This window comes from Martes martes (genome assembly GCF_963455335.1).
Source record: "Martes martes genome assembly, chromosome: 1".
Lineage (NCBI taxonomy): Eukaryota > Metazoa > Chordata > Mammalia > Carnivora > Mustelidae > Martes > Martes martes.
Window position 1 is genome coordinate 23,361,248 of NC_137888.1, and position 72,089 is coordinate 23,433,336.

Consider the following 72,089-nt stretch of genomic DNA (forward strand, 5'->3'; position numbering starts at 1 on the left):
GGAATTCATCTAGTTGTCTCTGACCAAAACACTGACAAATTCTAGCTTAGGGCAATATAAATATGAGTATGGAAAGATCTAGGTAAATATTTTTGAATTGATATTAGACTCAACCAAGCCATGGAAATATCAATTAGGAACTGTAAGAATAAGGAAAATGTTTCCCATGCAAATTATTACAAATATACTTGAAAGAGAGCCTTGGAGTTACTACATTGTAAAAATTGGTGTGAAAAAGCAGAATGTTTGAATTGTTAATATGCTTCTTTTATTGAGACTACCATTATATTTTTCATAATACGATATCTTTCTAATTCACTAGCATTCCACATTTTGTGTAAAACCCAACTTTGTCTATAAAATTAATATTTAATATAGAGTATATATATACATTCAATTATTTAAACATTATTTCTAAATAATTTAGTATAATAACATCATTTTGACTACTCAAGGGTGTAATTTATATATTGTATAAAATAAGAATTAAAATAAAAGCAGTAATATCATGTTTTAAGAAAACATATTGTATATAATAGGCAAAGTCCTTATAATATGATTCAAAATATTAAAAATATCTTCAAAATTATTAAGAACATGTTTAGACATGTCCTTAATTTTTCTAATGTTAGATAATGAAATTCAGAAATCTGGTGTTTTTCTGCTTTTATTTCTTCTTTACTCACAGATGTTTTCCAATTGAATTTTATTTCTCAGATTAAAAAAATGCGAAAAAAATCATATGATAAAACTGAAAAATAGTTTTATAGATCTACCTATCCAAGATCAAGTTAATTTATTTTAAGGGAAATAAAAACTTAAATGAATACTACAAAGAGCTGTATTTAAGGTATTAAGAAACACTCTAAATCACACATAATAAAACTATAACTATAGGTAAAGCTGTTAATATGAACTAAAAAAGAATAGTAGCCACCATCTTTCAGTAAACGGGATGAATATCATTTGATTGGAAACATCATTTCACATAGGAAAATGAAGAAACTACATAATTCATTTACTGAGTTAGGAATAATACATGATTTTGAGGGGTTAAGTTTTCAGGTAAATTATCATGATAAAATTTGAAAAAAAAGGTGAAGTAAAGCAGAAATAAAAATTGTCAGAAAATAAAAGACATTTGCTCAAACATTAAACTAGAAATCACCCACAATATAAAAATAAGTTAAACAGCTGAACAAAACAAAAATAAGGCCCTATAATTTTTACTGAAATGTGTATCAGGTAGGATTAAATGTGTAACTCTCTAATAATACACCTCTGAAGTTACTTAGAAAAGATGATTCTATCAGGCTATCAAGAATTGAATTACTGCACATTTTATAATATATGTCTACTTGTGGAAACATTTTCAAAATAAAGTATTAGAAAGAAGTTACTCTAAAGAGATGGAGAAATTATTTTAGACAAGTGTGCTCAAATGTGATTAAAAAGCTATTTAATTAAATATAAATCTGTTTTATCTTTCAAATAAAATAAACTCTCTTCTATAACTTTCTTTTTTACATTTTGAATTGAGGACAGTACACAATGATCTGAGTTTTCATATGAGAGATAGTCTTCCTCTCCTGGCAATATCCTTTATGTTAATTTTTTCAAGAGGGATATTTTGAATAATGAAACAAACTTATTAACAATCACTTCATAAGCATAAATGGTAATGATATCCAATTGATAAAAATTGGCAAGTCCACATGAGGAAAATATTCTTTATAAATTGTAGTTAGCAGATTGCCTAGTGTATGTTTTAAACTGATTCCTACATTCTTTGTGTCATTTGTTCTCTTATTTCTTAATTCTTAATCCATTTTATAATACATTAATTTATTTAAAAGCTTCCTCAGCACCTATTCTGTATTTAACCCTGTATGCATAGACATTAAATATTTTGCTTATGTGAAGCAATTCAGGAAAACAAACAAACAAAAAAACCCAAAAAGCATGAGTATTGAAAAAGATGATAATCAATTCCACCTACGTCCATCAAAAAGAATTGGACTCAATACTAATTTTGGAAGCTGTTGGCTTGAGATATGATAACCACTGCAGAAAATGCAAGAAAATAACATATAAATGAAGATCAATGAGCAATAATGTCAAGTGAATAGACTATGAAAATGGACGTATTTTTTACCACATTTTAATTGTATGGAAATACTGTTTTTGGGTTTGAATATATTTGGTATGGAGAGACTATGGATCAAATAATTTACTTAGAAATTACAAATACAAATAAACAATAAACATTTATGTGAAATGTGTTTGTATTTTGAACTATTACTCTAAAAGACAATTTTTAAAAGCTTAATTCTGTTTTTGGAAATTATTTTAGATTGACTTACAAGTGATGAACTCAGGAAAACTAGGAAAAGTTACATTACCAAATTTAACTGAAAATTCAAAATTTTTAATATTGAACTTAAATGTGATATACTTGATATTCCTTACATTAACTGTGAAGAATTTGAAGATGTTAAGTCTCTCTTTTCACTTCTTCTTTTACCCTGCTTTTATTAAGTTCTATTCTAGTAGCCACTTTTGAAAACCTTTTTGATAATTTGTATTTTTTATATAAAAACTGAGCCATCATTTCCCAGCAGATACCCATGATAAAATGTCACTTCTTAAAACTTTTTTTAATGATTTTATTTGTCTATCTGACAGAGAGAGAAACAGACAGACAGAGCAGAACCAGGAGGAGGGGCAGAGAGAGAAGAAGACTCCCCCTGAGCAGGAAGTGTGAGTCAGAAATCAACCCCAGGGCCCTGGGATCATGACCTGAGCCTAAGGTGGATGCTTAACTGACTGAGCCACACAGGTGCCCCTAAAATGTCATTTTTATTCAAGTGCGAGTTTTTTTCTTCCCTTTGAGGTTGAAACACTTTCCTTGTGCAGACAGGCAAACCTCATTTTATTGTACTTCACTTTATTGCTTTCTAGATACTGCGTTTAAAAAAAAAAAAACAAAAAAAACAAAAAAACAAAACAACAACAACAACTGAAGGTTTGGGCGCCTGTGGTGGCTCAGTGGGTTAAAGCCTCTGCCTTCAGCTCAGGTCATGATCCCAGGGTCCTGGGATGGAGCCCTGCATTGGGCTCTCTGCTCAGCAGGGAGCCTGCTTCCTCCTCCCTCTCTGCCTGCCTCTCTGCCTACTTGTGATCTCTGTCTGTAAAAAAAAAAAAAAAAAAAAAAAAAACTGAAGGTTTGTGGCAACCCTGTCTTGAGCAAGTCTACGTGTGGCATTTTCCAGTAGAATTTACTCACTTCTTGTTTTTGTGTCACGTTTTGGTAATTCTTACAATATTTCAAACTTTCTCATTAGTGTTATATTAGCTATGGTGATCTGTAATCAATAATCTTTGGTGTTACTATTGCAATTGTTTTGGGGTGCCATAAACTTCACCCATATAAGATGGTGAACTTAAAGGATACATATTTTTTGTGTTTTGCCTGCTCCACTGAATGGCTCTTCTTCTATTTCTCTCCCTCTCCTGAGCCCATCCTATTCCCTGAGGTGAAACAGTATTGAAATTAAGCCAGTTAATAACCCTACAAATGTCTGTAAGTATTCAGATGGAAGGAATAGTTGAATATGTCTCATTTTAAATTAAAAGCTAGAAATGACTAGGCTTGGTAAGGGCATGTGGAAAGCCAAGAGGGGCCAAAAGTTAGGCTTCTTGCACCAGTTAGCCAACTTGTGAATGCAAAGGAAAAGTTCTTTTTTTTTTTTTTTTTTTTTTTAGAAAGAGAGATCATAGGTAGGCAGAGAGGCAGGCAGAGAGAGAGGGGGAAGCAGACTCCCTGCTGAACAGAGAGCCCCATGTGGGACTCGATCCCAGGACCCTGAGATCATGACCTGGGCCGAAGGCAGAGGCTTAACCCACTGAGCCACCCAGGTGCCCCACAGAGGAAAAGTTCTTGAAGGAAACTAAAAATGCTACTCCAATGAATACACAAATATTAAGAAAGTAAAACAGCCTTACTGCTGATGTGGAGAAAATTTAATGTCACAACATTCCCTTAACTCAAAAATTAATGCTGAAATAGGCCCTGACTCTCTTGAAACCTAAGAAGGCTGAGAGAGGAGAGGAAGCTGAGGGAAAAATGTTTGAAGCTTGCAGAGACTGGGTCATGAGGTTTAAGGAAATAAGCCATCTCCGTAACATAAAAATGCAAGGTTAATCAGCAAGTGCTGATATAGAAGATGTAGCAAGTTACCCAGAAAATCTAGCTAAGTTAATTAATGAAGGTGGCTACACTAAACAACAGATTTTCAATGTAGACAAGACAACTTTCTTCTTTCAGAAGGTGTCATCTTGGGGCGCCTGGGTGGCTCAGTCCTTAAGTGTCTGCCTTCGGCTCCAGTCATGGTCCCAGGGTCCTGGGATCCAGCCCCGCATTGGGCTTTCTGCTCTTTGGGAAGCCTGCTTATCCATCTCCCACTCCCCCTGCTTGTGCTCCCTCTCTTGCTGTGTCTCTCTCTGTCAAATAAATAAATACAATAAAAAAATGCCATCTAAGACTTTTATAGCTAGAGAGAAGTCAATGTCTGGTTTCAAAGCTTCAAAAGAGAGCTAATTCTCTTGTTAAAGGCTAATGCAGCAGAAGATTTTAATACTCAGTTACCATTCTGAAAGACCTAAGGCCCCTAAAAATTATGATAAACTACTCTGCCTGTGCCCTAAAGGGAAGAGCAAAGCCTAGATGAGAACACATCTGTTTACAACATGGTTTACTGAATATTAGAAGCCCACTCTTGAGATCTGCCACTCAGAAAAAAGATTCCTTTAAAATATTACGACTCATGGAGCATCTGGGTGGTTCAGTCGGTTAAGCGACTGCCTTTGGCTCAGGTCATGATCCCAAGGTCCTGGGATCAAGCCCTATATAAGGCTCCCTGCTCAGCAGGGAAGCCTGTTTCTCTCTTTCCTGGCTCCACACTCACTCTCTCCCTCACTATCTCTCTTCTTCTTGAATAAACAATAAAAAATAAAATCTTAAAAAAATATGATGACTCATTATACCTGGTCACCCCAGAGCTCTGATGGAGATGTACAATGTTAATGCTGTTTTCATGTCTGCTAACACAACATCCATTTTGCAGATCTTGAACCGAGAATTAATTTTGAATTTCAAGTCTTGTGAGTTACAAATACATTTCATAAGGCTATATTGGCTATAGATCATGATTTCTCTGATGGATATGGGCAAAAGAAATTGAAAACCTAGAAGGGGTTCCTTATTCTAGATACCATTAAGAATATCCATGATTCGCAGGAATATGTCCAAGTAACAATAAAAGAAGTTTGGAAGAAGCTAATTCCCACCGTATAGTTGACTTTGAGGTGGATCAAGATTTCAGTGGAGGAAGTAACAACAGATGTGGTAGAAATAGCAATAAAACTAAAATTACAAGTGGCACTGAAGAAGTGGCTGATTTGCTGCAATTTCATGAGAAAACTTGAACAGATGAGGAGTTGCTTCTTATGGATGAGCAAAGAAAATGGTTCTTTAAAATAGAAACTTCTCCTGGTGAAGATGCTGTGAGGATTGTTTAAATGACACCAAATGATTTAGAAAATTTCATAAACTTAGTTGATCAAGTGGTGATAGCGTTTGAGAGAACTGACTCCCTATTTTGAAAGAAGTTTTGAGAATAAAATGCTATCAAACAGCATCACATGTTTCCTTTGTGAAAGAGTCAATGGATGTGGCAAAATTTATTATCATATTATGAAAAATTCCCATGGTCACCCCAACCTTTAGCAACCACCACACTCCTCAGTTAGCAATCATCACATGAAGGAAAGAGCCTCTACCAGCAAAAAGATTATAACTCGCTGAAACTTCAGATGATAACTAGAATTTTTTAGCAATAAAGTATTTTTAATTAAGGTATACACATTATTTTGGGTGGTTTAATGCTACTGCATACTTAACAGACTACAACATAGTGTAAACACAATGTTGATATGCATTGGGAAAGCAAAAGATTCATTTGACTCACTTTGTTGCCATATTCACTTTTTTGCTATGGTCTGGATCCTAATCAGCAATATCTGTGAGGTATGCCTATAGGCATTCTTGATTCAACTCAGTGTCTACAAAAGTCCTCTGCATTATTCCTATCTCACTTCTAGTACAAAGCATTATGTTCCTTTATATTGCCCTTTCAATATTTATCATCCTCATCTGTACCAGTAAGAAATACAAACATTTTAATACCCCTCAGTCTTATTACTTAGGTACATGGACACAATATATTTTATATTTTATTTTATTTTATTATTATCTTACATTAGTCACCATAAATATGTCATTAGCTTTTGATGTAGTGTTCCAAGATTCATTGCATGTAACACCCAGTGCTCCATGCAAAAGATGCCCTCCTTAGTACCCATCACTGGGCCAACCCATCCCCCCAACTGCATCCCCTCTAAAACCCTCAATTTGTTTCTCAGAGTCCATGTTGATGCAAAAGCTGGGTATTCATCCTTTCTGATGGTTGAGTAATCTTCCTTTGTGTAAATGGACCACATCTTTATCCATTCATCTGTTGAAGGGCAACTCTGCTCTCACTTCAGTATGGCTATTTTGGACATTGCTGCTATGAACATTGGGGTGCATATGGCCCTTCTTTTCACTACATCTGTATCTTTGCACCCAGTAGAGCAATTGCCAGGTCATAGGGTAGCTCTATGTTTAATTTTTTGAGAAACCTCCACACTGTTTTCCAAAGTGCCTGCACCAACTTGTATTCCCACCAAAAGTGTAAGAGGGTTCCCCTTTCTCCACATCCACTCCAACATTTGTTGTTTCTTGGTTGTCAGTTTTTGCCATTCTAACTGGTATAAGGTGGTATCACAATGTGGTTTTGATTTGCATTTCCCTGACCATTTTTTTACACCATACACAAAGATAAACTCAAAATGGATGAAATACCTCAATGTGTGACAGGAATCCATCAAAATCCTAGAAGAGAACACAGGCGATAAACTCTTCAACATTGACCACCACAATTTCTTTCAAGACATATCTCCAAAGGCAAAAGAAACAAAAGCAAAAATGAACTTTTTGGACTTCATCAAGATAAAAAGCTTCTTCACAGCAAAGGAAACAGTCAACAAAACAAAAAGGCACCCCCACAGAATGGGAGAAGATATTTGCAAATGACACTACAGACAAAGGGCTCATATCCAAGATCTATAAGGAACTTCTCGGACTCAACACCCAAAAAACAATCAAGTCAAAAAACAGGCAGAAGACATGAACAGACACTTTTCCAAAGAAGACAAACAAATGGCTAACAGACACATGAAAAAATGTTCATCATCATTAGCACAATATATTTTAAATACATTATTAATTTTAGAGCAAACATATTCAATTGAATGAAACAAAGTACTCCCTATTTTCTGCCCTTTCATGCCTCGATATCTTTATTTTTTTCCTTGAAGAATTAATGTGATGAGCCCTAGGCCTTTTCATTTTATTATGCTCAAAAGGTGTTTTAGCTCATTTCACATTCTAGTCACAATTTTATACAGGGACTTGTAAGGAGAGAAATTTGGGAAAAGTGTTATTTTTGCTGTAATGAGTTGAATTGTGTTCTTCAAAAATTAAAATCCCTGAAGTTCAGAATATGACCTCATTTGGGAATAAGGTTGTTATAAATATGGTTAGTTAAGATGAAGCCACATAAGAATGAGATGGAACAACAATATGCCTGTTGTCCTTATTGAAGGGGAAATTAGTCATCACACAATTCCATGTGAAGACAAAGGCAGAGATCTATTTGATAGAGCAGAAGCCAAGGAACACAAAGAGTGCCAGTATACCAACAGTGGTGGGAAGGCATGGAACAGATTCTCCCTCACAGCCTTCATCAAGAACCAAACATACCAAAAAACTGATCTTGGGTTTCTAGACTTCAAAATGGTGAGGCAATAAATTTCTGTTGCTTCTGTCACTCATTTTATGATACTTTGTAACACAATTACTATGCTATAAAATCACTTGAAAATTATATTTAGTCATTTACAAAATGTTATTTTGAAAGATTATCCTTACTTTGGCAGTGTGTCTGTTTATTAAACATATATCCCAAATTCTCATTTTTAATATCATAGGTAATTCTATATAAATATAACATGTGGAAAAAGAGTTAAACTAATATATTTATTTTTCTGTTTGACCCAACCAATGTGCTAGGACTGTACTTGACTGAAATTCTCTTTTTTTCCCCTAAAATAACCAGCTAATATCTTAAAATATATTTAAAATCTATTAATGTATTACTTCTCAATGGGGAGATGATCAATATATATCAATGGTTAGAATTAAAATGTCTCTCAGAATGATTTTTTTCAAAATAACCATGTTTGTGAGATTAGATTTCTCTAAAATATATTCCCTAAAGCTCTAGATTCTTCAAGGATTCTGGCAGAATTAGTACACAAAATATGGACCCTGAACATTTGGTTGCTATGAAATGAAGGCTTTCCTTTTTCTTTCCTGCTTTGAATAATCTCTGACTTATTCACTGATGGAAGGAATCTGTCTGGTTATTAGATTTGTCAGAATGCATGTTTAAATGTCATTTCTTTTTTTTTTTCTTTATTTTAAAAGATTTTATTTATTTAACTGAGAGAAAGAGAGAGAGTACGAACAGAGGAGATGGGCAGAGAGGGATGGAAAAGCAGACTGCCCTCTGGGGAGGGAACCCAATGTGGGACTCAATTCCAGGATCCTGGGATCATGACCAGAACTGAAGGCAGATGCTTAACCAACTGAGCCCCCCACGTGACTTTTTTTTTTTTTTTAACTTTTCTTTAGTCGCGAGTCCCTTGAAAACCATGTGAAGAATTTATTTCCATGAGTTCTAAATATTTTCTAACACTAGATGCAATAGCTGACTTGTAGAAAATTTCTCTTTACATAAAGAAATAGCCTCTTTCTTTTATCCAAGCTCCACATATTGCATCCTAAAATATTATTCTTGTTAGCCCTTCTATAACAATAGTTGTACCATTCTTTTTGTGCCGACAGGTCTATTCCTGTGTTACTTAGCCCTGGCTGAAAATGTATGTATTTGGAATATGTACTTGGAAGTGAAAGATCAAATAATAACAGAATTTATATGTTTCCTAAACATAATGCTGTATTCTCTTATAAGATTTTACAAATTAATATGCTCATTTATTTATATGCAATTCCAGCACCATTTAACTATTTAGTGTAGAATTTTGGTTTCCAAACTCAAGATCACATTGTAATCGCAAATAATTGACACCTTTTTTTCCCCATCAATTTCCTAGTGAAATGACCAAAGTAATGTAGTAAATCAAATGTTACTGTGACACTGCTTGAATTCAGGGTTTCCACCCACATACTGAAGTTTTCACAAACTTGACAGGTAGTGGGAAGTGATGACAGTAAAATGAGAGATGGGGACTCGTAGACCCCACTGGAAGGATTGAGGTCTCCTAAACTTTGGCAGAAATCCTCCAGGGATTTTTTTTTTTTTTTTTAAGTGTCATCCTATCAGAGCTCCAGACATGGGGATAAAACTGAACTTGGGCAAAAATATGTGAAAGATGGGAAAGAGAAAGGAAGCAAAGAATCCTCTAAGCATCCAGATTCTGAGGGGAAGCAGAATAATATGATGCAATGTACTCTTTGCAAGTGTCAGGATAAAAGAATGGGTGTAGTGATAAGGAAGTGGGCTTCTAGGAAACCAGGCAATTGAAAACAGGTAAGATACTGCACTGGTTTCTGACATCCTGAAGAGCTATGAGTGAAAAAATTGTGCCCGGGTAAATAATTGAAAGAAGACAAAAAAAAAAAAGTTCTTAGAGCCTAAATCAGCCCTCCAAACTGAGTAAGAGTGTTTACTCTTCAAGGATTAACAAATGTAATCATGGTCAAATTCCAAAGAAGGGGACCCAACTTGTTTTCAAAACAACTTGGGTTTTGTTGTTGTTGGTGGTGTGTTTGAGAGGGGAGAGGTGTTAATAGCTGTAACAGATAGACCCAGAATATTTTCTAGTTCAGTACACATACACACAAATGTATGTATTTGTCATGTAGTAGTATAGGGTGTATGTGCATGCTGTGAGGATATGCGTTCTCCATTCTTCCATGTCCATTCAGGGACCCAGCTTGACAGAGACATTTGTACTTTCCACCCATGGATTCCGAGTTTTCCTTGGGAGTTATACTCTTTCCAGCCAGCCAAGAGGAAAAGAACATGGAGGACTTGAAATGGGTGATTTTAATGAGCCAGGATTTTCATAGGCACACATCACTTGTACTCTTATTCCATTGGGTTAGACACATTGTCAGATGCAACAACAGAGACTGGAAAATATATTCAATCTGTACACCCAGAAAGAGCAGAAAATTTTGATGTTCAGCTAGCAGGACATACTACGTAACACTTGGAAAATAATTCTTGGAAGAAGCCTCAGAAAAATTTTAAAACTTTCTCAACTTTTGAGAAAATGTTGCACATGCCAAAAGCACAACAAAACAAAAAACAAAAATAAGTAAATATGGGAAGTTAATTATGTTAACTATTAAGATGAAAATATGATTTCTAAACTTAAACAAACACCATGTCAACCCAATAAAGGCTGTCAGTATGATATAGAAAGATTTAGACACAAACTTGTGCATTAAAAAAATTATCTTGATGAATTATACCAAAAATCAGAAGAAAACATGATAGGTAAAATGTTGAAAATAAAATTTTAGTATATACAGAAATATTAAAAATAAAAGTGGCTATTGATATGTTATCCATTTCCAGTTGATAATGTTTGTATTATCTTACAAACTAATATTAACTGGATATCTAATATTACATATTAGACACATATACATAATATGTATATTACACACATGTGATATGCACATGCAATATATAACACATATTACATATTAGATATATTAAATGCCATATATAATATCTAATATTATATACCTAGTTTGTATTATCTAATTAATACAAAGAATTAAGGCATTGTATATCTATTTGTGGTCACGGACACACATATTACCATTCTAAAGGGATGATGTTTTTATTGCAGAAGTAACCAGTTTCTTATTTCTTATTCTTTGGAATAATAAGAAAAATTGCATTTGTTTTTATTATACCTGGATATAAATCTCTTTTACCAGTTACCTAGCTGTTGTGATTATTGTTAAGGACTTTGAGCTTAAATTTCATCATCTATAATTATGGTTAATAACCAACCTTAGGATGATTGTGATATTTAAATGAAGCAATAGACTTGAAAATATCTGGCAAATATCTTTCCATCAATAAATATTTGTCGAGGCAAACACATTTCTTAATGAAAACACACGAATTTCTGTATCACTCATGCAATTTCAACTGACAAAAGAAAAATTAAAACTGATCAGAATTAAATTCTTTTTTTTTTAAGGATTTTATTCATTTATTCGGCTGAGAGAGAAATCACAAGTAGGCAAAGAGGCAGGCAGAGAGAGGGAGAAGCAGGCTCCCTGCTGAGCAGAGAGCCCTAGGCAGGGCTTGATCCCGGGACCCTGAGATCATGACCTGAGCCGAAGGCAGAGGCTTAACCCACTGAGCCACCCAGATGCCCTAGAATTAAATTCTAAGTCATCTTACAGTATCACATTTTTTAAAGATTTATTTATTCTTTTTTGAGAGAGAGAAAGAGTGAGGGTGAACATGGGAAAAGGCAGAGAGAATCTCCCCACTGAGTGTGGAGCCCGATCTGGGGATTGATCCTGTGACCTGAGATCAATACCTGAGCTGAAATCAAGAGTCAGGTGCTCAACAAACTGAGCCACCCAGGTGCCCCATGAAATGTTTAAAACCATAATTGTACTAGTTTTAGTATACGAAATTATGTGAAATTTGTTAGCAGGCACTTTTTGAAATTATTTTAGGAGTTACATTTATGAAAATGTGTTTTGAGATCTGATTTCTTGTCTTTTTAGTAATAAATGATAAATATATTTTCGATGTTTTGTTTTGATATTAGTGTAACATTTAATTGTTCCAATGACTATACTTGCCTTGATCATTTTGCTATTAATTTTTTCCTCATATTATTCCTGCATTATTTACTTATATGAAAGTTCAAAAATGTTGTTTTTTGCTTTCTATAGCTGTAACTGTATCATAACATCTGATAATATTTTATTAATTTATCAAATGATTACTAGCCTACTCCAAAAGAGCTATAGTAACTCTGCTTTTGTATTATATTAGAGAAATATGATGGGATGTTTAACTTTAAATTTTATCATTATAAGGTAGAGTGTAACTGGTTTTTTATGTAATAGTAGAAAACTAAAAAAAACTTTTGGTCCCTGGCAGTGGGGTGACACTGAATGGCACACCGAAAATGTAGGAGTGGCTTTGGAACTGGACAGGGTGTGAAGGCTGGGAGAATCATGAGGAGCATGGTAAAAATAAACTGGATGGCTTTGAAGAAATCATCAGTTAAAATGGAGACGTTGAAAACCTTGCTGGTGAGAGCTTAAAAACAGGTGAGGAACATTAAGAGAAATCCTAAATTGCCTTAGAAAAAGCCTAAATTGACATAGATAGACTGTTAGTAGAAATCTGGACTTCAAGAACGGTGCCAGGGAGGTTTGTGAATTAATGGAGCATGTTACTCCACACTGGAGGAAGAAGAGAAAGAAGAATTCTTTCTATGTGGTGGAGAAAACTTAGGGGAAGTAAGTCCTACAGTTCTTTGGAAGGCAGACCTTGTGACAAATTTGAATAAAATAGCTGAAGAGATTGTTTATTTATTTATTTAGAGTAGGGGTGGAGGCAGATGGAGAGGGAGAGAGAATCTCAAGCAGACTCATCGCTGAGTGGGGAGCATGGAGTCTGACATGGGGATCCATCTCACGACACTGAGATCGTGACCTGAGCCACTCAGGTGCCCTAGCCAGGATATATATATATATATATATATATATATATATATATATATTTTTTTTTTTTTTAAGATTTTATTTATTTATTTGACAGACAGAGATCACAAGTAGGCAGAGAGCAGGCCGAGAGAGAGGAGGAAGCAGGCTCCCTGCTGAGCAGAGAGCCTGATGCGGGACTCCATCCCAGGACCCTGGGATCATGACCTGAGCCGAAAGCAGAGGCTTTAACCCACTGACCCACCCAGGTTCCCTAGCCAGGATATTTTTAAGCAGAGTGTTGAATACACTGCTTGGTTTCTTCTTGGTACTTGTGGCAAAATATAAAAGTAGAGAAAAAGCAACAGGTATTAAACAAAAAGGAACTAGGGTGATGAATTTGGAAATTTTAGTCTTATCAGATGATAACAATGCTAAAAGTCCAAATACCAGTTGAAAGTATGGCATAGAGTAAAGGGATCATATGACTATATAATCCTTGGCTCAAACTTTAGGAAAACAAAGGTCAGGATATTAATTAATAATAGATTAAAAGTGTGCCCTTATTTTATTCAAATAAGATGCACTCTGTAACGTTTAGAAGTATTGCTACACAACTATCTTGATAAAGCCCAAAAATAGGGGCACCTGGGTGGCTCAGTTGTTAAGCAGCTGCCTTCAGCTCACGTCCTGATCCCAGGGTCCTGGAATCGAGCCACGCATCAGGGTTCTTGTTCGGTGGGAAGTCTGGTTCTCCTTCTCCCACTCCCCCTGCTTATGTTCCCTGTCACGAGCGTGTGTGCACGCGCTCTCTCTCTCTCAAATAAATAAATAAAATCTTAAAAAAGAAAAGCCCCAAAATAAAGAAAGTATGATCTCAGAATGTCTTTTTACCTTTATTGGAGTGAAACTCAGCTTACTTTACACACAAACCAAGTTTCCTGATAAATTTTATTATTAGACACATTGCTGTTTTGTACTAAATGGGACAAGAGAGTATTGAATGGAGGAAGGCTGTTGAACTCACGAAGATGTAGTTGGAAATAGGCTACTTTTCATAAAAAAAAAAAATCAATAACTCAAATGTCAGAAGCTAGAACTCAAGAGTTTTACCGAAATATTCAGAGAAGAACCAGAGAAATGGAAAGGAATAATTCCAAGGCTTGAAATCTTATTTAGCTGAATTAGAAAATGAAATCTCAAAATTTTTGAGCTGATGAAGTTAGATGGCATTTGAACTTTGAACTAATGCTGTAGTGGCATGAGAAACAAGGAAGTTTAGTAGGAACATGAATGTATTTTGCATATGGAACAGATATCATTTGGGGGAGCCAGAGGGTGAATGGTAGTAGGCAAAATCTTAAGACATCCCCATTATATTTGCTTCTTGGTATTACTCCTGTGATTATGTTTCATTACATAAGGAAGGGATTTTTCAGATATAATAAAGGTTACTTTTTTGAAGGATTATGTGGGTGTGCCTGAACAAATCCCATGGACCCTAAAAGCAGAGAAGTTTCTTTTAACTCATAGAAGAGAAAGCCAAAGAGATTGGAAGCAGAAGAACTCCACCTTCCTTTGCTGACTTGACAGTGAATGTCACCCCCTGGCAGACATCCAGCAAAGTAACTGGTTTGTCACTACTACCACCACAGAAGGCTAAGTTCTTCCTAGAACCTGAATGAGCTTGGAAGTGCTCCTTTCCCAACACCTTCAGATAAGTGCCCAGTATGGCCAATCTCTTGATTTCAGCTTTGTGAGACCTTCAGCAGGGAAATCAATAGATTTTCTTATTTATTTATTTATATTTTTTTAAGCTTCAGGTCTGTGGTAATTTGTTCTAAAAGAGAAGGAAATTGGGACAAATATCTTGTATTTGTAAAGGACCTCCTCATAAAGACAGGTTCAATTTGTAGGATTCTCTGAGCTTTATGATAGTAACATTGTCTGTCAGGGCCAATTTCACACTGTCACCTTGACTTCACTTCACTTGGATTCAGAAAAGGTGTGCATAATGAAACCTCCCAAACTCAGAGCCAGAAGAAGCAGGATAAGCACTTTGCTACTTCCTGCTACTTCTGTATAGAGATTCATGGAAACATGAAGGTGTTTGGTTTGGGTTTAGATGTTGTACATGAGTTTTCAGTTTCATTTCAGAAATGAAGGTTACAGCTATAGAAAGCAAAAAACATTTTTGAACTTTCATATAAGTAAATAATGCAGGAATAATATGAGGAAAAAATTAATAGCAAAATGATCAAGGCAAGTATAGTCATTGGAACAATTAAATGTTACACTAATATCAAAACAAAACATCGAAAATATATTTATCATTTATTACTAAAAAGACAAGAAATCAGATCTCAAAACACATTTTCATAAATGTAACTCCTAAAATAATTTCAAAAAGTGCCTGCTAACAAATTTCACATAATTTCGTATACTAAAACTAGTACAATTATGGTTTTAAACATTTCATGGGGCACCTGGGTGGCTCAGTTTGTTGAGCACCTGACTCTTGATTTCAGCTCAGGTATTGATCTCAGGTCACAGGATCAATCCCCAGATCGGGCTCCACACTCAGTGGGGAGATTCTCTCTGCCTTTTCCCATGTTCACCCTCACTCTCTCTCTCTCAAAAAAGAATAAATAAATCTTTAAAAAAATGTGATACTGTAAAAGTTAATGAATCTTCCAAGTACAGACAGTCCCCAATGTGTATTTTCCATATATAAATGGCCACCTTCATTGGGCTCAATTCAGAAACTCCTTTTCTGCTTGTCTCAGTGACCAGTAATTCAGGCATTTGAAACTCACTTTTATGTCCTAAAGGAGGGAAAGATGAGAAAAGTAAGGCAGGGTATCTGTCTCCACTGTGCATAGGCTCTTGATATAGTTCACATTTGCCTCTATTCCTACCTTGGCTTCCTCCATCTCCACCAAGGTCCTTATCAGTCGACAGAACTGGAGAGCTCTTCCTCTCACTGAGTGGGCAGTGAGGTCAATGGTGAAGCCACAGGGGCCAGGACTACAATGTCAGGGTTCCTGGCAATCAATTTGTAATTCACAAATCCTTTTCTTGCATAGTAAAAAGCAGAACAAAACATAGTCATTAATGGTAGTTCATTTCTACCATTAGAATATTGTATTGTTAAGTTAAACAAGTTAGTGTATTTGGGTTTAAACCCTAACAACCATTTTGATATTTTTTTAATGATGAAAAAATGCTCTGAATTCCAAACAACTTTCTTATAAATGGCCATTTGAAGAATAGACAGGAAGTACTTGAGAGAGTCGTATGAGATGAATTTCTTGGCTCCTGAGTGAACAGGGCAGTAAAAAGGGGGAAGACTGTCATTGGTTGACACAGCCATGTGCAAAATCCCCTCAAAATGCCAGGTGTAGGAGGTAGAGCTATCAGCAGGTGGCTCCTGCAGGCACTTCAGTGTCTAGGCCACTGTAAGTGTCACTAAACCCAGAGTTGTTACTTTTCTAAATTTTAATAATGATGCAGGTATTTCTAGCACCTGGCATTAGCTTTGCAGGCAGTCATACCCATAGCTACTTCCACCCAAACCTTCTCCTCTCTTAACTGTTGGTACAACATGAGTGAGTATGAGAATTGAGACTATAGCTCTTTAGGGGCCAAATGGGACAACTGTTTGCCTGAGAGATTAAAGCAACATTACTGTGGGTGTCCCATTATCTTTGGTGGCAAATATCATGGAATTGGCCAGTCTAGAGTTTGTTGTCAAAATATTTAATCTCCTGGCCCAAGGTTTTCAGGTCTCTTCTGGAAACTGAATATGGTCCAGAGGTTCTGTAAAGCTTTACAAAGAGCAGCTAAGAAAACTTTTTTTCCTCTTTGGTGTACCTGAGCAACTGTCTTTTTCTTAGAAAGGTTTTAGAAACAGATCAGGGTCAGTAGTCACTTTTGTAAAGTTGATATTTTAAAATAGCTTTTTAGATATCATTAAAGATTCAAACCTAAGAACCCAAAGTCCTGGAACATCTCTTCTTTCCACTGTTAACAGGAATAAAGTAAGATACAGGAAAGATTTAAATAACCCCATTATCTGGATGCATGTGATCAGAGTTGCAGAAGTCAGGAGGCCTTGCAAACAGGAAGGACTATAACTTGTGAAGGGAGCTATCCACATCATTGTGGTAGGCCAAGGCCTAGTCTAGAGGCTGATGAGGAAAAAAAAAAAAAAAAGAAAAGAAAAGAAAAGAAAAGGAACAATTCACAGCAAACCCCAGCTGTGAATGAAAGCAAATGCATTCTTTTTTCAACATCTGAATTCAAGTAATTAGACTTCGAAGTCAGCCTTGAATTTTGGATGTCTTTGAAATATATCTCGACTACCATTTTTATGGAAATCAATTTACAATAATGTCAATGTTTTCCTGAGATTTTATCTAAGGTTAATTATTAAATAGTTGTTTTAAAGTTTTAGTTGTCACTTAGTTTTTAGTAGGATTAATTCTTGTGAAGGCACCTCAACACTCATTTACAAGAATCTCTAAGCTTATCCACAGCTTGAATCTTTGATATTTAAATTTAACACTGGGAAAAATACAAAGACAAAGCTCTTCTTTCTCAGATGTATGTTCCACTTAATTTCCTTTCTTGTACCAAATTAATGACAGTGGGATTAGCCATGTAGTGTAGTAGAAACCCTCACCTTCGGTGTGGTCTGACCTCTGTATTGGTTAAGAAATAAGGCTGAGGTGCTAAAACAGATTTTCAAATATATGTTACTAAAATAAGACAAACATCTCTTTATTTTTCACACAATGGTATGGACATAAATGAATCTGGAATAAGTAAGATAATTCTACTGCATTATTTTTTTCCTTTCTTGCTTTACCATTCCAGAACATTGTTTGTGCCTTCTGTATGGCCAAAGCTGAGGAATTGGCATGCTTAAATTCCAGCTGGCAGAACGTAGAATAGAGATGAAGGAGTAGCTAACAGGTGGCTCAGTAATTGCACACATCCACTCCCATCCTATTGGTAAAGAACTTTGTCATGTGATCAACCTCACTTGCATGGCCAGTTGTGAAATGGAAGACGGAAAGAATGTGTTTGAGGAGGGTAGAGGATGACATCAGTCAGCATTCTGGTAGTCTCCACGACAAAGTAAATTAATCACAACATTTCAGTATATATTTTCCAAAGTCTGAGGAATTCTGCCTGAAATGTCTCCGTGTGTGAGCTTTGCTAAGGGTCTAGTCTTTGTTGGAGCCACAGGTAGCACAAACTAAGGATAGACTTGTGTGGAAAGCTCTTTGCCTCTCCTTCAATTCTAAATGATAATCTTGCTGGGTGGAGTACTCCTGGTTGAAAGTTTGTTTTTTAGTTTAGTTTAGTTTTGTTTTGTTTTTTGTTTTCCTTTCTGCACTTTTAATATATATCATGCCACTCCCTTTCAACTTGCTAAGGTTCTGCTGTTGAGAAATCAGGTGATAGTCTAAGTGGGGTTTTCTTACAAGTAAGAAGCTATTCTTTCTTGCTGCTTTTATTATTCTCTCTTTAACTTTTCACATTTCGATTACAATGTGTCTTGGTGTGGATCTTTGGATTCATCTCATTAGGAACATGATGTGTTTCCTGGACCTACATGTCTGTGTCCTTCCCCAGGATAGGGAAATTTTCAACCATTATTTCAAGTAAGCTTTCTGCCCCTTTCTTTCTCTCTTCTCCTTCTGGGACCTATATACTGTAAATGTTATTCCACTTGACATTGTCACATTCTCTCTTAAGCCATCTTCACTTTTCATTTATTTATTTATTTTTTTCTTACTGTTGCTTTGTTTGAGTGAGTCCCACTGCCCTTTCTTCCATGTTGATGGCCCACTCTTCTGTGTCATCTATCTTCTGTTGAAATCTTCTAATGTATTTTTCAATTAAATTATTGTATTCTTTATCTCTGTGACTTCTATTTGGTTCTTACTTATTTTTTTCTATCTCTTTGTTGGAGTTCTTACCATGTTCATTCATTTTTCCCAAGTTCGGTGAGCATCTTCATGACTATTCCTTCAAACTCTTTATCAGATAGATTACTTATTTTTGTTTCATTAAGGTCTTTCTAAAATTTTGTCTTGTTTGCAAGTTTCCCTCTGTTTCTTCATCTTGCTTGACTCTCTGTGTTTTTTTCTATGTTTTATGTGAAAAACCACCTCTCCCAGTCTTGAGGGTGTGTCCTTTATAGGAGGTAAACCCTATTGTTCAATCTTGCCTTAGCCCTTCGATGTCTCCTGAACTTTTGAGATTGTCTGATTTATTCTTTTTATTATTATTATTATTATTAAGATTTTATTTATTTATTTGAGAGAGAGAGAAAATGACAGAGAGAGAGTGAGCATGAGAAGGGGGAGGGTCAGAGGGAGAAGCAGACTCCCTGCTGAGCAGGGAGCCCGATGCAGGCCTCAAACCTGGGGCTCCAGGATCATGACCTGAACCAAAGGCAGTCTCTTAACCAACTTAGCCACCCAGGTGTCCCTGTCTGATTTACTCTTGATAGGTCCCATTTGTTGAGGATGTGCTAGGACCTGTCAGTGTTCCAAAGGGAGTGATCTCAGTCAGCACCCAGAGTAGGCTGATTGGAAGCCAGACCTCAAACACAGCTTTGAAAGTATGCAAATATATGTGGTCCTGTGGGACCACAACTGTAGACACTGTTGAAAAGTATCCACGGGGGAAGAGTTGGTAAGAATCAGGCCTTCACATGAGTTTATAAGCTTTCTGGAAGGTACCAGTAAGCTGTGGTGTGGCCAAGGGAAGAGGCACAGATAGTTTCTCCCTGCCTGCATTCCATGAGAGAACCTCTGTAGCCTTTAGTATGTGGCAAACCTGAAATTTGTCTCTTGAATTGAAGCTCCAGGATAATCAAATAAATGGCCTTTTGCATATGTAGACTAGGGTTGTGTTTCAGTCTGTTGTCCGTGTAGTTCCCTGGACATGGTATGCTGCTGAAAACTGTCTTTCCAATAGTTACAGTACTGTGGGTTCTGGAAGTACAAGCCCCTCTGGCCATCAGAGTCAGGTAATCAAGACAACCCTTGTGTCAACTACACTTGCCCACTAACTTTATTGAGCGCTGGGATAACTGCTAGGTGCAGTACTTGTGACCTCAGCAAGGTCGTATATGCCCATGCCCACCTGTGTTAGCAAGACAGAGAGAGTGCAAAAACTGGTGCTGTGTAGCACCTTTATCCTCAAGGAAAATCCCAACTAATTTTTGCCCCTCTAACAGATATTTTAAGATTAGAAACTAAATCATCTTTGTATACAATCCAGTCCCTCCTCAAATTGCTACCTTTTTGCTGGTTCCCTGGAGAAGTGAGTCTGTCCATGATTCCCTTGAAAGGAGTGTCTCAGATCCCTACAGCCTCAAGGGTCCCCATAGACATCAGTCCCAGCAGTTTCCAAACCCAGACATTTTTGGGACCTCATCTCTCTGGTTATGTCCCAATGGTTGAGGTGCCCAGTATGAGGTCACAAAACTCTTACTCCTCAAGGACAGGCCCAGCACCATAAGATGTCTCTCTATTGTGTGTTACTACCCAAGGGTGGAGGTTTTCACAAGATTCTACCTCTCCCACATTTCTCTATACAGCCCTTTTATCCATTGTTGTGTAGGAAGCTATTCGGCTAGTTTTCAGTTCTTTTTCATCAGAAATTATTTTATATGTATTTGGTGGTTTGGTGTCCATTGGAAGAGGTGAATTCCAGATCTTCCTATGTCACCATCTTGGGCCATCTCCTCCCAGCTTATCTTTTCTGACTGCTATATATCATTCTCCAATTTTTCTGAATGGATTGCTGGTTAAATGGCAAAATTGGGGTAAAAAGTTCTATTCTTTTTTTCCTCTTATTTCAAACACAAAACTGAAAAACAGAAGCAAGATAAGAGGGCTTATATATTTGTTTTTATAATTTAATATTGTATGGAGACCATATCTAAGATATCTGCATTTAGTAAGGCTTATTTTCATAAAATCACAAAACGTGTATTAAATATGATGAACTAAAAATTATTATTGATATAAAGGTCTTTCATGTGAATATAAGGATTAGGTTAATAGAAACTACTAAAGATAATTTTTAGTAGTTACTTCTAAATACTCATCTTTATGAGAAACTACTGCAAAAAGAGAAAATCTGTGTGCATATTTTCAAAATCAAAACACCAACCAAGTGCAAAATTTTATCTTTATGCCTTATTATATATTACTGATGTTCTGTAGACAGAATATAATTTACCCTTTATTCAGTGTTTGATGTACTCAGTTTTACCTAATAAAAACTATCCTTCATTATGGGCCACATTGACATTCTCATGTAAACCAAAATTATAATGCAAAATTGCTTCTGTTGTAAAATTTTGGTGTATTATGGGTGCAATTTCTTGCACATGTTGAGACTTACTGAGTTTGAGAGTACATGATCTTTTTAGCTCAAAGTAGGAAAGGTGTAGTCACCAAACAGTCCCTCAGTTATATCATAAATATATACACTCCAGGGTCTGAGGAGCAGTGCTGGGAAGGATGATGAAAAGACTCTGTGAAGAGGCACTGCTTCTGTGGTTAAAGAAATGGTGGTTGTGTAGTTGTTTTATACTTGCCAAGATTAATGGATATTGATCATCACCATTAGCCTGCCTGTGAACAGCCAATTGCAAACAATTCGTGGGAAGATTAGAGCGTTGAGCCCCCAATCTAAGAATATATTGTCAAATGGACAATATCACATGGTGGGAGGGGAAATTTATATAGAGAGGATTCTCAGTAGGATTTAAATGAGCACCCCTGAATCTTTCTTCAGAGCTAGGAAATAATACAATGCTTTCAGTGAAAATAGATAAGATGGCTCAATTGATACATTACTGAAGCTGAATAAATATGACTGCTGTATGGAAAGGTCAGTTCTAATCGAAAGGCCAGAAAAAATTAGGTCTTCAGTTAAATGCATTCAAGCAAGATTCCATGTAAGTTGAGAAATGGTGATTAAATGAGTTTATAACTGAAAAATATTTCCAATGCTTACTACATTCCAGACTCTGTTTTGTTTATGTTATATACATATTTGAAAGCTCACACTTTAAAAATTGTCCAAGAATATATTTCTCAAATCTATATAAAAGCAATGAGAGCATGTCCATTGTCCAGTTAATGTACAGAGAAACAACTGAATAATATTTATCAAAGATACCTTATAGTCAATTTATTATATCTTTAGATAAAATCTTATGAAATTATGGCTGTTATCCATATCAATGTGGACCCATTCACTTATGGTCAGTTAATATGTGGCCACAATCAAAAGAACAAATTCAAAATTGCTATTAAGACCTCTAGGTAAAATGGACTTCATAAATATGTTACATATTTTTGTTTTACATATTTTACCGATTTTAATGTCCAATTAATTTTCCAATTCAGGTATTGATTTCCCACTCACTTTTTCATGATTACTCTCCCAAAGGAAGAAAAAAAAAATATGACATCCAATGATTAGTATTATTTTAAATTAAGTAGACAATTTATGTTAACCATAATGGAAGCTTTATTAAAACTCATATGGGTTATATTAGCATATACTATTTATTTTTCAGTGAAATGGTTTGTTTGAGAAATACCATAGTGGTCAATATCAGTGCAGGTATTCTATGTATAACTATATGTGTACACACACACACACACACACACACACACACACACTGTATATATGAAGGCATAAGACATTCTGAGAGAGCAAAACCCTTTCCTATGCTGCACGCATCCTGAAGCAATGGTCCCAAGACCTTGAAGGCAGTTGTGGCTGAGGGGAAAAGATTTGAATCAACCGAGAAATGAAGAGTGGCATAAAGCTTAAGAGCATTGTTTCAGGTATTAATGGTCTGTAGGTTGAAAGGAAAATAAATGTACTTGTGATTATAATATCAAGAGGCAATAAATGGCTTTTGGAGCACTGTTGTCTGAGTTTCAGCCTCAATATAGGCCCTAATAGCTCATGTAAGCGTCTTGCAGAATGGTTACCATTCTGTTCTTGGTCCAGTTCTACACTTCTAATTTCAGAAAAGTATCGGAAAGGAGTAGCTTCCTTTGATGGTGAGAAAAGTACACATAGGTTCACATGGCTGAGGAAACTGTGATCTAACCAACTCTTCTCTAGTCATATTGCACCCCGGTACACTGAGCCTGATATGATACTCCTAGCTCATATGTGAAAAATCAAAAACATGTCCAATTTTGTCAAGTGCGCAAGTAAGTCATCTTTAAATTTTAAACTTTAGTTTGGAGAGGAGCAATTGAATGTCCATTATGTCTGATGTAACCTTCAGTTATTCAGGAATTATCACCTTTAACTCTGAACCTACCCTCTGGAATGGATCATTGATCTAGACAGGTGATTCCTTTACATTCTAGGAGATACTATTAATTCCACTGTTTTGTTTTTTGACCCTGCTGACTTCCTTTGGTAACTTTACTTTTTGGGATTAAATCATGTAACTATGGTGGTGGGCCTACTCTTTCTCTCCTATGTAGAATCCCCCCCCCCCATCTTCTTATTAGGGTAAGTTAGGAGAGTAGAGGAAGCTTTCTTCCTTCAAATCTCCTTAACAATTGCGAGTATCCAAGAACTATATTTCTTTTCAGGATGGCAGAGGATGAAGATTAGCTCCTCACAAATACCAGCTTGTTGGAGTTCAATGCCCACCTGAAACAGCTTGCAAAATAAGCTTTCTGTCCTCTGCTCCCTGGTCATCTTTGATGGTAGCTTCTCACTCTTGATCTTCCATCTCATCTTTTCCCTCCCATTTGTTAGGAGCCGTTTTTCCTTTTTTCTCTTTTTTTGCCTTTATTTTTTAAATAATTTTTTATTTATGTAAAATAGGATCATATTTATTGTTTTGCCTTCCTGGTTCACATGTACATTGATACCCAAGAGGTGCAAATGCAGTACACTGATTCTCAGACATGGCTATACACTGGAAACTAGGGTGGCTTCCTTGTCACTGGGCCCTCTTCCAAGACTGATTTTATTGGTAGGAGTGGCATAGGTACTTCTTAAAACTCCCCAGGTGCTTTTAACATGTAGCAAAATTTCAAAATCATTAATAAATTATCAATACATGATTAACAGTTGTTTTTCTAATTTCGTTTTACTCTTACATAAGACTAGTTTCACCTGGTTTCCTACAAGAGAATTAAGTCCTGTGTATCTCTTGATATCTTTGTTTCTTAAGCAGGGGGAATTAAAGGAAAGGAAGAAAGCTCTTGATGTATAAATGAGAGTAAAATGTGGGAGAAACAAAGAACAACAGCTTCATATTTCGGAGTATTGTGCTGCCCTGAATGTAACGTGTAGATATGAGAAATTGCCAAACATGTATAGCTGGCTTACCACATACCAGGCAGTGTTCTCAGCAGTTCTCAGCACACAAGTGAACCAAACAAAGTCTCCTGCCTCTTGGAGTTTTCCCGTATGGTGAAGAGAGAATCAATGACAAATAAACAAAATAAGCAAATTAATTATTATGGGGAGACAAGTGCCAAAAAGGAAAGAGCATTAGGAGTATAGGATAGCTTAATATTAAATAGTGTTCAGGGCAAACCTCAATAAAAAGCAAACTTAAGCAAAAACTGAATAAAGATGCACAAGTCATCCAAGAACTTATATGGTGAAAATGCATTCTGGACACCCAAAGGAAGGAACATGCTGCAATTTTGAAGAAGCAACAAGGAGGCTCTTATGGATGGAGTAGAGAGAAGGATTAGTGGGATGGGTTAAAGAATTTACAGGGATCCTGGTCACATAGGGTCATGTAGGAATTTACGTTAGAATTTCCTCCGTGTGAAATGGGAGCCATTGGGTGGTTTAGGACAAAGGAGCATTTTAAAGGGATCCTTATTTTGAGACTGTACAGCAACAGGGAAGAATTAGAGAAAATATTTATATGATTATCTCTAATCATGTGCAAGATGATGGTGACTCAAAGCAAAGTTATGGACATAAAGATGGTGAGAAGAGGGGCACATGGGTGGCTCAGTAGTTTAAGTGTCTGCCTTGGGCTCAGGTCATGATCCCAGGGTCCTGGGATTGAGCTCCATATCAGGTTCTCTGCTCAACAGAGAGCCTGTTTCTCCCTTTCCCCACCACTCCCCCTGCTTATATTCTCTCTCTCTCTCTCTCACTGTCAAACAAATAAATAAAATAATTAAAAACAAAACAGAACAAAACAAGATGGTGAGAAGAGGTTGGGTTCTGAATATATTTTTCCAAATATGTATACATTGATTTCAGAGTATATTTACGTGTAGAAAAAAATAAATTGAAATGCCAAGTATTATTTTTAGTAATATAACTTATTTAGATCTTTAGTGAATTGTTGAATATTTTAACAACCCCAGGGTGTGAGAATAAGCACATATATCCTATATAGACATATTTAATCAGACTTTACACACATTTTACAGGTTTATCAGTTAAAAATAAAATAACATTTGCACCCAAATTTATCATGAATATTTATCCTTATTCCCTCAAGATGCAATATAAAGAGAACACCTTAGACATATCTGCGGAGATTAGAAATTTAAAACATAGTTAAATCATGGTTCAACAAAATAAATTCAATGGATTTTAAGAAACTTATACAAATGTTTTCTTTGCTTGCTAATAAAAGTGTTTAAAAATCCTTATTCTCCCAACTTACAAAATGTAAAATGTAAATTAAAAAAAAAATAAGTAGATAGATAGGTGATAGATAGGAAGATAGAGATAGTAAAGATAAAAAATCAACAGTCCCAGTTTACTGAAGAAGTCTCAGAAGTGACTTACTAACATTGAAAGAATTTGACCCTCTAAGTATCTTTTCAATATATAGGTTTACAGATTCCTGGTCATAGACAGTAGTGTCCTGAAATGCTGGCATATTGCACTTTTCAATCTCGAAGTTGCATGTCATATCTCAGGGCAATAATAAATGTTAAGGTTGTGTGCAAGTGAAAGATCTGGAGATGTTTTAAAAACTTAGCATCTAAACTTAAGAAAAAATAAAGTGCTGAGCAGCTAAATGATTTTCTCAAGATTCTGTACTAGAAGATAACAAAGAATTTCATGTAATGCATGCCTAAGTGAAATTGGAAATACTGAATTAAAATGTAATTCAGAGTTTACAAATAGAAGCTCCAGAAATGTCTCTACCTTATTTAAAAATATATTTTTTGTTCCTGATAGTGATTTTTTAGAACAATATGGACATTAGAAAGAAAAAAAAAATAAAGGAAAAAAAAAAAGAATAGGAAAGGAAATGTAGAAGTTATTGGCTTTAAATACTATTAAGTTTTCTCTAGTGGAAACAAGATGGGTAACAGATGGTAAGAAAGGCAGTGACTAGACCCCATGCAGGAAATGAAAATGGAAAATTCACAAAAGAAAACAAGCTCAGTGTAAAGAAAAATGAAGGGGGGGGGTGTATTTTATTTCAGCAACACAGCAACATTTTCAGCTCATTCTAGTCCCAGGAGAAATAACTGCTCTTCTTTTGAATTTAATAGTATGATAGAGATGATAAGCAGAAAATACGAGAAAAGTTATAGCATTGGTCAAGACAGTTCTCCTTGTAAGCTCCTAGGAGTACACCACATTTATCAAACATTACACCTTGCTGGGACAAGGTGCAGACAACAACCACAGTTTGTTAGGTTCCAAGGTGCAGTGTGCATACTAATTACAATGATGTGTTATACTCTACAAGACCAGGTGTATATGGTACAGCACAAATAAGCATGCAAAAATGGAAACACATTATTATACATTAAATTACCTCTTAGGGGGTGTCTGGGTGGCTCAGTGGGTTAAGCCTCTGCCTTTGGCTCAGGTCATGATCTCACGGTCCTGGGATTGAGTCCTGCATTGGCTCTCTGCTCAGCGGGGAGACTGCTTCCCCCTCCCTCTCTGCCTACTTGTGATCTCTCTCTCTCTCTCTGTCAAATAAGTAAATAAAATCTTTAAATCTGTTAGTCTGGGTCAAGTTAATTTTCAACTTATTTATATACATTTTATTTACGATAATACACTGTTTTCTTCATATGTCCATGATGTGAATATAGATAAAAAATATATCTTATTCATTTTGGGACATTTGAAAAACTTTTTTTTTTTCATTTTCTTATTTTTATATTCAAAGATTCTTTGAATCTTTGTATCTTTGAATCTTATACTCATATTTCTTATTTGGTTTTTCATTTTCTTATTTTTATATTCAAATATTCTCATACTGGCTGTTGTAATTCCAACAAAAAAGATGTTGACTACTTAGTGTTTATTTCAGAAAACTTGCACATTTATTTTTCTTTTTTTTTTAACTTTTTTGTTTGTTTGTTTTTTTAAAGATTTTATTTATTTATTTGACAGACAGAGATCACAGTAGGCAGAGAGGCAGGCAGAGAGAGAAAGGGAGAAGCAGGCTCTCTGCTGAGCAGAGAGCCCAATATGGGGTTCGATCCCGGGACTCTGGGATCATGACCGGAGCTGAAGGCAGAGGCTTTAACCCACTGAGCCACCCAGGTGCCCGGCACATTTATTTTTCCTTCCCCCCTCCCCAACTTTAGAAGTTTTTTTTAGGGACACCTGGGTTGCTGTAATCATCAAGACAGTATGGTACTGGCACAAAAATAGACACATTCATCAGAGGAACAGAACAGAGAGCCCAGAAATGGACCCTCAACTCTATGGTCAACTAATCTTTGACAAAGCAAGAAAGAATTCAATGGAAAAAAGACAGTCTCTTCAACAAATAGTGTTCAGAAAATTGGAATGCCATGTGCAAAAGAATGAAACTGGACCATTTCCTTACACCACACACAAAAAATAGACTCAAAATGGATTAAAAACCTCAATGTGAACTAGGACATCATAATCCTTGAGGAGCTATCAAAATTCTTGAGGAGAAAACAGCCGGTGACCTCTTTGACCTCAGCCACAGCAACTTCTTCCTAGAAACATCACCAAAGGCAAGGGAAGCAAGGGCCAAAAATGAACTATTGGGACTTCATCAAGATCAAAAGCTTTTGCACAGCAAAGGAAACAGTCAATAAAACCCAAATACACTCAACAGAATGGGAGAAGATATGAGCATAAGACATCAGATAAAGGACTAGTATCCAAAATCTATAACAAACTTATCAAACTCAACACCCAAAGAACAAACAATCCAATCAAGGAATGGACAGAAGACATGAACAGACATTTCTCCAAAGAAGACATCCAAATGGCCAACAGACACATGAAAAAGTGTTCAACATCAGTTGGCATCAGGGAAATACAAATCAAAACCACAGTGAGATATCACCTCACACCAGTCAGAATGGCTAAAATTATCCAGCCAGGAAATGACAGGTGTTGGCGAGGATGTAGAGAAAGGGGAACCCTCCTACACTGTTGGTGGGAATGCAAGCTGGTGCAGCCATGCTGGAAAACAGTATGGAGTTTCCTTCAAAAGTTGAAAATAGAGCTACCCTATGACCCAGCAATTCCACTACCGGGTATTGACCCTAAAAATACAAATGTAGTTATTCGAAGGGGTACATGCACCCAGATATTTATAGCAGTGATATCCACAAAAGCAAGACTATGGAAAAGGCCTAGATGTCCATTAACAGATGAATGGATAAAGAACTTGTGGTATATATATACAATGGAATACTATGTAGCCATCAAAAAAATCAAAATCTTGCCATTTAAAAGGATATGGATGGAACTAGAGGGTATTATGCTAAGTGAAATAAATCAGTCAGAGAAAGACAATTATCATATGGTCTCTCTGATATGAGGAATTTTAGAGGCAGGGCAGGGGGGTGGGTTATGGGGGAAGGGAGGGACAATTGAAACAACATGGGACCAGGGAGAGAGACAAACCACAAGAGACTCTTAATCTGAGGAAACAAACTGAGGGCTGCTGGAGGGGAGTGAGGGGAGGAATAGGGTGGCTGGGAGAGTATGTGCTATGGTGAGTTCCGTGAGTTGTGTAAGACTGATGATTTACATATCTGTACCTCTGAAACATATAATGCATTATATATATAAAAAAAGAATCTATGGCTGCTAAAATATTATGTTTTTTCAATCAATTTATACTCATCTCTCTCTCTCTCTCTCTCTCTCTCTCACACACACACACACACACACACATACACAAACAAAATTCATAACTCTGAGTTCCAATAATTTTCTTATCACTTGTACCTGATACTGAGATTACAGGTACTTAATAGAGTCTTCAAATATTTCAGCTATTTAAGCATTACATGATGAAAGGGACTCTTGGTATTTCCTCTGCTAAATAGACTAGTCATTTAGTGCAGTAGGTAGGTGCTTAGGGGGATATAAAAAGTAATCAAACTATAATCAAATACAAATGTATTTAATAAGATAGGTAACTTAAATGCATACAAACAGAGAGTAAACTAGAGCAAGTGATTTTGGGGAGATTCAAAGGAGGTAAAGATTACTTATGCTTTCCTGGATCTGATACGTTGTGATAAAGGAATTTGAGACTGGATTTGAAGAACAGATAGAATTTGAAATTTTCCCTTAACCCTTAATGACCAAGGTAGAATAACATCATGTTACAAATGTTTTCTGTTTTTCTCCAAGAGGAGATAATTATAAACTGCACCTCAAATAGCCTGTTTTGGGGCACCTGGGTGGCTTAGTTCTTAAGTGTCTGCCTTTGGCTCAGGTCATGATCTCAGGGTCCTAGGACTGAGTCCATCCCGCATCAGGCTCCCTACTTGGCAGGAAGCCTGCTTCTCCCTCTCCCACTCCTCCTGCTTGTGTTCCCTCTCTTGCTATGTCTCTCTCTGTCAAAAAATAAATAAAGTATAAAAAAAAGTATGAATAAATCCATTACACTGTTTCCTATTGAATTTTAAGTATCTGCTCACACTTTTATCTTTAATTTATATTCATTCCATGAGAGGAAATATTGTATTGTTTTCATGTTTTCCTAGCGTTCAGTTACTTTATTCTTACTTCTGATCAGGTTGTTGCATATTCATGGATTTTTCTTAGCCTCTTATTACACACCTAGTAAATTGTAAACTTTTAGCCTGATATTTACACATGCCCCATACCTAGATATGTAGTACATTTTTAAAATGATCTTCGACACCTTCTATTTATGTGCTTCAGGGGTGCTGAAACTGAGGCATGAACTAAATAATTATTTCAATTCATCTTTTACCATTTATATTCCAAAATACTAAAAATTTTAATGTATTATTAGAAAACATACCCCAAATCATAGTGTACTGTGTAAATATGACAGATTGAATGCATTTGCTCTGTTATTAATAGCTGAATTCTGCTGCCATTTACAAAATGCACTTTGATTGATTGAAGGGCCACTTGGCATTCATTGAGAATTCACTGTTAGCAGAGATAAAGTTGCAAACTTTGGTAAACAATAGTGTGACCCATATTATTAATCCCTCCTTTATTCTTGATTTCAATTTTATGCAATAATTTTCACTATTAGATGATTCAAGTATCTCTTTCTCTATCCCACATTTTTCTCTGAAAAGAATTTAAGTATACTCTGAATCATTTAATTCATTCTGTGAGAGATAGAAGCAGTAAGAGATACTCAGTGCCTTGTGATGCTTAGTTGATCTCATCATCACAAGAGTTGTGAATATTTTAATAATTAAATTACTTCAAATTTTAACCTTCTTAGACTCTCCAATATATTTTCAGAAACAACTAGACTTTTGTGAATTTTATATAGTCTGAAATAGAATCATTGGACAAAACCAGAATTTAAAATACACTATTTTATTTTCAGTTACAGACACACACATAATGTGTGTCTATTCACGTATGTATTTGTTTATTCAGCCATATTCAGTCATTGACACATATTTAGTATTTACATAGCTGTATTCAGTTATAGACATATTTACATACATATGTGAAATGTATAAATATATATGCATCTATAACCAAGATATATAGCCAAAGATCAGGCAAACTTGACACTTCTTTCACTGATGGACAACAGTCTTTCTTTTATTTCAACCAGTTTTGGTTGAATTACTAACCTTTATAGCTAAAATACTGTGAGCATCATCAATTAGTAACTTTAATAACTGAGGACTATGTGTGTGTGTATGTATGTGTGTGTATTTAACTTTATTCTTCAGGATACTCATTTTGACAATTGTGGTTTTCATACACATCTGCAAGATGAAAACAGATGTGTAAATCTATGCTTGTCTCAGATATATTCTGGAGTCTTCATTTCTTCTTTCCTCAACACGATTCATGGTGTCACCTCACTTTCTTCTTATTTTTGCTTTTCTTAATAGAATAGATTACTGAAAGACAAAAATAAAATATTATGTATTTAGTAGAATTCTGATTAAGTTCCGGTTTTAAGTTATCTATTAAACTACAGCCCTGGGAAGAAAACGTGAAGCAATGGCACCTCCAAAGCTATTGTTAATATGCGTTGTTAAATGAATATTGTTGAATGAATATTGCTCAAAAATGACATCTAATCATTTTGACAGGGCTGTCATAGGGAGAACAATACAAGAAGCAGAAATATCCAGGCAGATTTTAAACTGTGTGTGAAGAAATGCCATTTCTCATTCAAGTGGACATTAAGTCCTGTTCAAACCTTTTTTTTGCATTTAAGTTAAAACTTCAGTAAACTTTATCATTATTGCTTTTTAAAAAATGAATTACCAACAAAATTGCAAGGGGAAAAATGATAACACCAAGCTTTTACACAGGAAAACTCTCTCACATATTTTATTTTGGCAATCTACAAAAGAAAAATAAAGTATGCTATTTTACAAAATGTGAACAGGAAAAAAGCTGTATGCATTAACATGATGGCATTTTCACAAATTGCTAACATTTTTAGCAATCCTCAGCAAGATACTACAAGTGGCTAAAATAACACCAGAAAGCAAGTGCTGAAATAAAGTTAATCATTTCTGAAGATTGTTACTGTTTTTCCACTAAGTATTCTGAGTCAATCTCTTTGTATCCATTTATTTACTGTCATTAATAGAGTTTGATGACATTTGAAACAAAGGTAACAACAAGACATTAAAAATATATGAACCTTTTCACATTGAAAGAAGTTATGTTTCATCTGTATGATGGTATTTAAAATAAGTTTTATTTATACATTTTACAAAACAACTCTATGATCTAGGCAAAATCTGTATTTATATTTGTTTTGATATATCCTACAGCATGTTTTTAGTTTCTCATTTTTCTAATCCACAAAGAGTTTTTATTTGAGTTTTCTGGACCAATAAAATCAAATATTAGTAATTTTATGCTTAAAACTAATGAGAATAATTTCTTATCTCCTACTATAATCTCTAAATAAGTTCATACTATCCACCATAAAAGCCATATTCATTTTTTTAATTGGCAATATATTTGTAAGATATACAAAAATTACTAGAATCAGTGGTATTTTTCCTAGATGTTTTCTTGGCAACTCTGAAATACCAAGAAGCCATTATCAAAGTTAAAATCACAAAGACAAAAGTTTAAGTCCTTCTCATATATTTATTTAAGCTCTATTGTAACATTAATGAAAACTTTATATATTATAAGTTAAATAACTCTAATATTTACTCTATTCTATACATCAATTAACAATATTGTATAGAAAGGTACCTGGGTGACTCTGTTGGTTAAGTGTCTGCCTTAGGCTCTGGCCAGTCTCCATATGGGCTGCCTCTTTCTCCTCCAACCAGCTTGTGCATACTCTTTCCGTCTCTCTCACACACAATAATACATAAATTTTATTTTATTTATTTATTTATTTTTATTTTCTTAATACATAAATTTTAAAAAATCTTTAAAAAATAATATTGTATGGGAGAAATACCAGAATACCGTTTTTACATTTATTATTTTTTTAAATATTTATTTATTTGGCCGAGATCACAAGTAGACAGAGAGGCAGGCAGAAAGAGAGGAAGGGAAGCAGGCTCCCCGCGGAGCAGAGAGCCCGATGTGGGGCTTGATCCCAGGACCCTGAGATCGTGACCTGAGCCGAAGGCAGAGGCTTTAACGCACTGAGCCACCCAGGTGTCCTGTTTTTACATTTCTTAAAAAGAAAAAAAAAAAAAATCCTGGGGTGCCTGGGTGATTTAGTTGGTTAAGCAGTTGTCTGCAGCTCAGGTAATGATCCTAGGGTCCTGGGATCAAGTGCCCTGCTAGGCCCTCTGCTCAGCAGGGAGCCTGCTTCTCTCACTCCTACTGCTGATGCGTGCTCTCTTTTTCTCTGTCAAATAAATACATAAACTTTTTTTTTAAGATTTTATTTACTTATTTATTTGACAGACAGAGGTCACAAGTAGGTAGAGAGGCAGGCAGAGAGAGAGGAGGAAACAGGCTCTCTCCTGAGCAGAGAGCACAATGAGGGGCTCGACCTCAGGACCCTGAGATCATGACCTGAGACGAAGGCAGAGGCTTTAACCCACTGAGCCACCCAGGTGCCCCAATACATAAAACCTTAAAAAGAAAATCCTAATCAAATCACTTCGTATATATCATTTGCTATTATTTTTTTAATATTTTATTTATTTATTTGTCAGAGAGAGAGAGAGAGAGAGTGAGCACAGGCAGACAGAGTGGCAGAGGGAGAAGCAGGCTCCCTACTGAGCAGGGAGCCCGATGTGGGACTCGATTCCAGGACGCTGGGATCATGACCTGAGCCGCTCAACCAACTGAGCCACCCAGGCGTCCCTCATTTGCTATTATTTTAAGAATTTCAAGTGATTATTATTGTGATTTTGAAACTACAAAAGTTTTGAATGACTCTGAGGCTGATAGTAAATTGAAAAAGAATTAAAGGAAAGTTTAATTATATATTTGAAAGATTATAAAATTGTATTAACTTTAATGAATGTCATGTTACTAAATGTTTTTAAGGTTCCTTAATAATACAAAGTTTAGGGGTGCCTGGGTGGCTCAGTCAGTTAGGGGTCTCACTCTTGCTTTCCACTCAAGTCATGATCTTAGGGTTGTGGGATCAAGTCTTGAGTCAGGCTCTGTGCTCAGGATGGAGTATGCTTGTCCCTCTCCCTCTGCTCGTTCCCTCCTCCCTGCCCCATGCTTTTTCTCTCTCTCTCACAAATGGATAAAGTCTTTTAAAAAAATAATACAAAGATTAAGAAAGATCTAAACTAGAATTTCAGAAGCACAGTGTTCCATATCCATATGTAAGAAAACGTAAGAAATAAGTACTGTGCTAGTTGTCATTTGCCTCTCAGAATCCATTTTCCGTTCTTTTCCATCCTGTGAGCCCTGGCAGGCTTACCTGCCCGAGAGGTGTCCTGTGCTCCCTAGAATTGAGATGTGTTTAGCCAATGGGGAGCAAAAACAGATCAGAGATTGGAAGAGAGTAAGGCTGGCATATTTATTTCTTCATTCTTTATGACTGAAAACACAGCCTTCTTGTAGACCTCAAAGAGTAAGAAGCAGGATTTATTAATGCTTTCAGTGACAAATGATAGTGAAACTTCACAGCTAAATAAAGTGACTCAAGGGAAACACAAGAATAAAAGAGCAGTCCTTCCTTCTTTTTTCTGGATAGCTTCAGAATAGTTACCAGTGACTTGAGAGAAGGATTGGGTGCAGAAATTGTGGTAAGCCAGGTTTGAGATTAATGTTTAGGAAAGAACTTTGGATTTCTTGGCACATGAAATTGACTGAAAGTAGGAAGAACCCTACTGAAATACTGAAAGGAATCTATAGCCAAGAAATCACCAGCATGAACTCAAAAAGCCTTAACTGAATGTGACAGAAAACAAATGTATTTCTTCCTTACTTATTTGGGAACGGAGCTACAAATGCTTACCAACCAAGTGCATATTCCACAGCACCTATTTTAGATATGGTTGTGAGACATAAATAAGGAACCTCCCATAATACAGAGTCAAAAATCCTTGGACAAAGGATCTCCCCCACTGCCACCGCACATGTATAGATTAATAAGGAAATATCCCCCTCTCTCAGGAAAGGCCTTTGCCATAATGGCTGCATGGGATTCAAACATCTTATGGACCAACATTGCTAGGATAGCTGAGTTTTACATCTTCTTACTTTGTTGCTGAGAATTTTTAAAACTTTATTAATGTTATTTTATTTGAGATCTATTATTGTGTGTTGGGAGTTAGTAAAATCTCTCTCTCTGTCTTCTCCTTCTCTCATCCCTGTCAGTCTAAGAGTAGCCATATCTGAGCATGGTAAAAAGATTGCTTCTCAAACAGCAATCTTGAATTTCAAGCTGAATTTAGGAATTGGATGGGACTTTGGTTAAACCCCCTGTAAAGGAAGTGATTGTGCTTGAAGTGAGAGGAAATACAGGATTTGTATACTTAGTGAGTAGAAAGGTAGACTGAGGGGTGTCTGGGTGGCTCAGTCATTAAGTGTCTCCCTTCAGTTCAGGTCATGATCCTGGGGTCCTGGGATTGAGCCCCACATCAGGCTCCCTGCTTGGCAAGAGGCCTGCTTCTCCCTCTACTATTCCCCCTGCTTGTGTCCCATCTCTAACTGTGCCTCTCTCCATCAAATAAATAAATAAAATCTTTAAAAAAAAAAAAAGAAAGGTAGACTGAGGCAGAGATATTACTCTTAATTATCAAGTCTTTTTATTTTCATTATGGTTATAGAAGACTATCTTACCGGACATCCTTCCTTTTAGGCAATACCGTGAATCTCATTCTTATTAATATAATGTGGGAAGGAGTAGTGTTCACCCCATCCATGCTGTTTTTATATAGAGTATTTATTTCTGCAAAAGACTTGTTGAAGATCATTTATATTATACTAATCAATTTTTTTAAAGATTTTATTTATTTATTTGACAGAGAGAGATCACAAGTAGGCAGAGAGGCAAGCAAAGAGAGGGGGAAGCAGGCTCCCCGCAGAGCAGAGCGCCCCATGTGGGGCTTGATCCCAGGACCCCAAGATCATAACCTGAGCCGAAGGCAGAGGCTTAACCCACCTTGAGCCACCCAGGCACCCTATACTAATCATTTTTTAAAAGCCTTTGTGATATAGTCTTCTTCAAATGTGTTGCCAAGAAAAAGCACCTTTGCTTCTGAAAAATTACGTTTATATTAATAAATCTACCACATACAGTAGCTAAATTCAATATTAATATCAGCAATGAATCATCTCAGGTGTCTGCTTTTACTTGGCCATGGCTTATTGTTATTTCCCTTCTTATTCAATTTCTTAGTAATATTGTATATTAATGCATCATATCCCATTTTATCCTACTGTCTTAATTGGGCTTTGTTGGATTGGATTAGTGACATTAAAAATAATCTAGAACCACAGAAATCATCTATGTAAAGACTACATTTATTTATTAGCCTAATATAAGAGAAAGTCAACTTACTCAAGAGCAAGTTTCATGAATCTCTCTGAGGGAACAGTATGATGGTTAAATAAAGGGCTAAAGCAAAGGAATCAAAATTGTCCCTCTTGGTTAGTTAAAAGGAAAATTATAAAATACCTTTTCTGGAATTAGTCAGTATCACATTCAGTCATCATTAGAATGGACCCTAAGCAAGGACACTACGCACTCAGTAGAGTTTGGATGGAGTTTATTAAATTCTATTTCTTTATACATTTTCATTATCATGGTCATGAAAAGCAAAAAGACAGAACTTTTAGTTCACTGTTATGCAATCTTTTATGAACATTTACAAATTGCATAAAATTTCCTCTACTAAACCATTAATATTATCAGCAGTATGACCATGATCATTATGCTTAAAATCATCTAACCACCTTTGTTCCAAAACTGTTGCAGGTGGATTTCTCCACAAAGTTCTCATAAATCCTAGCAGTCTATTTTCCTTCATGGCTGCTTTCTTTTCCAGTTTTACCCAATCCTAAAAGAGGACAAAGCCTTAAAAAAACCACTTTAATAAAATGAAACAATCAAGCTTCAGTTTGGGTAGGAGTGAAGAATTTCTACAGGATGGGGGGGTTATATTGGACTCTTCATAGAACATAACAGTATGAATCTTCTCGATTATAATTGCTTTCTCTAATCTCTTTTTAATCACATCTTAACTGAAGGGGTGGAGGGAGAAATGGCAGAGATTTTCTATCTTTGTCTTATCCTTGTCCTACTTCTCATAGTAACTGAACTGAATTAGCCTCTGGATCTCACCATAGGTCTATCAACCAATCTCACTTTTTATGTAGAATAAAATTTCTCCTTTGAGTTTGAGTACTTTCATACCACATGCCTTAGCAAGTAAAACACAAATTATACTCAGAAGCACATTAAATTTTGTGCATTTAGGCCCTACAAGTTTGGAAACTATAAAAATGATTAAACATAAGAGGAAAAATTTAAAAGATCTAAATTTCTAGGCAATCAGAAGAATTGTGGGGGAAATTTGTCTGACTTTTGTCTAATATTTGTTTTCTTTATTTTTTCCTGTATGCAGGTTTAAAAAAATTCAATTCCCATTCTGCATGTAAAAAGCTTGGAAGTCACCACTTTATCCTACCAAGAGCAAAAAGATGAATAGACTGAAAAGTCAACAACTCTTTTTGAATTTATGACAGAAATGAGGAGAGAGGGAGAAACTGCTGTCCCTAAGACAGGGAGAGAATGATAAGTTAAGTATAGGAAGAAAGTGAAGAGACTCACAAGGAGAAACCACCTCAGGAAACAGGACAGGGAGACATAAACTACCATGGCTGAATTGCGGGAGGTTCAGTGTGGTAAGCCTGAGATTTAAAAACTCCAGTGGGACTCAGTTATTTGTGGGCCCTCACACTTTAGTGAATTTTACCTCAATGAGCTCAACAAAGTTTTCATAGTAAATACAGGAGAAAAAGTTCCTCCTGCTACAGGAAAGGGGAAAAGAAAGGAATAGTTTTAATTAGGCCAGAGCACTATGGTTTTCTTAAGAAGGTCTGCCCTCAGAAGCTATTTTACCAGAGCCTAACCTGCTGAGGTTTTACCAGAGCTGAAGTGATCTGGAAGAAGGAAAATACTCCAATCCAGCGACCCCTAGATATCTAGGTGGGGGAAACAGAAATATCCAATTCTATCCACCCCTAGCCCTTCATGTAGGGAAAGAAATAATCAAATTTCAGTCCCAAACAGCCTTCCACAGTGGGAATAAAAATAGCCCACTCCAACCCACTCTAGCCATCCTATCCTACCTACATGTAGGGGAAAGAACTGAGAAAAACTTTTGAGGTTCACAGTCCAGGCATAGACTCACACACAAAAAAAATGAAGATATAATCATAGGACTATAGAAGCTTCCCCTCCCTCTTATTTTAAAATTGTATTACTAATGGCTCATTTATATATATTCATTTGACAGAGAAAGACACAGCAAGAGAGGGAACACAAGCAGGGGGAATGGAAGAGGGAGAAGCAGGCTTCCGCTGAGCAGGGAGCCTGACTCGGGGCTAGATCCCAGGATCCTGGGATCATGACCTAAGCCAAAGGCAGATGCTTAATGACTGAGCCACCCAGGTGCCCCACTAATGGCTTATTTTTTAAAGCACTTCCTTTTACTCAGTGCATCATGGTTAGCTCTTAAGAAAATATTATAAGGAACACCAAAAGACAATAAATGTAATTTGAGGAGAGAGAGAGAAAGTATAGACATCAGAATCAGAAATGGCTGGTATATTGGAATTACCAGACTGGGAACTAAAAACAATAATAATTAGCATGCTAAAAGCTTTAAGGCATAAGTAAACAGAATGTGGGAAAACATAGGCAATATAGACAGAAAAATTCAAATCTAAAAAAGAACAAAGTAGAAACCCTAAAGATCAAGTGTTTCTTGATTTCTTTATTTCTGAATGGATTTAAATCCATATAAAGAAATAATGGGCTTATTATTTTAATGGACTTATTATTAGACTAGACATGGATGAGGAGAGATTATCTGAGTTTAAGGATATCTCTATAGAATCCTTGAAAAATAAAAATCTAAGAGAACAAAGACTGAGAAAGAAAATAGGTCAGAATATCCAAGGACTGTGGGACAATGACAAAAGGTGTAACATTCATGTAGTGGGAGTATTAGAAGAAGAAAAGAGAAAAGGAGCAGAAGTATTTGAGACAATGATCTCAGAATTTTCCCCTGAGTAATGTCAACATGCTAATCTAGGAAGCTCAGAAAACACAAAGGAAAATAAATGCCAAGAAAATTATACCCAGGTAGAGCATTTTTAAACTACAGAAAATTAAAAATAAAGAAAGAAATCCTGAAAGAAGCCAGGAAAAAAGAAACACCTTAACTAGAGGAACAATGGTAAGAATTACATTGGACTTCTCAGAAACCATCCAAACAAGAAGAAAGCAAATGAGAAATGTTTAAAAGTTTGAGAGAAAAAAATCCACCAACCTAGATATTTGTAACATGCAAATTTACCTTTCAAAAATGAAGAAATACTTTCTCAAACAAAAACTTGAATGTCTCTCTTTCAGAAACTGGCAGATAGAGGAGAAAGAAAAACAGTTCGGATATAACTGAGCTCAGCAATACCATCAATCAACAGGATAAAATGACACCTATAGACTACGTCATCCAACAACAGCAGAAACACAGAAACACAAGAAACAGCAAGTATTGATAACAATAAGGAGAAAAAGGAACCTTTGTGCACTGGTGGTGAGAATGCAACTTGGTCCAGTCACTGTGGAAGACAGTATGGAGTTTCCTCAAGAAATTAAAAATAAAACTACCATATGATCCGGTAATTATACTGCTGGGTATTTAGGATCTTTTAATTGATCTTAATAGTAAAAGCCTAGGATGCCTGGGTGGCTCAGTGGGTTAAGCCTCTTCCTTCAGCTCAGGTCATGATCTCAGTGTCCTTGGATCGAGTCCCTCATCGGGCTCTCTGCGTGACAGGGAGCCTGCTTCCTCCTCTTTCTCTCTCTCTCTCTCTGCCTACTTGTGATCTCATTCTCTTTCAAATAAATAAATAAAATCTTAAAAAAAAATAGTAAAAGCCCAGATTCTAGAGAATTGGTGGGAGGAAGTAGGAAGAGAGTGAAAAGTAGGATAAACCTGCACTGTCTTTGGTAAAGACTAAGTGTGGAATCCCATTGTTTCCCTCACATTATTTATTCTAAATTTTGAGTTTGTTTTTAAATTAAATGTCTTCAAAATTAAAAAAATATATTTAAAAATATTATGTAATGAAATTGAAAAAAGATGACCAATGATCCTTAATGAAAAAAAAAAAAAAATGCAGTCTGCACTTTACTCTGTAGTGGTAAGTACAGTTACACAAAATGAGATACTGAGGACTTGGTTGTATGTACTATAAAACTTGATATAATTCATAACATAGCATATTTAGTTGATTAAGGAAATCTTACATATTATAAAATGAACATTTATGGTTCAAAAAATGATTGAGACAAATTTAAGACTCAGAAGATTAGAACAGGATTCATCATAATTTAGTAATTAATAAATGTATGGATTCTGATATTACATGAAATTGAATAGAAAAGTAGAAATTTGTTTATTTATGTAGAAAGCATGACTATGAATGTGTAGGTTTAACTCAATATTAAGTCGTTGTATTTTGTTAAGATAGATGAAATGGAATCAAATGGAATGAGATATTCAAGTGTTTCTTCCCTATAATTTCTGGTTAGAAAAAACACTGTCTTAAAAGAAAATCACCATCAAGAAAAACTCAATCTCCCAAGAATTTAGAAATGTACATATTAAAATGCCAAGGTTAATGCCAAGATTTGGAAATCAAGTTGAAACAGCTAAACTAATCTGAAGTAATTGAGTAAAAATCATCCATCAATAAGTATTTACATAGCCTCACAGAGAAAGTATAAATGATTATAGAAGAAAAAAACAATTTACTACAGATATTTAAAGACATAAATTGTAAAACCAAGAGGAATCACTAAAATATTTTAAAATTCATGCAGTACTTATATTGTTTTATTAACAATATATTGTTATTTTGTAACTGTGAATATCTATATATCCATATATCTATATTTAATATCTATGTATCCATATTGAATAAAGTAATGAAAACAAAATTCTAAATATATATTTTTGTATCTCTGCTGCTGAAATAAGCCAGAGTTACATGTTCACTTTAGAGCTCAGATTATTTCTTTTTTTTTTAAAGGTTTAAAAAGAGATTTTAATTATTTATTTATTTGTCAGAGAGAGAGAGTGAGCACAAGTAGGGGCAGTAGCAGGCAGAGGGAGAAGCAGACTCCCCACCAAGAAAGGAGCTGGAAGTGGTACTGGATCCTAGGACCCTGGGATCAGGACCTGAGCCGAAGGCAGATGCTTGCTTAACTGACTGAACCACCCAGGCATCCCTCAGATTCTTATTTCTAAAATTAGTTTTTATTAAAAGGAACCAGTTCTCCTTAGAAAAAATGTTGATTTCATGTCTGAGATGAGTTGGTTCTGAAATAACTTGTTTCAAAAAGCAAAGCAGGTTTCAAAGACTAATGAAATCATGTTGAAAGGACATAAAAGCTAATTTAAAACAGGTTCCCACTGGCCAATTCTCAAACTGGGGGACTATTAGCTGATCTCAATTGACATATAGTAAATCTGAAAAGTCATGAATCCATGACGATCAAAAGAGAAATTAACATATTAGTAATGGTGAGTAAGCCAAAACTGTCCTATTAGGTTTTGTTACTCAACCTCCTTTGTATTATTTATTCATTCATTTTATCAACCTGAAAATTAGTAAATTAAATACACTATTAAGTAGTTTTCTGCCCTCAGGTAAAGACATATAAAATAACCAAATTCAACTAGATATAATTTAGATATCTTCAAGCATCTATAAACACATGATTCAGTTGGTTACAATGTTTTGAAAATGCATTTGTTAGGATCCTCTAAAATCAAAGATGTATAATTTAAAAAGATAAATACATTACTTGTTTGAGTCCTTTATCAGCTTTAATAATCACTTTGGACTTTTACTCCCCCACAGAAAAGTCAGATAAAGAATCTAGAAAATTTATCTTAATGATTACTTCTTTCTTGAAGTAATAAAAATTTGACATTTAAATTGCTATAAAACTGAGATCCTTCCAAACGTCATTATAATTTTACAGACTGTGATTCATAAGACCATGGTGTGCAACTTACAGGATATTATTAGAAGGAGGCTCAAAAAAATTCCAGCACCTAGAAAACACCTTCTTGTCACTGTCAAATATTACCTTCGAAGTTTCCTTTTCAGTTTAAGTGGCTGCTATGTCCACGTTGGATTTGATATCAACAGACATATTCTAGATGGAAGATTGGAACTATGAAAAGGAAATACGGAGAAAGCACTGGTAATAGCCAGTGCCTTGTGGAAATTTCTGGGCCATCCTCCCACAGAAACATGCATTCGATTGCAAATTGTTCTACAAAACAGAAGAGGTCTGGGGTGCCTGGGTGGCTCAGTGGGTTAAAGCCTCTGCCTTAGGCTCAGGTCATGCCCCAGGGTCCTGGGATCCAGCACCACATTGGGCTCTTTGCTGAGCAGGGAGTTTGCTCCTCCCTCTCTCTCTGCCTGCCTCTCTGCTTGCTTGTGATCTCTATCAAATAAATAAATAAAATCTTAAAAAAAAACAACAAAAAAAAAACACAGAGGTCCTTAGACAAACCACAATCACATCAAAATAAAGTGAATTTGAATTTTCTACAAATCACAGATTCTATTTCTGATCAAATGTCTAGAGGAGAACCTCTGTATTTAATCACTTTGTGACAGTTTTGTCCTAGAAGTTTCAAAAGGGTTTAGATTTTATCTATTCCTGGATAAGTGAACATCACAACAGAGTGAGGAGAAAGACACAGAGCTAAAAGTCGTCTTGCATGAATTGGAAACTACTAAGCTGACACTGACTATAGAATTAATCAGGCTTTACCTGGCTTACATCCATGCTTACCTGCTTACCTGCCTGTCATCACTTCCACCTCCCTCAGGTATCTCTAATACTGATGGTAAAACACACACACACACACACACACACACACACACACACACAAAACAAACAAACACTAAATGACAAGCAATATTTGGGAAGGTGTAATAAATTCAACATTGTGAACATGCAGGTATAAAAATGTAGATCTATACACCTACAAAAAGAGGACTATGATAAATTCAGCCCTCTATAATCCAATGAACTTTACATAACACATTCTAAAATTTGAAATTTAACTAGCAAAAAAAGTCCTTGACAACATACTCCCTCAGTGTCAAGAGTCCAGTTTATTCTTCTAAATGAATAACATGACTCTTTTTCTTTTCAAATGTTTACATGAATTTCCTTTCAAATATGTATCCTACCTTGTTACTAACTCTTCTGGTTTTAAAATATGTAATGGATGCAAGTTATTACTTTTTTTCAAGTTTGTTTTCATGTAAGAATACCTCCCGGATGGGGAAGGTGTGTTGAGTTGTACATGTGTATAAACTGAATATACAAATTAGATGGGCTAAGAACTGAAGTTGTTTGTTGTTGGATTCTGGATAGTATTTACTTCCATCTTTTCTTCCTACACAGAGATGTAGAAATCAGAAAAATCTCTATTTTAATCAATTAAGCAAATAAAAAATGTATACCTTTGTGGTCTAAGAATGGGGCAGAAATGAAAACAGATGAGATGGGCTGAAGTTTTAGACCAACCTTGAGTCCAGGAGCCAGCAGAAGTGGCCCAGAATTTGGATATTGTTGAGTAATGAGAGAATAAAGTTGTCTATATAGCCCGGAATCAGAGCTAGGTTCATTACATGAATGTAAGTGCTGGGATGTAACTCCAACTCTTCAGTGAATAAAAAGAAACTGAAAAATCCTCTGAGGATCACTGCCTGAGATTTCACTTTACACGAAGCTTCAGATTTAGAAACAGGTGAGGATCTTCAAAGAGTTAGGTGGCAAAGACTCTGAGAGAGGCCACATTTGCACTAGTGACCGGATTTGCAATGCTTCGAGTTTTTTGGTGGGACAGAAATGACAAATCACTAATATAAGGGTTAAGTAATGGATTAGGATATTTTTTGTTTGGGAGATTTTGTTTCTGATTCATGCCTAAACTAAATATATCTGTTAATTCACAAACATGAACACTGTTACACTTCCCTTGTAATACTATTAAATGTATCAGATGTTTGACTACCAAATATTCAATTATTTTGCTTGCCTGTGATTATGTTTCATAGTAAATATCTATCATTATATCTCAATATATAGCATTTTATGATTTTGAATCAATTACTACTATTTCAGAATTTAGAATTCACAGAAATCTTTTTAGTATTTCAAGACTTGTTGGGTACTTTTTATACTCACCTCTTCCTTAATGTCAGGCTGCAAATGCCAAGAGCTGCCTCTGCAAAGAGTGAACATTGGGCAGAGATGAATATATTTTTTACTTTGATATGCAAAATAATCCTTGGTATCTACTATGGGGAAAAATCTGTAATACTCTTTGAAAAAGTTATTTAGGTGAAATAATATGGAATGACATTTTGTGTCATTTTGATAAAATAAGGCAAGTTTATTTTATATGTCAGTGAAATACGTTAATCTTCTCTGTAGTTTTCCACCTTATTAAGTAAAATAGTGGAGATTATTTTGACGCTGCCACAAAAATTTACTTAAGTTAGAAACTATTGCGTTTTTAAATTAAATATTCCATTTTTTTGAAACTTTTCATTCAAAACTTTGTCATTGCAAGGTTGATATTTTGCAATAAATTATGAAGTTATTTAAAGGGAAATTGGAATACAGCTAGTCTAACTTTAAAATAAAATTATTAAATTTCAATTTTTGAAAACACAGAGAATGTTACATTAGACTACAAAATATTTAAATTATTCTCACTTTGAAGAAAGTTAAAAACCAAACAAATCACTAATGGAGTCTTCTTGTGATACATGAATAAATGTGTAATACCATTAAAATACAATACTTAAACAATACTTTATTGTTTAAAATAAGTAACCCAAAGGAAATTTTGTCAAAATCAATATTGGGTTTCACAAATGAAATAAATACAGTTGGCCAAGATTGCAATAATGTGATGGTTTTCTGAAATTCATAAGAATTAGAACAATACCGGGCACCAGGGTGGCTCAGTGGGTTAAAGTTTCTGCTTTCGGCTCAGGTCATGATCCCAGGGCCCTGGAATCTAGCCTGCATCAGGCTCTCTGCTCAGCAGGGAGCCTGCTTCCCTTCTTTCTCTGCCTGCTTCTCTGCCTACTTGTGCTCTCTGTCAAATAAATAAATAAAATCTTAAAAAAAAAAAAAAAGGAATCAGAACAATACCAATATATACTTCATTAAAAAAATATTTATTTATTTGAGAGAGAAAGCATGAGTCTGAGCAGGGGGAGGAACATAGGGGGAGGGGGAGGGAAAACAGACTCCCAGCTGAGCAGGGACCCAGTATGAAGCTAGATCTTAGGATACTGAGATCAGGACCTCAGCTGAAATAAAGAGTCCAACACTTGAGTCCAAGAGCCACCCAGGTGCCCCACTAAGATATGCTTTTTAACTGCATTTGGCAAAAAGGAAATAAACATTATAATGTGAAAAAAATATATCAATAAAAACCAGAACTGCCCAGAATCAAAAGAATGAATACTTTCATGTGCTGTTGTTTGAATTTTAAAGTATTATAAACTTTTGGAGATTAATTTGGCAGCTTCCACATCTAAAATATGTAATTCCTTTATTCCAACAATTTCACTTTTAAGAATTCCGTCCCAGAGAAATACTGTCATTGATTTTATTTATTACATCATGTAATTTAAAGAAAGCACTGAAGTTATTGTGGCTTGGCTGTGAGTGTGCTTTGGCATTTTCACATTGAAATGTGTATTGTGTGTTGTATATTGCATTGTACTGGTATAAAACACCGAGAGAACAAGTTTAGTTACAAAGTCATTCCAGGACCTTACTAAAGCACTAGAAGTGTGCTCTGTGAAGACCCATGGCAGAGATACAATTTAAATAAACTGTATGACATTTTAATTTGTATTAGAGTTATGATTTTATCTTTGTAGATAACCAAATTTTCTATATATGAAATACTGGACTTATATAGTATTTTAAAAGAATGTCTGAAGAAACTGAAAAGTGACAGAAGAATGGGCTTTGAGCACATTAAGAGGTGTTTTGGTTTTCTTGAAGAGCTGTGAAACCCAGGGTTTTAATGTGACACAGTATCCATCCCTAAGAGTATAACAGTTTTTCAGGCTTCAATGTTTCTTTCTATCCAATTAAAGCTTTCTAGAAATCTGGAAAGAAAATGGAAAGCTTAAATGACTTATCATGGATAAAAAGATTAATTATTTTAAAATCCTAATGCATTCTATATATTAAGGAATAGGCTTTTGAGAATTTGGAATATGACTATTTCTTAGTGCTCATTACATTTGTGCCAGAATTAGATTTTAACACAGACTGAAATTCTGAATTCTTTGAAATGGAGTCATGGTACAAGTTTCATCTTCATGACTTCTGCTACTAACTCTTCATTAACAATCTTTACCACCATTTTACCAAGTTTTCTATAGATGGGGAGGAATTTACAAAATGTCCTGCCCTCCCCCCCACCTTTTTAATGGTTAGGATCGACTTTCCCTTCAATGATGTAGCAAAGCTTATTTATAAAGACAATACTCTTATTGTCTTAATGTTAAGCAGAACATATTTAATTTTGTTGAAAATCTGTTGCATTCATTTGGTCAGATTCAAACATAGAATGCCTCCCCCATCCCTTTTCTTAACACCAATCTAATATTGAAGATTTAATAGGTTTTTTTTTTTTTTCAGTTTCTTTATGCTGTTTACCACTACAGCTATTTATGACATTTCAAGCAAAGGCAAGTAAGAGACACACTTATTTAAGCTCAAGCACCAACTGTTCTCATTCAGAAGATATTAATGGTGAAAGTCTTTCCACTGAGAGCCCATACTGGTTTCTAACCTTGATCTTATTTATCATGACACAAATATAAACTTGCCAGAAGAAAAATAACTTACATTTTTATATATTTAAAAAGATCTGCTTCAGATGTTTTAGGCTTCGTGCTGGGCTTTATCATAGATTTCCTTTATAATCCTCATACTTTTATTTCTTGAGATTATTACACAAATAAAAATATAAGCGTTATTTATAGTATAATATGAAAGCTAGTATGTATGATTTCCACTTTACATTCTCATATTTGCAATTTTGCACAAGTTCATGCTAATAATTATTTAACAATTTCAATATAATTCCTAATCAAAACCGTAAGGATTAGCTTTCTCATATATTTAAAATTTGACACACACACACCATATTTTCTTACTCTAAATATTATTCATTGTGCTCATATCTTGTGTACTGACGTGACTATTTCGGTTTCATAAAACTTCTGCATATGTCATGAAACATATCCCCAAAGACCCTACATTCTAGAGATCAGCAATTACTAAAACTTATCGTGAGAAGGATATGATTTTGCTTTACTGCACTGTGCTTCTAATATTTTGCAAGGGTATTTTTATTTCACTAAGGAAAACAATTCCAGATTACTATGTATTACAAAATCAGTTTTTCTTTAGCTATCATTTAATCTTTTCACACCTAACCAGATTATAACAACAGAGTGCTTTAAGATTTTGATCTTCCTTTTTCTTTGTTCTCTTAAAAAGAGCATCACAAAATGCATCACGTTGGAGGTGATGATTACATAAGGTCATATAAAATAACTTTTGTTATTTTTATTATCATTACCCTGAGGGCTACCAGGAAGAAAAATGTGTTATCACACATGTCTTACTTTGGTTACAACTTCAAATGTTCTGTTTTATAAAACTTGTTTACCCTTTTTGCCATCAAAGTTTTAAATCTCCATTTAAGTGAGTTTGACATAAACTGTAATATCCCTCATTTTCCTCATATCACTGTCACATAGGTAGTTGGAACATTCTAATAAAATCTTCAAACAACTAAAGTATATTGAAGAATGTTAAACTAACTGAAAATTTCATAATTACATCATTTGGATGATAAATATATAAGAAAGTTATTGTAAACTACATCATTCACAAAAAGTGGTTTGTTTAGAATAGTAAACATTAAATTATCTATCTTGTCAAAAAGAAATCAGTTTTAACTTCAACCTTATTTATTTATTAATTACATTAACAATTATAATGATTTGATTTAATTAGTTTAAACATTAAAATGTTAGAAAATATTTTGGAAACAAAACAGAGACTTCTATGTTTTGGGTAAAGCACAATATTTCAGCTTCTTCATCTATAAAATGGGGCTATGATGCACTTAAGTGGGATGGTGTGAAGGTACATTAAATCAGTATATGTAGAACACATAGCACATGTGCAGATGCTGCTCTCACTTCCCTCATTTGTTAAGCACATCGATATAGTTTACTTTAGAAAGAGTTTCCATTCACTAATCTCTATGATCTATGGATATCTTCAGCAAACACTTATTGTCTTTGTCCAAAACAATATGCAGAAACAAAATAAAAGTGCAAATACAGCCATTACATGTATTTATACCATTCACAATCTTTGGGAGAACAGACTTCTAAAAAGACAAAATACAATCCCAACTGTGTTATTAACAAACAGATGTGGAATTAAATGGAAGCAGAATGTAGCTTCTCAGAAAAGTTGGCATGAAATCTGTACCTTTAAGGATGAGTAAAATTTTTCAGGTTGAGAATAGGATTTTTGTTTTTGTTTTTAAGTATTTGTTTTTAAGTATTCCAAATAAAGGAAAAGCATGTACAAAATATAGTTTTAAGGGATTAAATTAATATTAATATATAGTCCTCACAACAATCTGTGAAGTAGGAAATACAGTTACACTTGTTTTATAGCTGACAAAATTGAGGCACAGTTTAAGTAACTTTTTTAGGGTTTCACGGATAGGAACATGAATTATTTAATTATTTCAGTGTTTACATAATGTTTGCCCAAGAATATCATCTTTTTGGAAATTTTACATATGCTAAGTGTATTTTTAATCAACTGTATTCAACAAAAATTCTGAAAAAAAAAACCATTAAGATTAAATATCCATGAGGGTAAACAGACATTTTCTTGTACAAATATCTAGATGAAACTCATGGAAATCAGTGCTTGATACTTATACTTTTAACTGTGATCCACACCTCTATCATATTCTAAGAAAAAAGTTTAGATATAACTGAAAAGTAAATTTATATTTTTGATTTTTTATTCTATTTAATTCCTGCTAATTTATTATATAGAATATTATCCATGTCTACATTTTGTAGTTTTTAAATGAATATACAATTCTTTCATATTTTACTATAACAGAACTTATTAATTTAAACCTATATATTTTGTATATTACTTCTGAGTTGATAATGTTGACAAATCAAATAAAACTGCATATATTCATTGTAATTTGCTTTATTTAGAATTTAAAAAAATGGAATGACTATATAAAATTGTCAAGTCTTCATACTCCTAATACATATCACATTTATTTCCTGGATGCATTAGGTAATTTACTCTTCCTTCAGAAGAAAATGTAGTTTTTATAATATTTCTGTAATACCTATATTATCATTTAAAATAACCTTTGGCAATTTGTTGGACAGAATAACTAACAGTCTGAAAACAAATAGAAATATTACTTAATATTTAATATGAATAATACCTTGTATAATAACCTTGTATTTCTTTTGTAAATTTTTCTTGGTAGATTTTGACTATTATTCTATTATTCTATTGGTCTTGACTTTGACTGATTTACTATTTTTAATTTATGTACGAATACATTATATTACCCCTTTTCAGATATACTGCCAATATTCTTTCAATTTATCATTTGTTCTCTATTTATAGTTTATTTTATACACATAAATTTTAATATTTGAAAATGTAATCAGAGAGATTAACTTTTATTATTTGATTTTTAGCTTCTCTTTTATATTTTAAAATACTATTCACAATCCAAAATTATATGAATATTCATCTTTATCTCAATAATGATGATGGATATAATATTGTCTCTTATCCTTATACCACTTTGAATAATCTATTTCCCATCAAATTATCTCATCTTCCTTCTATCTACATATAGCTCATAATCTAGACCCTACTCAGCAATACCTCCTCTTCTCTTAAATTCAATGACCATCCTTCATTCTTCTATTGACTAATCTAAGGTCAATCTCATCCAAATTGATGATCTTTTTGAAAGTCTTAAAGCATTTAATGTTGGTATTACCCACTACAAAATTATCCTAAGACCATTTAACTTTTAAATATATATATCTTTATCTTATCACTAAACTATAACATGTTAGAAATCATGACTTCCTGTTAGATATTGTATAGCTTCATAATTAAGCACAAAGACTTTGTAGATTCCATGGTTTTGCAATGTGCCTCTATAACACAGTGGCTGTGAAAACTTCAGCAACTTATTAAACCTCTTCTGTTTGGGGTTACTCCTTGGCAACTGAGAATAATAATCAAGACTAAATGAGCTAATAAGTATAAATTTTTAAGAACTGTCCTTGACATAAAGTAAGCAAAGGATTAGCCATTATTATATCAGATAGTAATTGCATACTCTTAGTGCAATATTTAACTTATACCAGGGCTTAATACAATTTTGTTCAGTGACTAAAACCTATGTTGAAGCTTCAGTGTTTTTTCTTCCAAAATCCATGTACAAAAAGTATTGATAAATACATACAATTTTCCCACTAAGATCAGGAATAAAGTAAGGATATTTTCACTCATTATCCTTTGCAACCTCATACTGGAAGCCTAGCTAATGCAATAAGAGTAGAAAAGGAAATAAAAGAACTTAAGATTGGGGGGGGGTGGTTACTTAAACTTCTGCTCTGTGAACGAGAATGACAAACCACAGACTACAAGAAAATATATGCAAGAGATATATGTGTTAAAGGACTGTTATTCACAATATACAAATAACTCTTTTTTGTTTATTTTTTCAAGTTTTTATTTAAATTGCAGTTAGTTACTATAACATTAGTTTCAGGTACAAAGAATTCTTCAGACTTGAACATAAGAAAAACAAACTTGATTTAAAAAATAGGCAAAATACATGAAGGGACACTTCACTATAAAAGATAAACATAAGCATCTGGCAAGTAAGCATATGAATAGATGTTTCATATTGTGTTATTGAGAAATGAGAATTGAAACAACAATAGGATACCAACACATACATGTTAGAATGGCCAAAATCTGGAACATCGACATCAAATGCTGATGAGAGTATAGAGCAACAAGAATGCTCATGCATTGCTGGTGGGGATGCAAAATGGTACAGCCACTTTGGAAGGCACTTTGTCAGTCTTACAAAATTAAACATAGTCTTCTTACTATAAGATCCAGCAATTGCACTCCTAAATATTTACATAGAGGAGATAAAATTTATATTTACACAAAGATCTACACACAGATGTGTGTATCAGCTTATTTCATAAATACCAAAACTTGGAAGCAACCAAGTTGTATCAGTAGGTGAATGGACAAATAAACTGTGGTATATCTGGGCACTAAAATAGTGTTTATTGGTAGAAAGAGTTAATAAATCATGAAAAGATATGATGGAACTTAAATGCATATTACCAAGTGAAAGCAGCAAATCTGAAAAGGCTACATAGTGTGTGACCACAACTATATGGCATTCTAAAAAGCAAAACTATGGAGGCTATAAAAAGATCAGTGGTTGCTAGGGATTAGTGAGGAAGGAAGTATGAACAGATGAAGCAGAGCATTTAGAACAGTGAAACTGTCCTGCATCATAATATAAGGATGGATATATGTCAATACAAAATTGTCAAAACCCACCAAGTGTACAATGCCAAGAGTGAACCCAACTATTAACTTCGGGTAATAAAGATGTGTTAATGTAGAATCATGAATTGTAACAAATGTACCACTCTGGTGAAGGATATTGATAGTGGAGTCAACTGTGTATATATAGAGAAGGGGAGCAGGGAATATATTAGAATTCTCTGTATTTCCTGCTCAATTTTGCTGTAAATCTAAAATTTCTTTAATGTCTATTTAAAAGGAAAAGAATACACACATGTGTGTGTGCACACATATGAAACTATATTAAAAATGAAGTAATTTTTTTGAAATCTATAGGTATCATTATGACATAGTTATTTTTCTTATATTTGGTTGGATAACTAATAATTATTCTTGTGTCTAATTTTTATAGCTAAAGCAGTTATGAAAGATAGATATATTTCTATTCAGTATGATCATAAAAGAGCTTATTTTATATTACATTTTTAACATCTTAATTTTGTTTTATTTTTTTCAGTGTTCCAAGATTCATTGTTTATGCACCACACCCAGTGCTCCATGCAGTATGTGCCCTCCTTAATTCCCACCACCAGGCTCACCTATCCCTGCACCCTCTTCCCCTCCAAAACCCTCAGTATGTTTCTCAGAGTCCACAGTTTCTCATGCTTCATCTCCCCCTCTACTTTACCCCAATTCACTTTTCTTTTCCTTCTCCTAATGTCCTCCATGTTATTCCTTACACTCCACAAGTAGGTGAAACCATATGAAATTGACTTTCTTTGCTTGACTTATTTCACTCAGCATAATCTCCTCCAGTCCCATCCATGTTGATACAAAAATTGGGTATTCATCCTTTTTATGGCTATGTAATATTCCACTGTACATATGTACCATATCTTCTTTTTCCATTCATCTGTTAAAAGGTATCTTGGCTCTTTCTACAGTTTGGCAATTGTAGACATTGCTACTATGAACATTGGGGTACATACAGCCTTCTTTTCACTACATCTGTATCTTTGGGGTAAATACCCAGTAAGGCAATTGTAGGGTCATAGGGTATTGCTGTGGGAGTTTCAAATTATAAGCTGGTTCAATGGCAAAAAAACTCTAAATGCAGTAAAATAATCATTTGTCTTTCTTCAGTATCTTTTCTCTACACTGTTTGCTTAAGGAAAAATGCCAGATCCTCCCAGTTTTGAAAGTAAAGCAGATTTTGAAAACAAATTTTTTAGAAGCATGCATTTCAAGCTGGTTTAGTCATAGAATCCCTATTTTCACATAACATTAATGACAGTTTTTACTTTTTAAATCAGTAATGAATATATATAAGAATGAAGTGCGGACCAATCCACAAATGGTTGATTTAACATTTGTTGATTTAGTACTTATTGATTTCTGTTTTGAAGATGAAAGGGAAGATTTAAGTATCAAGATTATCAGAAAAAGCCATAACATTTAATAACTACAGGTGGAAAAACCTGGGATATATTTAAGAATTTATGTCTACTTTGTAAATTACTCTTTTAACAACAAACTATTGAAAATACAGTTTGCAATTATCTAGTAATTTTTGAAAAATTTATGCATGTACTATGTGCCCAACACCGTTGCAGCCAAGATGTTTACATCAGGCAAGAGTGCAGACAGAGATTCTCACACCTAATAGAGCTTACTTTGTTGCAGAATGACATAAAAATAGTGATAAACATAATGATTGACTAAATTTTATAGTATACTAGAAGGTGATCGGTGCGGTGTCTATAAAATTTTCACAGTTTTATTACCCAACATTTTACTCATAGATATGGAAGAATGTAAAACCATGTACCAAAGATCAATGCCTACATTCCTTTCCTCATTTGGAAGTTTTTATTCTGGTAAACTACTTAAAGCTTTAAGAACAACAAAATAAATTATCTACCAATGTAACTCAATTATTTTTGTTACTTTTAATAGGCAGTTTTTATTTCTCAATCTCAAGACCATCGTTTTAAAATATCATAAATATAACATGGCTATGAAATGTGAGAATTTTGCCTTTATAAGACAGGGACTTTTCTATTTTCAACAGCAAATAAACTTTATTAAAAAAACTATTACTATTTTGTTAAAATATAGATACTACTACCAGGGAATATTTTAATGCAATGTGTTATTCTTCACTTATTTCCTCGTCCCACCTGTATTTTCAATGCTTTATATTGGAAGTAAGGCTTTCAAACTTTTATTTAATTAGCTAAAAATATATATCCAGTGTCATTTTTTTTTTGTTTTATCCCCTTAAATCTTTCTTTTTGAGATACAGATTTGTTCAAATTCTATTTTTCAATATATATAAACACTTTTCATGAAAAGACCTAACCTCTACTACCTCAAGAACTCAGAGCCAGCAATGTCAACAGACATTGGACATTGGATGCTGCCACTAGATCCACTACCAATTTCATCTCTGCAAATGACATTTAGCTCTTGATACAAAATTCATCTACATAACATGGTTCCTTCATCACTTTGTTTCTATTGAAAGTCTAGAATGAGTGTATCTTACTGACAAAATCATTGTCAAGGTGTCAGTGAAGTTAGCAAAGTGAATATCTACCATGATTAATTCATTTATTAATTATATCATAGTGTTGCATATGCTCAAAATATAGAAATGATTTGTTAAGCAAGATAAAAGTCTGCCATATTGATTTATCAATATATCATTGATTTATCAATCAATATATATCAAGACAGGGGCACCTGGGTGGCTCAGTGGGTTAAGCCTCTGCCTTTTGCTCAGGTCATGATCACAGGGTCCTAGGATCGAGCCCCGCATTGGGCTCTCTGCTCATGGGGGAGCCTGCTTCCTCCTCTCTCCCTGCCTGCATCTCTGCCTACTTGTGATCATGCTATCAAATAAATAGATGAAATCTTAAAAATATATACATATATATATATATATATATATAGACAATTTGAGACTTACTCCTGAAGTAGGATATAAAGACAAAAGGATGCACACAAAGTGTTACTTATTATATATATAGAGCCACATGTTGCATCATCACATATATATTTACACACACACACACACACACTATATATATATACATATATATGTATGTATATGATGTATTTTACATACATATAATTTCTCATGAAGTTGTCAAAGCAGATAAGAAATTTGTGCCACTTCTAGTTATAGGAGAATTAGGAAAATTAAACCAGGTAGATGAGTTTATTTTGGAACATTTATACAACCTATCTAAGTAAGTAAAAATACCCATATAAGTTTGGATTAATTTAACAAATATAAAATTCTCAGAAAATAAAAGGTCTTAAAATTGATTTTTGACACAAAATGATTATGTTGTAGTTACATTATAAAGTGAAATAGAATGAGTATTGCAGGTTATGAATTGACTAAAGATAGAATCTTGAAAACAGCACCATTTGAAAAGCTGCAGAAAAGAATGATGTATTAAAAATATTCAGCATGGTAAGTGAAGGGAGAAGGGCAAGACACCTGGAAAGAAAATAGATACTTTAAAGAAACAAAATGAAACAATTGAATAAGTAACAAAAAAAAAAGTTAATAGTGTTAAAAATATTCAGAAGTGTACAAATATATAAGGACAGGAAAATTTTCATTTTTATTTTTCCACTGCTATGATATGGAATATATTGATAAAAGCATTTTAAAGGAACAAAAAGACAAAAACAATGCATTGAATAGTTACTGTGTCTGAGGAAGTAGAGGAAGCAAATATAACCTTTTTAGAATTACATATGTGAGGGTAAGCAGAGTGGTAGACCAGTTGCCAGACTAAAGAAAGGGTAGCTTAAGTATTTGTTGGAATGTATTTTGAAAAGTGATATTCCTGCATAACCTATATGTGTAAAGTGTCCATACAGAGAGCGAAGTTCAAGGCATAAGACAAATATGGACTAACATCTGGAGAAATGTCCTGGTAGAAATGAGAAGAGAAAGTGCTTCAAGATAGAAAAGGAGAAAAGAAATTTCTGATTATTTTTGGGGAAAACTTTATAGAAATGAAATAATCAAATATATTTATACTTTAAGAAGTACATACTTTCCGAGTAGAGAATGGGGATAGAGAGAAAGGTGTGCCTGCTTGCCCGGAGGTGATACACATGTCATACCAATATTTCATCTAAATCTGTCTCTTATTTTTATTTCTTTGGGCATAATTCCTCTGTATTTACCCATTTTCAGCTTTTCCTCCTAAAGAACTCCTATTTATTTTATAAAAGAGGAGTAAGATATCACCTCCTCTGAAGATCACCCCCCATATTCTTAATATTTCAAATTAATGGTATCTCACTCCTCCTTTGTTCTGATCTTCACTCTGTTGTATGTATCTACCAACATATGCATATATTTTGGTATATGTAATTGCCAGGATTCTGAACTAATTGAGAATGGGGTTAATTGAGAAAAATGAATGGAGAAAAATTGGTTGACTCTCCAATTCTCTGCACCCCAATTTGCAGTCACAGTCTAAGAGATTACCCTTATTACTGATTGATGTTTTCTAATTTGTATAAGTAACTCACTATTACAGATTTTTTTCCCTTTAAGAAAGACATCACTGGCCTTAGACAAACTTTAATCTCTCCATTCTTCAATTCCCAACCCCTCAGATGTAGAACTTTCCAGAACAAATCAGGAGAATATATTTTACCTACAAATAGCTTGGTCCCAAGAATAAACGTGAATCAAGAATGGGAGCTTCCTATGCTCCACATTGACATCATCTACTACAGGTATTCACCTGCCCCTCAAATCACTGCAGAGGTTTACATGACCTGGGGTGTAGGTACACCCTTCATAGCAGACCAAGGTCAAAATCCATTGTACTTAAATTTACCTCTCTAAATGACAGCAATCCAGTGCAGGTCAAAGAATGCAAGGTCAAATGTCTTTACCCGTCTTTATGGGTAGATTCTAGTAAATGAAAAGTTGTAAATAAGTGATTTCTGTACAATTTCTCCTCTTGCTGCCTAAGTTTTCATCTGTAAAGTAAAGAGAAGTTTGTCTAATAAGAGTGAGATAAGAGATAAGTTCTTGATTGTTTGCCGACAGCAATAAAATATTGGGGGGAGGAGTTCCTGGGTGGCTCAGTTAGTTGAGGGGTTGAGTAGCTTACTCTTCATTTTGGCTCAGGTCATGATCTCATGGGTCATGAGTTTGAGTCCTTCGTTGGGCTCCGTGCTCAGTGGGGGAGTAGGCTTGAAGATATCTCTTATTTTGCCCCTCCCCCACTAGTATGCCAATACGCATGTCCTTTCTTTCTTTCTCTAAAAAAAAATAAATGTCTTTAAAAAAAAATGAACAGAGAAATGTAAGCCATTACCAATTACATTTCCTGTTTAATTTTTAGTATTTCCCTGCCATGTGTTGAATGTTGGCATCTCCCCCCAAAAAGGAAAGAGAAGTATCCCTTCATTAAACTTGTAGCATACAGAAGTACAATGTTAGGTAATGCTCTAACAGACCTATCATAAAAAATATTAAAGTAGTGCTTTAGGCAGAAAGACTATGGTCCCATAGGGAAATACAGAAATAAAGAAAGAAATGAAGAACAATGGGGATGGTAACTATACAATTAAATCTAAATTAATATTTACTTAAAAGTAAAAAAAAAAAAAAAAGTAATGTCTTATGAAGTTTATAGAGAGGGCAATTGAGTTAATTAAAACAATTACATAAAAGTTGAGAGGGGCAAAGTGTTTTAAGGGACCAATAATATCTGAGAAGTGGTAAAATTTCTCATTTAAATGAGGGTCTACTATGTCAAGGATTCATGTTGCTAGGACAACATTCCAAGAGTAGTTGAAGAGTGTAAGTTAGTATCAACAGCAATCCCAAAGGTATTATAGGGGAGGGAAGGAATATAAAATAGTTAAGACAAGGGGTACCTGGGTGGCTCAGTGGGTTAAAGCCTCTGCCTTCGGCTCAGGTCATGATCCCAGGGTCCTGGGATCGAGCCCCACATTGGGGGGGGGGTCTCTGCTCTGCGGGGAGCCTGCTTTCTCCTCTCTCTCTCTGCCTGCTGCTCTGCCTACTTGTGATCTCTGTCTGTCAAATAAATAAATAAAATCTTAAAAAACATAAAATAGTTAAGACAAAAAAAAAAAGTTAAGACTGAGACATCAAGCCAACAGAAGAAAGATAACAATATATGTCAATAAAAACAAAACTTGTCTGTCTCAATGTATCTTTGATTAAAGCAGGTGATAGAACTAATATAAACTGTCCATTGTTCCTTACAGACATCTTCTTTTGCTTAATTTTCTCTGTGGAGATTCTTTACCACATGATAATGAGATTGATGGAAATTATCAAAAGACACATTTACATGATCTGTTTTTAATGCCAAGTGATAGAGACATTCAAATATTTTGACTCAAAGCGGAATGACTCCAGATAATCAGAATTCAATTGTTCAATGATATCCAGATTCACCAGTTCTCATTAGGAAAAAAAACAAAAAAAATCTGTCAAAATGAAAATTGGACCATGCATGATATTCCAGTGAGGTCATTCTCTCAGTCACCCCTGACTTAAGATTCTGGCCTGATGTTACTCACTCATCACACACAAATAAGTGTCACAAAATGATGGTGAACACATTCCCGAGACTCGACTCTGCGCCTGAGGGAATCAAAGGTCAGTCATTAGGCCATCCCTTGGCAGATTTCAACCCTGAGTGTGGTTTATTCCATCAAGCTTCTCTACCTTTCTCTGAGTTGTGTGTTAAATTGTTGACAGGCTTTGATTTTCTCTTTGCCAACTTATAAAGTTCCTTTATAAAAACCTATTAATTTTACCCTTAAGACTATTTTATATCTACTCTTCCATTTTGTGGAATTACCTTAGTTCTTCTAAACTTGGTGTACTTGCAGATTTTCTCTTCCTCCGTCTTCTCATTTACTGCCAGAAATCTTGCTTACATCTGTTCTGTTTGTCTTATCTCATTATATCTCATCTCATCTTATCTTCTTGCCTGAAAAATCAATTCAAAACTTATTTCTTCCTATGATTCTCTTTATAACCAGCTTTCAAATTTTTGTATTTTTACTTCTCACTACACTCTTCCATCTTACCTATGATCTGTATAAAGTGGGGTAATAGAGAATATGCTTCCTTTACTAGTTGGACATCTGACACGATAAGAGATGAACTTGCAAACATCAGTGGTTTAACAATCAGATTATTTCTCACTCATATAACTATCTGTCATGGGTATTAACTAAAATGGTGTTTAACTAAACAGAAAAATCATGCAATCAGGACTCCATTATTGGGTTCCACACTCTCTATGGCTTTGGAGTATTTTGCTTCTAGCAAGAATATGGAGGAGAGTAAGAAGGTAGCTTTATGCAAAGGCCTAGAAATGCTCTCCTGTTTAAAGCTCAGTAATATGGTTACACTCAGCTGCCAAACAGGTTGGAGTGTAGTTGACTCTTGCTGGGTACCAAGGAGGAATAAGAGATGATTTCTTTGAACACATGACATTTTTACCACAATTATTTTCTTTCCATAAATTATTCTTCTTCCTAAATCTCTTCCTAATATTCATTTACTATGATTCAACATCCAATCTCATCACTTTCATCAAATTTATTTGATATCTCTAACAAATTAATAAAAAAATTATCTTTATACACATAACTTTCCTAATAAATTATATTATTTCTTAGGTCAAGCATTATATTTTAGTTAGCATTCAATACCACAAATCATTTAGTTTGTGTTTATATATAGCAAATACACAATAAACTTGATTATTGAATTGATTACTAGTTATTTCTCCTTAAAACTAGAAATACCTGTTTCAACTGATTATTTTTATATGTTTGTTAATGCCTAAATAATTAGTAAACTACAACAAAAATTCAATGCATCCTGAACAAAAATAATTTCTTAATTATAATATGTTTTTCCTCCCACAAATGAATTGGCTACTAAACATTTCACAAGGCATTTTAAAAAATTCCCATTCATTCTTGTTCCAGTTTTTTAATTAGTTCCTGCCACTTTTGTTTTCTTCAGTTAATTTAACTCTCAGCATATTGCAGCAATTATTGCTGCCTACTCAAGCACATTTGTAAAATTGCTACATATTGTGAATATTCATACAGATACATTAAAGTTAACGTAAAATTGGCCAGCATAGGACTTGTACCAGAACATTTACCATTAGAATGGTGTCTCATACATAAAACGTAATGATTGACTATCACACACACACACACACACACACACACACAATTTATATATGCACAAAGATAACTAAAAATTTATTAATATAAACTTGTAAATATTAACATTGTCATTCAAAGAGAGTTTTGAGAAAATATACTTTAATTAATGCCATGACATTAACTTTTAAATGAATGTTGTTAATTATTCCTTAGATGGCTCCATTTACTTTTGTGTAATAGAATGCAAAACAGTGAAACTGAGAACATTCTCAGGTAAATGAGTATTTAACAAAACTAGAAACTTGACTCAAAATGTGAGCAGGTATTTTGAAGATGCTATGGAAGATATCTTAAGATTATTGGGAAACAGCTAATTAAATTTATTTTATGAAAGATATGTTATTGATAGAAGAATCATGACATCTAGTAAATAAAATCAAATCTATATTCATTTTTGAAAGGTTAATTTCTACCAAAATGTATAGATGGTTAGAAAAATAAGGGAATTTGGTGTGTATAAGAGAATTCACTATAATAATTAATAGCAAATAATTCTAGTGTTAGCAAACTAGAAAATATGTGGTGTGGACTTTCAGGAAATGAAGTTTGAGAACAGAATACAAATGACCATATATCATGTTAAGGTATTTTGTTTGTTGGCCAATAAGCATTTGAAAGTAGATATCATTATAAAACATTAAACATAGAGATAAAATGATCATATTTGAAAAAAAAAAAGCACCATCTGTGGAAGATACAGAAGTCAGAAAAAATTGAAAGGTCTACAAATATAGCAATATTAATAAATGTTAAAAATAATAAATCACTGTCAGTGGGAAATAAGCAGAACATTGCACTACAGATTGAAAAGAATAACTATGAGTTGACAATAATCTGAAATTTGATAGCAGGATCAGCACTGATATTTTTGTTAAGATTTATTTATTTAGTTTAGAGAAACTTTCTTTTTTAAAAAAGTATTTACATTCAATTAATTAACATATAGTGTATTATTAGTTTCAGAGGTAGAGCTCAGTGATTCATCAGTTTTATATAACAACCAGTGCTCATTACATCACTTACCCTCTTTAAAGCCCATCACGCAGTTACCCCATCCCCCCACTCCCCGCCCCTCCTGTAACCTCCAGTTTGTTTCCTATAATTAAGAGTCTCCTGTGATGCCAGGTGGCTCAGTCAGTTAAGTGCCTGCCTTTAGCTCAGTTCACGATCCCAGGGTCCTGGGATCAAGCCCCACATTGGGCTTTCTGCTTTGCAGGAACCCTGTCTCTTCCTCTGTTCCCATCTGACTCCCTCTCCCTCTGCCTGCTGTTCCCCATGCTTGTGCTCTTTCTCTGTCAAATAAATAAAGGAAATCTTTTAAAAAAAAATAGATAAAAAGAGTCTCACTCTAAAAAAAGTTTGTCTCCCTCTCTGATTTTATCGTTTTATTTTTTCCTCTCTTCCCCTATGCCCCTCTGTTAAATTACACATATTATTGAAATCATATGATCATTGTTTTCTCTGATTGACTTATTTCTTTTAGAATAATACCCTCTAGTTCTAACAACGTTATTGCAAATGGCAAGATTTCTTTTTTTTTTTTTGATGGCTGAGTAGTATTCCAACTGTGTGTGTGTGTGTGTGTGTGTGTGTGTGTGTGTGTGTGTGTGTGCACGCTCCACGTCTTCTTTATCCATTCATCTGTCAATGGGCATCTAAGATCTTTCTGTAATTTGGCTATTGTGGACATTGTTATTATCTTAAGCAGGTTCTATGGTCAGACCAGAGCCCAATGTGGTGCTTGATCTCACAACCCTGAGATCATGACCTGAGCCGAAATTAAGAGTTGAACATTTAACCAAACTGAGCTACCCATGCATCCTTTTAACTAGATGAAAAATTGGAAATTAAAAACGAGTTTGGTAAACTCTTGTTATTCTTGCTGATGTAACCATATCATTAAGATTGGAATGTTTGGAAGTTTGTCAGAAATACAAGACTTTTGCCATTGAGAGAACTAAACTAAGAATAGAAGTATAGTTGTAAGAGAGTTTAACATAACATTTAATTTATAAAGTATTAGTATGGTTAGAATTGAAGGGCTAAGTTTATACAAGAAAAACCTTAGGATGGAATTCATGGGAAACTGACCTTTTATATAAAATTGAGAGAAAAATTAAAGGGTATAAATAAACTAGTGCATACATACTATGGGACATTATTCAGTACTAAAAAGAAATGAGCTATCAAGCCATAAAACAAAAACATAAACAAACCTTAAATTCCTATTACTAACTGAAAGAAGCCAATCTGAAAAGACTAAATACCGTATGATTCCAACTATATGGCATTCTGGGAAAGGCAAAACTGTAAAGACAGTAAAAAGATCAGTGGTTTCCAAGCAGATGGAAAGAGATGGATGGGTGAGCACAAAAGGTTTTTAGAGCAGTGAAAATACTCAGTATAGCATTATAATGAAGCCTATATGTTATTACACACTTGTCCAAAGCAATAGAACATACAACACTAAGAGAAAACCCTAAGGTAACCTTGGGCTTTGGTGATTATAATATATAATTGTAGGTTCATCCTTGGTTAGAAAAAAAGAAAAAAAGAAAAAAAAATACCCTTTGGGTGAGTGATATTCACAATGGAAGAGGCTCTGTGCATGTGTGGGGTAAGGAAATATATGGGAAATCTCTGTACGTCCCTCTCAGTTTTATTGTAAACCTAAAACTGCTTTAAAAAATAAGGTCTTAAAGAATTTTAAAAGCATGTACACTGAACATCTGAGTCATCACCTCTGAATACGGAAATGGAAGTGAGGGTGTCCAAGGGAGACATTTCAAATGTGGGAAAATAAAAGAACAGTGATTCTGTTTTTTTTTTTTTTTTAATTCACCTGTTACTTCTGTAACACAAATGACACAAATGAAAAAGGTTTTTAAAATGTTCCAAAGCATATAATGGCATTGAGTAAAATAGCTGAGGATCAAGTTTTAGACTCAGATTAAGTGGCTACAAATTGCAGTTTCAACTGTCTTACCGTTGCTTCTGCAGACAAATGATTAGCTTCTATAAATTTTTGTTTTTTCAACAATAAAATGAAGACAATAATCACATTTATTTCATACAGATAACCTGAATATTAAATGAGTAAGATAAATATTAAAAATGCCCATTATGTTTATTTATAATATATAAAGTAATTTTTATATGAGTATTTGAGATGTTAACATTATTGTAATATATAAAGTATAACTCTGAAATTTTAAGCCTATCATCATTTGAAAAAATCTTTTTGAAGTTGTCCTTCATGACTCACATATGTATCTGCTCTCAGTGTTATTATATCATATTAAATATCTATAACTGCAGCGATGGAGAGCTTAAAGAATTTCCCCCATCACATACTTGGTGAGTAGGGGACAGAATTTGAATCCAGTGCCTCTGATGCCATAACCTAAATTTGACCAATACACACTCAAGCACACATGTATACAAGTATACATATACTTGTACTGCTCTGCCTCAAATTATCTTATCTATCTATCTATCTATCTACATACCATATTTTCCCTTTGTATATCTCAACTAAATGTCACAAACCAGACTTAAAAAAAATCATTTCTCTAGAATCATAGTAGCCTACTTATCTATTCATAATACTCACCATAATCTGTAAATTTCTTACATTATCCTTATTTACTTAATTCTTTAAATCTTCAACTTAAACTTGTCTTTATTTAAAAAATGAAGGAAGGATATCTCATCATTATACATATAAATTCATCACAGAGAGGACATTTGGTATGCTTTGTTCCATGAATAAACACAAGTATACAAGAAGGAGGTAGAACTATTATTTTAGGGGACTGCATTATCATCTCCACTTAACTTCCTAGCTCGACCTCTTTTGTCATGAGACAATGGAGACCAGCTTATGAAAAGATCTGGATATATTTCTCCATCTCATTATTTGGTATTCAGCTTTTGACTTGCCTGGGCCATTAAAGTGAGACTGGTCTGACAGCATGCCAGTTCTCAGCCTGGTTCTTAAGAGACTGTAATTTTTCAATTTCAAGTGAAAGGTATCTCCATAACCTTGAATCTTTTTAAGGACATATATTTTGAAGTCAAGTTAGAATTCAGGATTTTGGCTTGAGGAACTAGAACTGTGGGGTAACCAGCAATTGACTTGAGAAAGACTGTCAGAGAAGGTGGTTTCTGGGAGGTGTTATGGAGATCCAATGTAATAATGTTGCAGTCAGGTTTTTATCAAGAAAGGATGTTATATTTTGTCAAATGTTTTTCTGCATCTTTTGAGAGGATAGTATGGTTCTTATCCTTTCTTTTATTAATGTGGTGTATCACATTGATTGATTTCTGGATGTTGAATAAATACCACTTTGTTGTGGTAAATAATATCTTTAGTGTACTGTTGGAGCCTACTAACTAGTATCTTGGTGAGAATTTTTACATCCATGTTCATCAAGTAGGGATAGACAGAACATACCTCAACATCGTAAAAGTTATATATGAAAGACCCACAGTGAATATCATCTTCCACAGGGAAAAACAGAGCTTTTCCCCTAAGGCCAGGAACATGGCAAGGATGTCTACTCTCACCACTGTCATTTACCGTAATACTGGAAGTCCTAGCCTCGGCAATCAGAAAGCAAAATAAATAAAAGGCATCTAATTTGGCAAAGAAGTCAAATTTTCACTCTTTGCAGATGAAATGAAACACTGTAGAAAACCCCACGACTCCACCAAAAAATTGGATGAATGGGCACCTGGGTGGCTCAGTCAGCTAAGCTTCTGCCTACAGCTCAGGTTATGGTCCCAGGGTCCTGGATCAAGTCCCACATCAGTTCTCCCTCTGCTTCTGTCTCCCTCTCTCTATGTGTCTCATCAATAAACAAAGAAACTTTTAAAAAATTGGTAGAGCTGATATAAGAATTCAGCAAAGTCATAGGATATGAAATCAACTCACAGAAGTCTGCTGCATTTCTATACACCATCAATGAAGCCACAGAAAGAGAAATCAAGGAATTGATTCCATTTACAATTGCACCCAAAACTCATAAGATATCTAGGAATAAACCTAACTAGAGAGATAAAAAATATGTACTCAGAAAACTAGAGAATACTCATGAAAGAAATTGAGGAAGACATAAAGAAATGGAAAAACATTCCATACTCATGGATCGGAAGAACATATGTTGTTAAAATGTCTGTGCTAACCAAAGCAATCTACACATTCAATGCAATCCTTATCAGAATAAAATCAACATTTTTCACAGAGCTGGAACAAACAATCCTAAAATTTGTATGGAACCAGAAAGGCCCCAGAGTAGCCAAGAAATGTTGAAAAAGAAAACCAAAGCTGGAGCATCACAATTTCAGACTTCAAGCTCCATTATAAAGTGTAATCATCAAGACAACATGGTACTGGCAGAAAAACAGACACATATATCAGTGGAACAGAATAGAGAAGCCAGGGTTGACTAAACTTTGACAAAACAGGAAAGAATATTCAATGGAAAAAAGACAGTCTCTTCAACAAATGGTGTTGGGAAAATTGGACAGCAACATGTAAAGAATGAAACCAGACCATTTTCTTATACCATACAAAAAAATAAACTCAAGATAGATGAAAGAGCTAAATGTGAGATAAAAGGCTTTTGCACAGCAAAGGAAACAATCAACATAACTAAAAGGCAACCTACAGAATGGGAGAAGATATTCAAAAATGAAATATCAGAAAAAGGACTAGTATCCAAACTCTATAAAGAACTTACCAAACTCAACACCCAAAAAACAAACAAAAAAATCCAGTCAAGAAATGGGCAGAAGACATGAACAGATATTTCTCCAAAGAAGACATACATATGGCCAACAGACACATGAAAAGATGTTCCACATCGCTTCACACCAGGGAAATACAAATCAAAACTACAGTGAGATACCTCACACCTGTCAGAATGGCTAAAATGAACTCAGGAAACAACAGATATTGGCAGGGATGTGGAAAAAGGGGAACCCTCTTGCACTGTTGGTAGGAACTGGTTCTGCCACTCTGGAAAACAGTGTGAAGGTTCTTCAAGAAGTTAAAAATAGAGCTATCCCATGATTCAACAATTGCACCACTAGATATTTTTCCAAAGGCTACACACATAGTGATTTGAAGGGGCACATGCACCCCAATGTTTATAGCAGCAGTGTGCCCAATAGCCAAACTATGGAAAGAGCCCAGATCTCCAGTGACAGGTGATTGGATAAAGAAGATGTGGTATATACACACATGCGCACACACACACACACACACACACACACACACATACTGGAATATTACTCAACCATTAAAAAATAATGAAATCTTGCTATTCACAATGATGTGGATGGAATTAAAGGTATTATGGTAAGCAAAATAAATGAGAGAAAGACAAATACCATATAATCTTACTCACATGTGGAATTTAAGAAACAAAACATGAACATAGGGGAAGGAAGAAAAAATAAAATAAGGTAAAAACAGAGAGGGAAGAAAACCATAAGACACTTTAAACTCTAGGAAAGAAACAGAGTTGCTTGAGGGGTGGTGGGTGGGGGACAGGGTAATTGGGTGATGGATTAAGGAGAGCACATGATGTCATGAGCACTGGGTGTAATATGCAACCGATGAATCACTAAATTCTATCCCTGAAACTAATAATGCACTATATGTTAACTAAGTTGAATTTAAAATGGTCCATTTATACAATGGAGTATTATGCCTCCATCAGAAAGGATGAATACCCAACTTTTATATCAACATGGACAGTAGTGGAAGAGATTATGCTGAGTGAAATAAGTCAAGCAGAGAGAGTCAAGTATCATATGGTTTCACTTACTTGTGGAGCATAAGGAATAACATGGAGGACATTGGGTGAAGGAGAGGAGAAGTGAGTTGGGGGAAATCAGGGTAGGGGGAGGCAAACCATGAGAGACTGTGGACTCTCAGAAACAAACTGAAGGTTTTGAAAGGGGGGTGGATGGATGGGTGAGCCTGGTGGTGGGTATTATGGAGGACACATATTGCATGGAGCACTGGGTGTGGTGCATAAACAATGAATTTTGGAACACTGAAAAATAAAATAAAATAAAATGGAAAAATAAAAATAAATTTAAAATAAATACTGTGTAGTACTGTAAATATGAAATGAAAAAAGATGTTGCAGTCCATATGCCTGTCATATACCCAAATGGAAAGGTGGAGAAGGCCGTAGGATATTTATAAGTTTGACATATTTGAGAAAGAATCTCTCAACTTTTCAACTTCATTACCTAACAGTTTTACTTTTCTTTACTCATCTCTAGAACATGGCTTAGCAAACCATAACTCTAAAAGTGTATAATCATTATAACTGCTGTAAAGTGACATTTCTTATGACATTGCTGCTAAGAGATGGAGAAAGATTTGGGCTTAGGTCTTTTCCTTTCAGTTTTGTGTTTTCTCTAAATCTCCAGGAATTTTTGTGATATGAATTATTTATGGTTGTTATTGTTTTTGTTGTTCTTTTTTTCCCCCCATTAGTCTTTGGAAAACACTGAGCTTCTTGGGAGACTTCTATGATCATCACGGTGAACTTTATGTGGCTCAAACTGATGCTATGCAAACTGCTTCATTGACTTCTCTGTTTAGTTTCTTATATTTATTTTTCACAGTGATTTTACATGAAAATAGTGACTTTTTCCTGTACCCCAGCTGATGAACTTGGGTGAATTAGCTCAGTCAACAAATGTCCCTGGTTCTATTTCCTGAGACTGGGCCATTTCAAAGTCTTACTCTGCATTTTCTCATTTATAAGCACTGTAATTAATGACCATTCTCATTTATAAACACTGTAATTAATGACCAGAAACAAGGATATAATACACTTAGAAGTCTGGACATTGGGCTTTCTCTACTTCATAGGTTTAAGCCATCAATAGTGGACATAGTTGAAAGTACATTTAAGTTTTGATGAAGTATAATATTCCAGAAAAAGAACAAACCACACCCCTGCCAAGACTTTGGGAGTTTAGACGTAGAAGAGGTATGCTGCTGGTGGGAATATAAAATGGTATAGCCCCTATGGAAGATGGTATGGAGGTTCCTAAAAAATAAACTAGAACCATCATATTATCCAGCAAACCCAGTGATGGGTACTTACCCAAAAGAACTGAAATCAGAATCTCAAAGAGATACCTGCACTCCTATACTCATTGTAGCATTGTTTCACAATTGCCAAGATGTGGAAATAACCTAAATGTTCATTGATTCATGAATGAATAAAAGAATGTTGTGTATACATACAATAAGATATTATTAAGTGTTAAAGAAATCATGTCATATGCAACAACATGGATGAACCTTAAGGATATTATACTAAGAAAAATAAGTCAATCACGAAAGACAAACACTACATGATTTTATTTATATGAAGTATCTCTAAGAGTCAAATTCATAGGCTGAGAGAGTAGAATGGATGTTGTCAGGGGCTAGAGGGATGGGGAAAGGGAGTATTGTTAATGTTAATGGTAATGGTAATGTTGTATAACATTTCAGTTTTGCAAGATGAATAATTTCAAGAAATCTGCTGTACACCATTGTGCCTATTGTTAATAATACTCTATTGTGCACTTAAAAATTATTGTGGGTGCATTTCATCTTAAGTGTTCTTACAACAATAATAAAAGGAGAGTGTGTATTGAAGTTGACAAGCTTGTTTGCAATTTTAGCTCCTTCCACTCCTTTGTTTCTTAAACACTTAATTTTGTACTGTTTCCTCAATTTGGAGAGAGAAGATGGTATCTTGCTACCTTGATCAAATTGTACCATCTCTGCCTTGGAAATCGCCTGGTGTGATCCCAACTGAGTAATGGGCAGGTAGTATTTAGAATTAAATTTACTGTATTTAAGAGGGAAGTAAAAAAAAAAAAAAAAAAAAAAAAAAATTCTTATAGGGACAGACCAAAAAATGTTTCACATTATGGTTTGTATACATGGTAGTATGTTTTAAAAGCATTTTAATTAATTATTATATCACTGTATATACAGAAATAACTAACTCAGCTTTGTACTCCCCTTTTCTGATCTAGGGAATTTATTTATCTGTAGTTTCATTTTAAAGGTATTGGTGAACTTGAGAATAAAAGAGGATATGTTAGTGGAATGTCTTTTATTTTAGTTGACACTTTCTTTGGACTCAAAAAGCAGGCCTTGAGGCAATAAACTCATACTTTGACCTTTGATGAAAACTCAGTCAAAGCCCAAATATAGTAAAAAAGGAAAAATCATAATGGAAGAAGTATAGCCTTAAGCACAGTTATAGAATCCCTAGAGACTCCACAGTATCTGTAAACACCTGAGAGGGCTATAGATGACTTTGTGTCCCTGTATATTGACACTTGAAAATTGTCATCAATTCAACACTTAATAATAGAAGGATGATTGTGTTTGTTCCTACCATAAAAGATTTTTTTAAACTAAACCACTCTTTCCTTCTTCTGCCTTTGATGTAATGCTATAGAGAGGCACTCTTTCCTTATCCTGTCAATCACAACCTTTGTTGAACTATTTTCAGCATATATTGAACTGTGAAAATATCATTTAAGGGAAAATACATTGATAAATTGTTGTTAGACTATCTTTTATTTCTAACACTTTTTAAAAGGATGCCAATCGATGAAGTTTTAAGATTAAGGAATTTCCTCCATAGAGAATAAAATTCTTGCTTATAGATAGTGCCGCTTTATTTATTCATAATGTACTCTAGTTGTGCTTATACAACACTTGATTGAGACTTTGTGATAAAATGTTTTACTCACAGAAGAAATAACTTCTATAAAATAAATCTATTTCATAGAGTTTAGGCCTAGATTTTTTTCAGTGATTTTTATTGTATAATTTACTTATGGGTATTTTCTTTTACAGAATAAGCACATTTTTACATTTTGATTTGGGAAGAAGAAGAAAGTGATATTTAATACTAGATATATATATATATATACACACACACACACACATATATGTGTGTGTATATATGTATATACTTATATGTATGCATGTGTGTATGGATTGTCAGCTTTTAGAACAAGGCATAAACTAAATATTAGAATGTTTAATATCTTTGATACAAGATGAGTTAAGGATATTTAACTGATGCAAACTATGTACAGTTATTTTTAAAAATTACTTGACAAAGGGACGCCTGGGTGGCTCAGTGGATTAAACCTCTGCCTTCGGCTCAGGTCATGACCCCCAGGGTCCTGGGATAGAACCCCACATCGGGCTCTCTGCTCAGTGGGGAGTCTGCTTCCCCCCACTCTCTCTGCCTGCTTCTTTGCTTACTTGTGATCTAAGTCTGTCAAATAAATAATAAAATTAAAAAAAAATTACTTGACATGGATATTTAATAGGACAAGTATGTATATGTATATAATTAATATTTATGTACCTATAAGGCATATATCACTTATGCAGTCACAGGTTCATTTTCTAGACTTAATGTGATAGTGAGAATTATTTAAGAATAGAGGCTCTCTCTATTTGTATTATTGTCACCCCTGGGACCCCCATGTGTGGTACTGTCATTATTTTCAGCACATAGTCTATTATAGGGGCATGCTGCTGGCTCCATGGTGTATTCTCATAGTATGAAAGTTATCTGTGTGTGCAGATCCCAGGGACAAGCACCTAATGGATATTTGCTGCCATCACTTGCTCTGTATCCCAGTGCCGTCTTCAGCCCATCTCTGCACATAGAAATTAATTTTATTTAAATTCTGCAAATTAATTTCCTCTTTTCTTCCAAGCAAGTTTTGTTTCACTGTTTATATTTGTTTTTAACATTAATTGAATAAACACTGGATGTCTGTTTTCATAATCTTTTCCTACTTGTATATCTTTACATAAATAAATATAATTTTATGACATGTATCAAAAATTTCCAGAATTTCCAGAAAGTAAATAGTGTCCAGATCTTTACTAATTTCAGTAATTCATAGATGTTATAGCAAGAGGTTGTTATGTAAGTATCATGCTCAGATTCCCATTTTAAAGTAGAGGACTCCATGAATTTCTTTTTTTGGTTAACAAAATTAACCAACTAAAGACCTTAAGTAATATAATAAAATTCACTCAATATTAGAGTGCAATATTGTTCACCATTTTATAATTTTTGAAGAACTTCTTTGCAAATCAAATCAATCCATTTTAGTTACAATTCAGTCTTAAATTACGAATGTAGAAGGATCCCATATTGCATTAGTTGTTATTTAATGTTTGAAAAAATAATTATCTAATGTTTGAATATGTTGATTTTCATTATAATTGCAGAGAATAATATCTATAAACTAAAAGGCTAAAAATATCTTTTGTGACATTTAATTGATATTTCTACAGCTTACAAAATATGATACACAACTTTTTTTCTAAATAATCAGAAACATTTATTCATAGGCTCTTGTTTTGAGCATTTTGGCTAAAATTTTTATATCAAAACAATGAAATATTCCCAAATCATCCCGCTAGAACTCAACTGCCCTTATGTTAAGAGAAGGGCAAGTATATGCCATGTTATGAAAGGGATGGGGGTAGGAATGCTGTATTAGAACCCTAGGCAAGCTAGATTGGGGCCATGTTGTGAAGATCATTAAATTTTATTTTAAGGGATTTAAATTTCACGTTAAATGCTCTAGAAAGCTAGCATGATTTTTTTTTTTTTTTGAGTGATGAAGTTGCAAGATAGACCTCTGCATTAGATATGTAAATGTGGAGGAAAATTACGTAGAAAGTTGTAATACACAGTCTAGCAACAGAGGGCTGAATAATGCACTAATAATGAAGGCATGTCCCAAAACAGTGGGTTTAAAAATTCAAGGGTCTGCTCTTTAAAATGATGCAATACCTGTTCTCTGTTGTATCATAGAGCCTGCCCTTGACTGAATGTAAAACAGCTTTTCGATGTTAACTCATATGACCAG